The following is a 72,089-nucleotide window of genomic DNA, read 5'->3' on the forward strand; positions in this document are numbered from 1 at the left end:
TTGTCTGGAAGCAAACATTAACTATTCCAGTGTACGTGGAACATGAGGGCAGGGGATAATTTTCTTTATTAGTCAAGGTCCACCTTAAGTAGATATTAAATAAATAGATATAAAATTATTTAAATAAATCTAACCACTAAGCTAACGTAGATTGCTAGGTTTTTTTTTTTTTGAAAGGAACGTAGATTATTAGAGTTAATCACTTCTAATCGCAGAAAATAGAAATTGAGAATGAGATTTACAAGATAGTAGTAAATTTAATATTTTCTTTCGGGCCACCATACGATTTTTTTAAACCACCACGCGATTTATCACGGCTGAAACTGAAACCTTCACATATTAAAAATTAAATAATACCAAGTAAATAAAAGTATCTTTTTCATTAAAAAAAGTAACGTTTAAAAATCATAGTCACCTACCATACAATAATAATTTATCTTCTGTACCCATCGACCCATTATTCCGTTCGATGGCTCTCCTATTCCTTGTGGGGCAGGAAGACGGATAATTAAAGGGAGAAAGTTCCATATCATTTTTTTTCTTTTTCTTTATTATAATTTTAAGAGCAAAATCATGGTATATATATTCACAATTTAAAACCTTAGAAGGGACGGGAAATTCCCTGGTCTCCGCAAAACTTCACGTGGTTTACTCACGTTTTATTTTTAAACAACCAATCATTATTCACGTTTTATTATTGTTATTTTCTTCGAACCTTCCCTTCATTATTATGGTTCTATATAAGTCTAAAAGAGTTTGCGACAAAGAAACATAGCTCAAAGAAAAGCACTATCCTTTAAGTTTTGCATAATCTTGCTCCTTGTTATTGCTTCGTAAGCCATGGCAACCGATTGCAATTGCAACAAGGGCTTCGCTGATAGTTACATGTTGTTGAAGCCCGAAGATGCGAGTTTCTTTGATCTCTTTCGTGTCTTATTTAAGGGAAACTTATCACAGAGGAACTTTGTGGAAAGCCATGCAGATGATGATGCTTTGGACGAAAGTTTGGGCCATCGATGGCTTATAGTTATTTCTATTTTGGCCCAGAAGCTTTTGCAGCTTGTTGCCAAGCCACTCTCACTCTTTGGGAGTTGCGTTGAGTTTTTGCTCAACCTTGTAGCCCTTAATGGAGGTGTATTCAGCATCGTCCTTAATTTTCTCGGAGGTTAGTTCTTCTTCTTTCTGTGTCAATGTATATCTTTGATGTATGATATGCCTTTTTTTTATTTCGTAGGAATCAAACATAAATATTAAAAATTTTATAAGAACTTATATATATATATATATATATATATATATATATACATATATATATATATATATATATATATATATATATCGTTCAATTAATCGAATTTGATCACTTTAGTATATGTATGACTTGATTTGTGTTTAGAAACAAATTCCTCTAATACCTAGTTTGACCACATTGATTACTGAGAAATTTCCCTTTAATTTGAAGACATACAAAGGTTGACTACTTCTTAAATCTTGCTTAGTATTTAAAACATTTATTTATTTTCACTGTTTTTTTATCTATAAATATTTAAAAATAAAAAATAAACTAATATTTTAATTATTTTTCAAATAAATAAATAAATAGATTCATAATAAGACTAAGCCTAGTAGAAGTGGTTAATGATGATAAACCAAGATTCAAATCAGTACACGCACTATGTTTAATTAGTTAGTAAGAAAAATGAAAGAAAAGAAATTATAAGGAAATTAAGAAAGAGAAAGGAATAATGATAGTTAATGAGATAAACAGGTAAATTGGTCTTTTGTAGCTATCGGAATTATGATAATATTATTATGCATATGACACTAATATGAAATGTATGATTATTCATTTGAAAAGATTCAGGTATTTAATTTTCTCTTTTTTATCTAATATAATATGTTTTTATATAAATAGGTAAATTGGTCTTGCCCAATCCTGAATCAGAAAATTATTTATCCTTTATTGGAAATTTGGACATTCGAGCAAAGTTGGAAGACGCCGTCCAGCGCGAAGATTCCAAGTACTATCCAGCACTTTCGATGATGGCTTCCAAAGCATGCTACAATAACGCGGCTTACCTTAAAACTACTGTGGAAGATTACTGGAAGGTATGAAAATAGTGATTTTGTTAATGTCAGTCCCAATTTTAATTTTAAATAATTAAAAGCGATTTTTTAAAATATTTATTAAAGTTCAAATTTTCTGATATAATAATATTTTTTGGATAAAAAAATCCTTTACTTAAATTACATAATACCTCTCACTACAAAAATTGACGTTAATAGAATAGTAAAAATAAAATTGTTGTGCTTTGATCCTTTTATCTCTTAAAGTTCATTTTGATGTATCTCTAATTATATTTTTTTTATATGAATTCTACAGATGGAATTTGTGGGGTTTTACAACTGCTTGAATGGTAAGATCTGAAAAACATAATATATATATATATATATATTCATCTCTTCAAACATTTTTTTCTCTTTTTGCTTTGTTGCATTAAGGTTCAAACCTATAATAATCGCATGCATATATACTAGTCTAATCTCCCACAATTAGTCCAACCGTAGTTGATTCTAAACTTGCAAATTAATTCCTTTTGAACATTAACATAATTATCATTAAATTTAAGAAACAGTAGCACTTTTTCTATTTTTTTTTTATAAAAAAAGACACTAGCATGGTTTTATAATATACTATTTATTTATTATGTGAGTCACCTTAGTTCCTATTCAATAAGTCTGGTGTAATTAATTTAAGGATGAATTACATCTTTAGTCCCCTTTTTATTTAATTGGTTTAATTTAATTCTTGTATTAATAAAAAAAAGTTCAAAATCGCATTAATGTTATCTATTCCTTTTAATTGACCATAACAATCTTAGCAATTTGGACACATGTTACTTCCAACTTCTAAGTTTGTTATGATATTTTTACATTCAATTGGACGAAAATGATAACGCTGACACGATTTTAAAAATTAAAAAATCAAATTAAACAACTAAATAAGAAGAGAGATCATAGCAATAATATTTAAACTTAATTTAGTAATAAAGATTATGTTCCTATACACTGATATATATTTGACTTCACTAATCAGAGTATCAAGGAAAGACAACAACTCAAGTCTTGATTGCCTTGGATAAGCATGAGGATCGCCATACCTATGTTGTTGCCTTCAGAGGAACAGAAGCCTTTGATGCCGATGCATGGTGCACTGATCTTGACATCTCATGGTATGGTATTCCTGGCGTTGGAAGAATGCATGGTGGTTTTATGAAAGCCTTAGGGCTAAAACAGAATGTTGGATGGCCTAAGGAAATTGGAGAACAAGACGAGAATCTTCCCCCCTTAGCGTACTATGTTATCAGGGACATTCTAAGGAAAGGTTTAAGTGAAAATGACAAAGCTAATTTTATAGTGACAGGGCATAGTTTGGGAGGAGCACTTGCAATCCTCTTTGGGACAATCTTGTGTTTGCACGATGAGACATTGTTGTTGGAGAGGTTGGAAGGAATCTACACCTTTGGACAACCAAGAGTAGGAGATGAAGCATATGCAAACTATACGAGACAAAAATTTAAGGAACATTATATAAGGTATTGTAGGTTTGTTTACTGTAATGATCTTGTTCCGAGGTTGCCCTACGATGACAAGGAAATGATGTTCAAGCACTTTGGGACATGTCTTTTCTTTAACAGACGCTATGAACTCGAGGTAAGTGTTGAGATTTTAAGCAAAGTATTAAATCACTCAAGTAATAAAATTTTTTACTATATTGTCGGAGACTTGTATCTCATTAATGGGACAAAATTTTTAGTAAAACACAAATATAAGATTATTATAATAATTAATAAGGATAACACAAAATAGAATATTAATAAAATTTTATTTGAAATAAAAGAAAGTACTTTCTCAATAAACACTACTACAAAAAGCAGATTCTACATCGGTCAAACTAAGCTATCTACGTCGGGCCTCCCACCGTCTTTGTTACAGATGTCGTTGTAAGTCGACAACAACGACATCGGTCAGCCTAACCACCGTCTTTGTAATGTCAGAAGACGACGTCAGTGCGCAATTAACAATAGTCGTTATATAACATAAGTCAACGACGGATTTTCAGGAGCACCGTTGTTGTTCGGATCGATTTCAACGTCGGGTGTCATTTGGGCCCGACGTTGTTTCAGAAATCTATAAAGACGGGTGGAAGATGCACCCGTTGTTGCTTTTAAAAATTTCAACATCGGGCTTACGCACACCCGTCATTGTTGAAGGAAGGTATAAAGACGGGTCTTGGAACGACCGTCGTTGTTGGAGAACGCTATAAAGACGAGTCGACTAACGACCGTCGTTGTTTTATAAGGCTATAAAGACGGGTCGACTAACGACCGTCGTTGTTTTAGTTGCCCTGCTTACAAAACTGGGTTATACCATTCACGCAGAAAGTATAATTATATTAGGAAATAAACTAAAATAAACATAAAGTGTAATTTGGGTTATACCAAGTTATCCATCAGTTGCAAGATCAGCTTATTTTTACATGAAATTCACTGAAAATCACAAAATCCAGGAAGCAAAACACCCAACAGAACATGTTATAAAATTTCATACCTGATGAGAGAGCATTATATCAACAATCTTCAATAGATCTTCAATATATCAACAAGCACATCAGCCTAGACATCAAAGGAAAGGGACATGAATGTTGTAGAAAAGTAAAAGATAAAGAAAACATGTTTTATATTAAAAGAGCTACTTAGTTCCTGATTTAGATTTTGTTGCATCATAAGCCAATCATTTGTACATTGGAATGAACAGGCAAAAAAAGAAAAGTAAAATGTGTTGATCAGTTTTTATATACACCACCCCAAGACAATAAACAAATCATTTGTTTTAGAGAAAGAAAAAATATATAATGATCTATCATAATGTTGTAAAAACTAAAAATAGTAATGCAGAAGCCTGTTTGACATAAGGAAAGTATTTTCTATTTCTATTTTCACTAATAACTACAAACACCATTCCTAAACAGAGAAATGGTAGCAACACTGTCTCTAACACATTCTCTTGAACACTCTTTTTTGTTGGCTCAAATTTCTTAAAAATCACAAATTTTACAGGTCCAACTACTCATATGATGAGTCATTATTCTGATTTTATAATTCTCAATAAATTGAGGACCAACAGTGGAGAGTGTGTTAAAACTCTAATAAGCTTTATATATAAAAGTCTATATATATAGTGCCTCTTCTTAATAATTATACCTAACACGTAGGAAATCTTATTAGTTTATAACATGTACCTCTACCAGGCAACCATCCAATGACTGTGGACACTTCATTTGTTCAGTTAACTGCTGTAGTGCCAAGCTTGGTGGTACTATAGCTGCACTTAATTGTTGCTGTGGTAATCAAATGCAGATGCAATGCAGTAGAAGGGGGTAAAGACAATATATTACTACAATTATATGAACAGAAAACCATTGCACGCAATCACCATTATAGGATTTGTGATTCATTATGAATCACAGTAGCATGACCGAAAATAAAATAGCCGCTGTGTAAAATAACATAACAATTGTCTCAAATACAGGAAAAAAGAAATACTCCTACGCCATCATTAGCCGTTTTTACTTATTGCCATCTTTAAAAAAAATGTTGCCCATTTTTTTCGAATTGTGGTGATCATGTCGATGTCCAACGGTGTGTCATTAGCAAACCACTGCAAGTATTCATAATTGTTAGTTAGTACTGCAAATATAAAAATTCAGTTCCAATTGCACTGAAGTTTATGCATACCATGGACCAGTCACTCTTTATGTCGCTGGCTATGATGTTCTAGATCCAATGCATTACATAATATCCACATTCATAACAGCCGGTTTGAACGTGACTCTACATATGGAAAACATTTGAACATCGTATACATTACATAATTTCATGACTTACCTAGACAACAATAACGCATGGTACATAGCTGACTAACCTTTACTTCAATCCACTTAGGTGCAACTGCCTTAGTTTCAGGAGACAAGGTCGTCTTCAATTTCGTCATTACACTGCTTTTAAAAAACCACATCAACACATATACAACATGTCAATCAATAATGCCCATTAAAGAAGGCTTGTAAAAATTTATATGGTATGAGATAACCTATTAATTGTAGCTTTGATATGCATATCAGGTTTCCTACGCAAGGAACAGAACCAAACAACAACATGTTGCCTAGGACACAAAACTACGAGTTGCCAATGTGCCCTGCATGTGATGCACATTAGATACGTATACACCCAAACATCATTTGAAGTATGTTTGTTAAATAACACTTACTGATGGAAGTAAGGTCCAATGTACACCTCTCGGTCAGATTCCTTAAGCCATCTTAGAAGATATTGTTCGCATTCGCTGCGTCTTTCCTTTGAACAAACCAACGACTGTGGCTCAAGGAATGCATACATGAAACCTTGACTGAATATCTGACTCCACTCATGAATATACCTATTCACATGATTTGAAAGTATTGTAGTGGATCATGATATAGAATGAATGACGAATAAATAAATGAAGGATTTGACTTACATTAACCATAATTGTATGACAGATATGTTCAGACTTTTGTCTCCTGCTATTATTTCACTAACATCTGAATATGTAATGAATATCGATGCAGATGCATCTACAATTCCAAGAAACCTCCCATCAAAGTTGATTTCAAGTGGGTTGTCGTAAATATCGAAACTATACTTTATCAATCCACGCAACGGATCATCTGCGTCCACATTAGTCGGCTTCGGCACATGTGCATCCTCGTTGTGTGGAATACTTTGTGGAACCTACATGGTTAATGAAAGTGGGTGAGTATTTGTACTGTAATGTCTCAATGTTTTACTTTATGTATGTCAAATCAAACATGTTACCTCATCTAATACAGCTTTCACAAGGTGTGTGGGCCAAGCTACAAATGTATCGACGGCCTGCTTCACATATTGTATTTCTGACGTGGCATAGGGGACCTCAGCCTCAGGATCAATAACTGTTTCTACACTTACCCTGACAACATCATCTGCATATGCCACTGTGTGTATGACTGAATCCCCCTCCATTATTTTCCCCATGGCCACCAACCTTAAATGAACCATAAACAAAGCAAAAATTAATGCATATAAAACAGAAACTAAACGATGAACAAAACACAAACCAAACCCAACAATTACAGCTGCAAGAAAAAACAAAAGTCCGATTAAATTGTAAGTAAGGTAATATTTCTACAAACCTTGTTGTACCATCCTTAAGCTGCACATACAGTCCCATCAATGGTATGGCATCAGCATGATGTTCTTGTGAAGCCTGGACATTGGTAACAACATTACTTCCCTGTGTGCTGACACGCGCAGCTACTTGTTGTATGTCCGACTGAATTTGGAGTAGCTCTGGGGATCCTTTATTTGACAACTCTTTTTTAATAGCCTCTTTCAATGCATTGGTCATTATTTCCAAGCTCCTCTTATTTTCCTCTTCTAGCTGAGTCCTCAATTCTTCCTTAATTTGAGTCCTCAATTCTTCCCTAATCTGCCCAGTCATGTCTTCCCTAAGCCTTGCAACAACTTCATCTAGTTGTTGTTGGCTGATGGATGTGGATGAGCTGCTGCATGTCCTTGATGCCCTTCCGTAGTACTGAGTAATAGTGACACCTGAGCCTGCTGCCCGAACGCGACCCCCATGCTCAGGTCGGCCAATCGCAGTGTTCAGAATGTCTTGCCGACCATGGGGTACAAACGAGCCCTGCGTTACCTGCTCTTCTAAGGAGTCCTACACAAAACAAGTGACACAAAAATACACCACGTGCAGTCATTGTTCTACTCAAAATACTTAAACATATGAACATTGCAACATATTGGTGAACCTACTATTTTATCTGCAATTTCTTGTGCGGACTCAGATGTCATATTGCCAACAGCCCTGGTCCGAGCAACCTTCCACTTAACATGTCTTTTTATTATGGGACAGACTTCCCACGAAGGACAACTTGATCAAGAGGCAGATTCAGGTAGATAATGATTTATGTCCCTTCTGTCACAATCAACCCGAATCCGCATCCCATCTATTTTTCACCTGTGGCAAAACTATGGCTATATGGTGGGAATACCTTTCTTGGGTAAAGGAAGACAAGGTGTTTCACTGTAGGCCTTTGGATAATTTTATCCAGCACTACTCCTCAGCAACTTCAAAGGTTTCTAACACAAGAAGGACAATGTGGTGGATAGCAGCTACAGTATAAATTTGGAGGCTCAGAAATGCTATCATTTTTCAGAATCAAACTTTTGATCTCAATAGGCTGACAGATAGCACTTTATGCTAACTAGGATTCTAAATTTTGGGAAACTATTCAAGATTACGAATTTTATGTTATTCCTGGAGTGGATATTACTGTCCTACTTTTCTCTATTTAAGACAACAACCTTATTTCTTAAGGATTGAATTTTGATTTGACTTTAAATGCAGGACCTATCAAACTTTTACAATGGGTTTGGTATACATCAATGAAAATGGATGAAAGTGTGAGGAATGAAAAGAGATGAAAGAGAGTAATGTATACTATTCTCTGAGTGGCTGTCATTTGTTTCTAAAAGGAAACAGCATACTGACTCAATAATTATAATATAAACACAAAAAACAAAAAAAAACATTTGCATTTGGATATACTTATTAGTATAAATATGATAATCTGCTCCTAAATACACCATAATGATCTGATATCCTACTGTGGGTCGTGTTGAAACATTCAAATAGGATCTAAGTCAAAATGATTTTACAAAAAGAATCCCTTTGCAGAGGGAGCCACAAATTGTAACGCAGCAACTACAGAATCTACAGAAACACCAAAGATACACCAACTTACCAACCAATAACACCCCATAAGAATTTTTTTTTTAATCATTTGTAAACGCACAATCAAAATTAATAATCAAAAAGTACCTTGTGCCAGCAATAGATGCAGAAGGTGGTTCAGTCCTTATGGTCTTCAATTTAACCTTGTTGAGTAAGTCTTCCAATTGATCTAAGTTCCTCTGAAAAATGTAACAAAAATAATTCAAACCCAAAGTACACAACGCAAATAATTATCCAACTCGAATAGCAGTTATTGGACTCTTAGTTTGAGCTGTGTGCTTAATTACTCCAATTTGCTGACTATGTAAATGAGTGAAAAACCTGTATACATTGTTGATCCGATAACCAAGTAACACATGTTTCCACAAAGAAAATAAAAGCGAAGCTAACTTTTTCTGACTAAGTAGAGAAATGCCAAAACAACACATAAAAAATGGAAATACTTATAAAATCAATGATTTTAAACTGCATTAACTGCACTTTTACACGTAAACAAGAAAAAGAAAAAGAAAAAACACATGGTCAACAAAAAAAAAAACAAAAAACAGGTTAGGATGTTACCTCTTATAATCTAACCACGTTCGGATGCTTCAGCAGCTTCAAGGTGGATATTTCCCTCTTTATCTGCTATGAAAAAATGAAGATGAGAAAACTGATCTTATGTATTAATTTGAATCATAAATTATAAGCAAAGAGAGGTAAAGAAACAAACAAACATAAATTTTGCACAAAAATTGCCAAACAAAACCCAATTACACTGTAAGAGTTTTTAACACCCAAATTTCCAGAACATTTTGGCACATTTGATTCATGCTTCTCATTTGATTCATGCTTCGCATATGTAATAATGGAAGAAAATAATCGAAACCACAATTGCATATGTAATAAATCCAACAACCTATGCTCGAAGTGCACCAATCCAGATAACAAAAACGCGAAACCAAAACAACCAACAACATCAACTTCGTTAGTACTCTGACTTAACTAAACCCTTTGGCCTTCAAATCCTTTTCGCATATTCAACGATGACATTGTTAGGGCAACTCAAGAAGTCGATAATCACATTTTAAAAGTCTTATATTATGAAACAAGAACTAAAAAACTTATATTATGAAACAAGAACTCAAAAACTTCGACATGCTTACCTTCACACAAGCAAGGTCACGACACCACTCCAAAGGGCACGAGATCGGATATGTGGTGGTGGTCAGAACAATGGCTAGGGTTTTTGTTCTTGGTGGTCGAAAAGGCAATGTGACGGTGGGCACGACGGAGTCGTCGCTGGGATGACTTCAGGCAACAGAGCGCTCAGGTATTAGGGTTTTGGTATAGCTTTTTCGAGGACGCGAGAGTGTTGAATCATCGTGAAACAAGGAGTATTTAAAGAACAAAATTAAAGACGGTGCACACGTAACACCGTCTTTGTCTCTGACCACAACTACGACGGTGTCTTCAAACACACCGTCTTAGATTAGTTCCACCAAAGCTACAAACGCGGCGTTTAAGTGAAACGTCGTCGTATACGAAAGGCGCCGTATATAAAACTTATATATTTACGGAAATGCCACCGTGTGCATTACTACGTCGGGTAATGTATGACCGACGTAGAATGTGCGTCGTAAAATACAATATTTCTAGTAGTGAAAATATAAAAGATAATTAATAGGGTAAATTATTCTTTTGTTTCCTAGAAGTATTATAGATGCTATCGTTAGTATTATTGATGCTATCATTTTAATTTCTGAAATTAAAAATTAAAAAACAAGTCTTTAGAATTTTAGTATGTAAATCTTATTAGTCTAATGTTATATAGAATGTATAACTTAAGTTATGACATTAAAAATCGAGTTTAAGAGCCTAGATAAAATATCATAGTTTCATATTTTTTTTGGAGTTTTTTTTAATATTGGGGACTCATAGATATTTAAAATATGACAAAAGAAGGAGATCATGGATATTTTACAGGAACAAAACTACATATATACATGAACTATCTTGATATTTTTGTACTTAATTGCAAACATGATTTTCTTTTTAAAGTTAACAATCGCAACTTTAAACACAACCATAGTTAAAACTTAAACAAAGTCTCAGGTGTTAAACTGTGTGCATGCAGCTGTGATTGCAACTATGTCTATATATATGAAAGGGTTGTTACATTCCACTTTTGTTAAAATTTTGTTTTTTTTGTATTTTTTATTGTTTTGTTTTCTATATTTCACTACCCTAATCACCTATTTTTCTTAAAAAATTAAAAGAATTTTATACCACAAAATATTAGAATAATTTTAATTTATAATGTTTGTTTCCCGAATAAAAAACTGATTGATTAAAAGACCGATTGAATAAAAGCCTAATAATTACTTTATAGGTATTGAGAATATTTATTTATATTATATTTTAACGCAGGTTCTTGAAGAGCAATGGAATAAGAACTACTTCTCACTCTGGTGTGTGATACCCATGGCATACAACGCGATTTTAGAAATAATAAGGAGTTTCATTATTGCCCGCCAAAATGGAGCTTACTACAGAGAAGGATGGTTTCTATTTGCTTTCAGGACAATAGGGTTAATAATTCCTGGGGTACCTGCTCATGGTCCACAAGATTACTTTAATTCTACCCTTTTAGGAAAGATTGAAAAACACTTCAAAGTAGAGTGATGCGCATGAAGATGGATGTATCAATGTTTTAAAAGTCAAATTTGAAATCGAAACAAAAAGACTATACGTCGCGGTTTAATTGGTTCAACTAGCCAATGTTGTTTTTAAATTAGAATCAAACTAGATAAATAACAAAAGGCAATGGGACCAAAATATTGTTAAGGTTCAGTTAGGATTAGTTAATTTCTAGCTTATAAGAGTTTTTTATTTGTAAAATATTATGATAATTATAAGACTTGTTTAATATTTAGAATGTTCAGTCTTATTAATTTTATAAGTGTTCATTGAGAAGTTACGTAGGTTACTTCTGAAAAAAAAATGAGGTAAATAGTTATTAGTACCAACATTTTTTTGTCAGAAATAAAGGAGAAGAAATATAGTTAAAAGGAAGAAAAAAATGTTGTGTCGTAGCAATAAATATTATTCTGAAAGCAAATTTCGATAAACCTCCCGTGCAATCCATGACCAAAATCCGGTTTGTTCCCCAAGGTTTAAACACGGTGTTTAAACTTTTTCACTCGAAACCAAACATGTTGGAGATCACAAATAATGTCCATGAAAATACAAACTAGAAGAAAGAAAGAGAAAAAATATAATTGTTGAAGAATAACTTTTTCTGCTTCTATCAAAATGTAGGCTGCCACACCTTTAATAGTGTTTTTTTTTTTTGCGCTTCAATTATTTAATTTTTGCTTCAATTTTTTATAGTGTTTTTTATTGTGAGTACGGATAGTTGCATGGAGGTGTTTCCTACATTGCCGAAAATTATGATCTATTTTGCATTTAAAAATATACAACAATAATAAATAGAGAAAAAAATAGATTTGTGTACAACAAACAACAAATTTTTTCTTCAATAGTGTGACTATATGTATATTTCTTTGCTATCAACTCTTTGATGAATGAAACTCTATGAAACAAATCTTCTTTCTACTTTTCAGATCTAAAACTAGACTTGAACTTTTTTCTATATCCGGCGCACTTTGTCTCGAGTAGATGTTTCTATTTATAATATTAAAAAGATATAGATTTGAGCCCTTTTTCAAAGTAAAGAAAGGAAAAAATTAAAATAATTTCATATCTCTTTATCTTTATAAAAATAAAAATTATCTCATATCTTTTATTTTAATAAGCGTCCTGATATAGGACATAGATAATTCACGATTAATCACATGATTAATTACGATAATTAATCACATACATGATTTATAGCAATAAAATATTATTTTTATTTTAGGGACAACTTTCACATTTATAAAATAATACTCCCCTTTTTTATATTAATTATATTCTTGGTGCTAGCAAAAAAATATAATAAATATTCCATTAAAATATTTATTTAACTAAATTAAATTCTTTAATTTAATTATCAAATAAATTATTTTCTTTTGCAAAGATTGAAACACTCGTTTGTGTTTGACCCCATAGGTTCAATACTAAACCCGTAGTGAATTAATCATAATTAATTTACTAATCAAGGTAGGCGTCTAACAACACACTTCTTAACGTTTGGATAACATGAAGTAAAACATCTTTTACCTTCAAGAACCAATAGAAGAATAATGTAATCTTTCCTTCCATCATTTATAGCTCAAGGTTAACTCTAGAGTATAGTCTTATTGTGAAACTCTAATAAGTTAACATATTTAATCAATGAATGACTTAAGAAACTTTTTTCTTCTTTCATTTAATTGTCTTGGTCAAGGTCTTAATTCTATCATAGAGTTTAAACTCATATCTAGAGTTGATGGATTCCTTCTTGATGAATCATTAATTCTACAACTATTTAATCATATACAATATTCATTCAACTAGTACCCTAAGATATTAGATGTTTGAAATTAAAATATAACAAATACTTGTTAAGTACTATGATAATCTCATATCAAAGGAAAATATTATATTTCTTCTTGAGAACTTCCTATTGACATATCAAGGTAATATTAACTATTAGAAATTTTCAATTGAGTTAGTTCAATGATGACATCCACATATACATCATCTATATATGCAATTTCATAAATAAGATTTATTAATCTTTATCCAATAAATATCATTACATATATATTGATCTATCTGGATTATTGATGTCCTATTCACAATAGTCCTATGATCAAGAACAATTTATATTAAAATTATAAATGACTTGTTTCTCATTATCATAATCTCTATCATGATAACAAGTCTCTAATTTTAATCAAGGACTGGTCAAATTAACAATTTAATAAAATAATAAATACGATAATAAAATAAAGATAATTCTTTACTAAAATTGATAACATGATGGATTGGATATTGGGTATACATACTTATTCCCAACAATCTCCCACTTGCATTAGAGTCAATCACTCATGTATTCCATTACTAATTCCAACTTGTGCTCATCAAACTACTTTAGTTTTTAATTTTGAGTCTCCATAATGAGGCATAATCTTTAGTTCTTCTTAAGTACTTAAGAATGGTCTTACCCACTTTCAATGCTCCCCACCAAGACTTTCTTGATATCAACTTGTTACACCCAGTGCATAAATGATATTAGAACATGCAAAAATCTTGTCATATACAATAGTTCTCACTATGCTAGCATATGGTGCTCTATCTCACTTCATGAGTTTTAGGACAATCCTCCATACTGAGATCAACTCCAATTCTTATTGGCAAATAGTCACTTTTGGAGTTTCCATGTTATACCTCTTTAGGATGGTATTAGTGTACCTAGATTGGGAGACACCAAGCAACCTTCTAGATCTATCTCTATAAATCTTTATTACTAAAATGTAGGTTGTTTCTCCTAAATGTAAGTGGGACCATCCCAAGCCTTGTTGTGTTTGAGATTCATTCTAGCCCTTTCCATATCACATATGGAGTTGTAGATACTAATTTTGCAGAAACTTTATTTGGCAAGTAAGTTACTCCTTCTAAAGCATATATGCACATAAACTTACTAGAAGATCATAGGTAACTTGATTCTCATAGTCAATTAGCATATTAGGCATCTTATGCATGAGAACAATTCTTAGGTAATGATACTAATCATCATAATTGGATCCAACCAATTTTGTTTCAATGTTTCTTTATGTGGGAAATTCCTTAAAACTATGAATGAGTCATTTGGCTATCAAGTCATTTCTCAAACATATAAAAAGGAAGAATATATCACATATATTTTTCTAAAACATGATGTATCACATACACTTTGAAAAATAATCATACCAAATAAGTACTTGGTTGTCAGTTCAATCTTATTGGTATCTACAACTTAAATTTAATACTCCCCCGAGTAGTCCAGATGTTTAGTATAAAAAATAATTTTGAAATCCACATCTCATGTTATATTAATTAATTATAAGTCCCCTAGTTGTCAGGTCGTTCCTTATTATTAATTAAATAAACAACTTGCATCACATGTTTTTATTTTAAGTTATAGGTTTTTTGGTTGTCAGGTCGTTCCTTGTAATAAAAATAATTTTCGTCACATACTCCAATTTATTTTTCAAATTACAAGTCTCTTATTAGTCAAGTTGCTCCTTGTAATAAAACAAATCAAAATAGTTTGCATCATATGCTCCAATTTATTTTAAAAATCATAAGTTTCTTGATATTCTGGTTGTTCCTTGTAATCAAACAACTTAATATATAAAACAATCTGGATAATATACCACCATATAATAAAACACATATCATCACATGTATTTCCATAAAGACTATAAACAAAAGGTGGAGAAACAAAATTTTACTCCTAAAATAAGATTTTTATACTCATTGACAAGATACAACTTGAATTAAATCATTTTAATTTGAAATCTTATTTTTATGTTAGTTGTTTGAAATTGAATTTGTGTTTGTTGTCAAATTCTTTTACAAGCGGAACAAAGAAAAAAGAAATTAAAAATTTTGGTGCTTCCATCCTGAGAGAATTAGAAGAAAAGAGGTAATTGTGTGTTTTTCAATAGGCAATCTAAGGCTCTTATAGCACACGTAAGAAATTTCTTTTTCTAACCATCCAAAAAATAACTCACAGTACATTCTCTTTTGTTTCTATCTAATGTTTAAATTTAAAAACAAAATTCATTTTTGTTTCTGTTTGCCAACTATTAGCATATAAAAAACAAAATCATTTTTGTTTCTAATCAATAAATCAAATATCTCCATACAGAAAAAAATAATCCCGAGGGACTTTGTTTATACTTAGCATATGTATGTATATATATATATATATATATATATATATATATATATATATATATATGTATGTATGTATATATATATATATATATATATATATATTAATTTATTTGCAAGTGCACCAAATTGTCTTAAATGGTAAAGTATTTGGAAGTTCGAGTATCAAATCCCGAGGGACTTTGTTTATACTTAGATTGATTCAAACCTAATTTACAAGCAAGAGACAAGAAATTTAAAATAAAAGATAAAAAGAGGTAGAATATAAGATAAAGATTTTTTAAAAAAAGATAAGAGGTTTAAAGATAAAAAATAGAAGATAAAATAGATAAAAGATTTAAAGATAAGAAAAGTAAAAGATAAAGATGATGATAAAGAGATAATTTAGTTCAAATATGCAGGGGTCTACCATGCCAAAACTACTTGTGATGCAATGTTACTGATTCTCTCTATGATATCTTTGTTTCCACACACATATATTAAAACATTCTATCTTTGGTTTTCCGTATGAAAAGCCTAATTTATCTATTCTTTTCTCCTAAATTTCTTTGCAAAGAATAAGATAATAAATCACACTAAGATTAGAGAAGCATGAAATAGGCTAAACGAATATCAATCTATTTCTAGCAATGATTTCATTTAGATACCATTTCCCAGTTATTTAGCAAATAATCATTTTTCAATGCATTATCTCCTAAACACTATATGGATGACCCCGACCATAATAAACAGTTAAGTACAGAAAAAAGCAATAGAACATGATTGCATTTAGGGGCTGATGTGGATGGAAGAAAAGGGATGGATAGAGGATGAAAAGAGGATAATGAACCTAGAAAGAGAGTTTCCCCTATTAGATTAGGATGTATTCATTAGAGAGCTCTGAGTCTCCGGGGTGGTGTTGTCCCGATGTGTAGGTTATGTCTCTCCCTTCTGCTTCCTACTCCTTTTATAGGCCTAAGGTAGCTTAATTTTCACGTGACCTCGTGCTTAGCGCGGGCTTTCACGCTAAGCATACCTTTGAGCCTCTTTGTGCGCCTTCTTTGAGGTAAGCGTGAGTTGGCCGCTAAGCGAGGAGACATGCTGAACCTGTCTTGTGCATTATGCGAGCTGTCTCAATCTTCAACTTTTTCTTTAAAACTTTTTTTTTCAAATTTTTGCATCAATCTTCCTCCAAAGCACTTGAAATCTTCTTCTTTTAACTTCTGCTAATCAAAAACTGCAAAGATATTAATTTCTTTATTATTTCATTAAAAACAAATATAAAGTAAAGAAATTACAATATTTTTACTTTCATTGCAATCACCATATATTATACAAGATATAATATTATAATAATAATAATAATAATAATAATAATATTAATAATTTAAAGTATATATTAGAATCTTGATTCACATGTCAAATATACACAACTCATTAAACATAATCCAACAATTGAATATAGGTTTTAGATTTAACAAATCAAGTCAAAGATATTTCAGCAGGCTTATATAACAATATGTGCATTAACAATTTCGATCTCAAAAAACAATTTTGCAACTATTGCCATACAATTTAATAAAACGCATTTTTGATTATTCATAATGATGTCAATAAAAGGTTTTATAACAAAAAAAGAGCACACACACGGTGCTTTATTTTTGGATCAGACTTTCTTCCCAAAATATCACGATTAAGCGACGGTTGAAGTTAGTTACTAGGAGTTATTAGAAGTTAGGTGAATAGTTACTTAATTATGTTACTAGAAGTTATTGAAGTTAGTTACTAGGAGTTACTAGAAGTTGGTTATTCTCTATATTTGTATAAATAAACCACCTTTGTAATACTTTGATGAATGAATTCGAAAACTATCATTCATTTCTTTCATTCTTGATATGGTATCAGAAGTTTTTGCTTCCGTACTTCTTTCTTCCTATTGAAGTTATTTCTTTTTTTATCTCATGACCATGGCTGCCATTGATGATTCTAACCCCTTCATTCTTCATTCTTCTGACCATCCTGGCATTGCCTTAGTTTCTCATCCTTTTACCAGTGATAACTACAATTCTTGGAAGAAAGCAATGCGCATGGCTCTTCATGGGAAGAACAAATATGGGTTTGTTGATGGTTCAATTCCTGAACCTGCTTTGGGTCACTCCACTCATGCTTTGTGGCATCACAACGATAGTATCGTTTCTTCCTGGCTCATTAATTCTTTATCCAAAGAAATGCAAGTCAGTATCTTACATTGTTCTTCTGCCAAAGCAATCTGGGATGATCTTCAAGAACGTTTGAGCAACGAAATGGTCCTTTAATTTTTCAACTTAAGCATGAATTGATCACTTTGCAACAAGGTTCCATGTTTGTTTCCTCTTTCTACTCCAAGCTTCGTTCTCTGTGGGAGTCATTATCAGAACTGAAGCCCTCACATAGTTGCACATGTGGAGGAATTAAACCTTGGTGCGATTTTGAACAAATGGAGTATGCTATGCAGTTCTTGATGGGGTTGAACGAATCCTTCTCTACTATCAGAGGTCAAATTTTATCCATGGATCCCTTTCCCTCGATAACTAAGGTTTTTTCCTTAGTTGTTCAAGAAGAAAAGTAAAAGGAAGTTGGTGCTTCCACCTCTGCTCGTGAAGTTTCACATGCTTTTGCCTTGAAGCCTTATTCTATTGCATGCAATCATCCTACAAATCGCTTCAAAGGATCTTCCAAGAATCGCCCCTTGTGTGCTCATTGTGGTATGTTGGGTCATACTCAGGATCGTTGCTTCAAGTTGCATGGTTATCCTCCAAATTATCAGAGGACTAGTTTTTCCTCAGAAGTCAAGAAACATTTTTCATCTTCTGAACCACCACACAAGGTTGCTCAACAAGTATCTGTTGATATGTCTCACTCACCATCTTCCTCTGGTGACTCAGGTTCCCAGTTTCAACTTACTGCCCAACAATATAGCCAATTGATGAATCTTTTAGAAAGTCATGCTACCAATGTTGTCATCCCTCAAGGTGTTTCATCTGCCAGTGGTATGATCCTTTCTACATCCACTTCTAATTTTCTTCATGATTGTTGGCTTTTAGATTCTGGTGCCAGCATTTATATTTCTTGTTCTCTTCATCATTTTCGATCTTACCAACTTGTTTCTGATAAAACTGTCACTCTGCCTAACAATGATGTTATACCTATCGTTGCCATTGGTTCGGTTTGCTTAACCAATACCTTACTCTTGCATAATGTTGCCTACATTCCTAAATTCAAATTCAATTTAATTTCAGTTAGTGATCTTCTAACCAATCCTAATTTGTCCATTTCTTTTTCCCAAAATGCATTTGATATTTAGGAGAAGCAAGCTTGCAAGAGGATTGGTAGAGGGGCTCTCATCCAAGGCCTTTATGTCTTAGATCTCAAGGACACTCTTGATTGTAAATTTACTTTTCCTGTTATCAATTCCCATCCAAATTCCATTCCTTGTAAAAATGCTCATATTTGGCATTCTAGATTTGGTCATATCTCAGACAAAGTTTTCAAACATTTGAATAATAAAATTGGTTTGCACCTTTCTCCTAATTTCTCTTCTTCTAATTGTTCTGTTTGTCCTCTTGCTAAATTTAGAAGATTATCTTTTCCTAGCTCTAACCATTTATCTAAATTACCATTTGACTTAATTCACTGTGATATATGGGGTCCCTATGCTCACCCTACCTATGAGGGAAGGAGATTTTTCCTTACATTGGTTGATGATTGCTCAAGATTCACTTGGCTATTTCTGCTTAAGAACAAATCTGAAGCTTCAATCTATGTGCAACAATTTTTCACCATGGTTCAGACTCAGTTTGGTGTATCTATCAAATGCCTCAGATCTGATAATGCTAAGGAACTTGCCCTCACTCAGTTTTTGGCTTCCATGGGCACTCTTCATTAATTTTCCTATGTTGAAAGGCCAGAACAAAATTCAGTAATGGAAAGGAAGCATCAACATTTGCTCAATGTAGCAAGAGCTTTGTTTTTTCAGTATAAAGTTCCTATCTCATTCTGGGGTGATTGTGTTACCACTGCATGCTTTCTTATCAACAAAACCCCTTCACCATTACTGCAACACTGCTCACCCTACAATATTTTGTTCAAAAAGGAACCTGACTATCATGCCTTAAGAAGTTTTGGGTGTTTAGCATTTGCTTCCACTCTTCCATCCTCAAGGAACAAGTTTTCTCCTCGAGCAGTGCCTGCCATTTTTGTTGGCTATCCTCAAGGTTATAAAGGATACAAATTGTATAGCCTAGACACTAAGAAATTTTTTGTGTCTAGAGATGTTGTCTTTCATGAATTCATTTTTCCTTTTCAAACCATCTCACAGCCTCAAGTCATTTCGGATCCTTTACTTGATTTGTTTATTCCCATTCCCATAACTAATACCTTACCTAACCCTGACCAGACTAGTAGCCAATCACCACAACCAACTAATCGCTTTAACCATGACCCAACTGATTCATCCTCAATCCCTGGTTCAGATCATCCTCACACTTTGCCCTCTGTCACCTTAAGAAGGAGTACACGCCACTCTAAGCATCCCTTATACTTGTCTGATTATGTAATATCATAATCTCAGGCTGCATATCCCATACAACATCATTGTTCCCTATTGCCTCTTAGCCCTCCTTACAGAACTTTCATTAATCACATCTCCTCTATCTATGAACCTCATTTCTATCATCAAGTTGTTCCTTTTCCTGAATGGCGTCGAGCAATGCATGAGGAAATCCAAGCTCTTGAAGCAAATTCCACTTGGACACTTGTTCCATTACCACCTGGTAAGCATTGTATAGGATGTCGATGGGTGTATAAAGTTAAATACAAAATGGATGGCTCTATAGATAGATACAAAGAACGATTGGTTGCCAAAGGTTATACACAACAAGTTGGGATCGATTTCTCTGATACTTTCTCTCCAGTAGCCAAACTTACCACTGTAAGAGTTCTGCTTTGTGTTGCTGCTGCTAGAAATTGGTGCCTTCTACAATTGGATGTTAACAATGCTTTTTTGAATGGCGATTTATTTGAAGAAGTTTATATGGAACTTCCCAAGGGATACAAGTCATCCAATCCTTCATTGGTATGCAAATTGACCAAATCATTATATGGCCTAAAACAAGCCTCTAGATAATGGTTCTGTAAGTTCTCCACTACTCTTCTTAGTCATGGATTTCATCAATCCAAACATGATTACTCCCTTTTTACCATTGGCTCAGGCATTTCCTTAGTCATTTTACTCGTATATGTAGATGATATCATCCTGTAAGGGCCCAATATTGCCTTCGTGCAAGCTGTTCAGACCAAATTACAGTCTTTGTTTCAATTGAAGATCCTTGGCCCTTTGAAATATTTTCTTGGCTTTGAAATAGCCAAATCCAGTAGAGGTATCTCATTATCCCAACGAAAGTATGCTCTATCTCTTTTGGAAGATACAAGTTTCTTGGCCTGCAAACCTTCCAATTTACCAATGGATCCCAATCTGAAACTCAATCTTCATGATGGAGACTTACTCCCTGATCCATCAATGTACAAAAGATTAATTGGTAGATTGTTTTATTTAACCATCTCACGACCTGATATCACCTTTGCTATGAATCGCTTAAGTCAGTTTATGAAAGCACCTAGAGTTCCTCACCTACATGCTGTTCATCATCTTCTGTAGTATATCAAATCTGCTCCTAGACAAGGTTTGTTTTTCCCTGCTCAGAACTCTCTCAGCCTCACTGCCTTTGCGGATGCTGATTGGGCCAGCTGTGTTGATACCAGAAGATCCACTTCTGGCTTTTGTGTCTTTTTGGGAAATATCCTTCTTTCTTGGCGTTCTAAGAAACAACCCACTGTTTCAAAATCATCCACTGAAGCTGAATATCGTGTCTTGTCTTCTGTTACTAGTGAAATTGTTTGGTTACCCAAGTTACTTCTTCACTTTGAAGTTGATGTGCCCTCTGTAATGTTATTTTGTGATAATAAATCTGCTATAAGTCTTGCTTCAAATCCTGCTCATCATGAATGATCCAAGCACATTGACATTGATCATCATTTCATTAGAGAATATGTTCAGTCCAAAGTAGTCAAGCTTGTCCATATCAAGAGCCAACACCAGGTTGCAGATGTTTTTACAAAAGCACTTCCAAGCCTGATTTTTGGTAAATTTATTGCCAAGTTGGGAATGATTAACATCTATTTGCCAACTTGAGGGGGGTATCACGATTAAGCGACGGTTGAAGTTAGTTACTAGGAGTTATTAGAAGTTAGGTGAATAGTTACTTAATTATGTTACTAGAAGTTATTGAAGTTAGTTACTAGGAGTTACTAGAAGTTGGTTATTCTCAATATTTGTATAAATAAACCACCTTTGTAATACTTTGATGAATGAATTTGAAAACTATCATTCATTTCTTTCACTCTTGATACAAAATAAGCGATATCACATATAATAATCTAATATAATGACTATGCATCTCGGCATGTTTCAGATTCAATAAAACACATATTTTTCACAACTGAGTAAAAATATATTCACTTTTAGAAGAAAAACACATTTCACAGTATAAATTTAAACACAAAAGACCTATGACTCTAATACCAATTGATAGTTACATAGAAGTGTTCCCAACACTTGTAGCAAAAAATTCTGATTTATTTTGCATTCAAAAAATATATAACAATAATAAATAGATAAAAATAAGCTTGTGTACCTGGATGTGCATTATTGAAGCTAACAATTTATGTTCAATAGTGTGAAAGTTTTACATGTATCCACATCGAGACCAATCTCGCTTATCAGATGAGTGGAACTCTATGGAACAAATCTTCTTCCTACTTTTGAGGTTTAAAAGTAGACTTGAACTTCGTGTATGGTGCATTTTGCCTCGGGTAGTTAGATATGGATTTGGGTCATTTTTCAAAGAAAAAAGGAAAGATCATTACATGTATATTGATCTATTCAGATTATTGATGTTTTATTCATAATAATCCTACTATCAAGAACAATTTAGATTAAAATTATAAAAGATTTATTTCTCATTATCATCATCTTTATCATGATAACAAGTCTCTAATTTTAATAAAAAACTTGTCAAATTAACAATTTAATATAACAATAAATATGATAATAAAATAAAAAATAATTCTTTATTAAAATTGATAACATGATAGATTAAATTTTAGACATACATATTTATTCCTAACCGTTACAATATATATATATATATATATATATATATATATATATATATATATATATATATATATATATATATATATATATATATATATAACTAAACCTAGTAAATGAAAGTATTGAGTAGGTATTGACCATGAAGCAAACGTAAAATATTCCAGAATGGAACATGAGCGATGGAGATAATTTTCTTTTAGTTAATATATATAGTCAAGCATCATCTTAAATATATATTAAAGAAATTAAGTGGATGGCATATATAATAGTAATTTAAATTAACTTAACCACAAAAGTAATGTAGAATTGTTGATGATTAGAGTTAATGAGTTCCACTTGCAGATAATAAAAATTTCAGAACGAGATTTACAAGAGTTGTAAGTTTTCTCCTTTCTTTCGGGCCACCAGGCGATTGTTCACACTTCACGGGTTGAACCCTTCACATTTACCCTTTTAAAAACTAATGGGTACAGTAGCCATGATCCAACAAAGCACTCGACAGAATAATTGATGAGAAAAAAGATTATATATTGAAAGTGTAAAAAAATTTATACAGTCATTTAACCACAATTCATCATATATAATAAATTTATTAACTTTTAAAATTCATTTAATCACAATTCATTATATATAATAAATTTATTAATTTTTAAAATAATTATTTTAAAATAATTTAAATAATAATTTATAATTAAATAATAATATAAAATTATATTATATTATCAAACCATATAATTTAAACTCGTAACTGATACTTACCTCTGAATATTGTAATACATAACAGACCCGGCCCCTACCCAACCTACACAGAAGTCACCAGAGAAAACAACACAATACTACCAAAATAAGTTGACCACTAGATATAGACGATAACATCACATCCTTACCCAATAAAAAACAAGTTTAAGGACCCTGCATAATTGCTGCTGAACACTTATATACATATAATACTGATCAAGACTGTTTTATACTAACCCAACTGCCATGCCCCTCCAAGCCCCGCATACTATATCATGATTTTAAATTACTGTTATGAACTCATTTTGATAAATTAAAAAACCTTTATATGATGAATAATTGTGAGAAAATGTAATTGATGTAATTACAATTGTAATCGTAATTAGATTATAAAGTGTCGTAATATCTTAAGTTGTGACCGGGATTCAAAATCATGTATTATATTAAACCACTATATTATTTAAGCAGACACGTGGGTTGGTGTTGAAAAGTCAGTCACCTGTCATGACATGCACCACAATAACTTATTCAATTCTTTAGCCAATTCCATCGACCCATTGTCCCGTACTATGGCTCTACTATTCCGTGTAGGACCGGTAAAAGGGTAAGGGGAAAAAAGTTCTAAATCATGGTTTTTTTTAAGACCTAAACCATGATCACATCATTAAGATTTGTAGGGTTTTAAAAATCCCATCGTATTCATAATATTTTACAATATTAAGATTTTTTTTTATCATTTTATAACTGTAACGATAATCATAAGTTAAATATATTTTTAATCCTTTAAATTTGAGACACTTTTAATTTTAGTCTTTCAATTAAAAAAATATTTTCTAACGCATAAAAAACTATTATTTTTAGTCCCTCAAAATCTTGAAATGTTGTTTTCAATTCCTCAACTTCACTTTGAGGGACTAACTTGAAATTCACCTTGCAAACTAAGCCCATCATTTCGCTAAGTTGAGAGACTAAATAAACACATTTTTAATTGAGGGACCAAAATCAAATATGTTCCAAATTTGAGATGAAAAACATATTTAAGTTTGATTTTTTGTGTGTGATGTGTAATGTGTAAGATTTAATATCCCATGTGAGATGCATGCCACTTATTAAGGACTAATACATTAATAATTAATGGTTATGAACTAAATTGTAAATTGGGTCGTGGGTAAGTAAAACAACTTTTAAAGATAATTGCTATTTCATGGATGAGAGTAATGATTTTAAATAGATTAATATACACTAACATGAAATAAAGTCTATTTTCTGATATTAGAGTATTTTCTCAACCCTAGCCATCATGAAAGACAAAAGGAGTAGAAAGAAGAGTCAAAGGAAGCAAAATATTATTTCCTTCCTCTATCATGAAATCAAAACACATTGGAGAAAAGTCTCACTATGAAAAAAATATACACATTATTTATCTATTAGTTATGAGAATCATTGATTTTAAATCATGTTTGATTTTTTATTATTGAACCCTAAAACTATAACTTACATGTGATATTAGAACATGTGTTGTGAAATTATATGATTTTTCATCATAGATATTTCTTTTCACAATTTATAAATCCTAACTATGAAATTTAGGAATTTTCTGTGTTGCTTAATTGTTATTGATGGTATGCTTTTCATTGTTATATATTTTTTTTCCGCTGGGTGTCAAAATATGTATGATGGATGAAAAGAAGAATAGCACCGAGATTTGATGATGAATATAAGATAATCAATGTTTTGCTTTATGGATATATACGAGAATTCTTGGATTCATATTTCAAAGTCATTCTTTTAAAAGGCCAAAGTTTTATTTCTAATTCTTGGGAGTAAATATCCTGTGCGTACGTGAAATAATTAGAATCATGAAGTTTTATTATTAATTATTAGTTGTTTCACAACTTTGAATTTTCCAGAATATATTTTTTACTATTGGTCATTATATGTATTGAATGATATGTGGCCTGCAAGGTGATAAGCAGAATGACTATGAATTATTAACAATAATAAATGTGTGTAGACCGTGTATTTATATAGAATTAATTGTATGATAAATTTATTAGTCATTAAAATGACTAAATTTTTAATGTTATGTAATTAAAAAATCAATGAGCTTTTTCAACCAATAGAATAATGGATATTAAAATATATAATTATTGGTGTATGAGTATATTGCAATTCATTGTTATAAGATATTTAAGGATCGTCCAAAAGGTTGATTAGTTATTTTTGTAATTAATGAATATAATTGTAAGTAATTTGTGTGTCATTAGCTTTATTTATATATCTATAGGTAGTAAGTGATTCTAATTGGTGCATATTTAATTGTCAATAATGTTATAATTTTATTAGCATCATTATATTGTATGTTGTGTGTTGATGTATCACCCAAAATAGAACATCGACATACATGTATTGTTTGAATATATTATATGTGTAACATGTATTTTATGTCTCAAAACACTTATGTAAAATTTAATTATGCAATATCAGTTTCTAACTCACTAAATTCTCATGTTTCATTTGTGCCAATTTTTAATGGGCTTAATTTCTCTAACTGAAATGAGTAAGTCCAATTTCACTTCGATGTTTTAGATCTTGATCTTTCTATATTGAAAGAGAAGCCGAATATTATTACTGATGCTAGTCGCACTAAAGGGAAAGCCAATCATAAAACTTGGGAAAGATCTAACAAACTTAATCTAATGCTCATGAGAATGGCTGCCGCAGACAATGTTAAGATTATTATCTCGAAGACTGAAAGTATTAAAGAATTAATATGGTCAATGGAAAGCACTCCCAAACAGTTGATAAATCTCTTACTTAGACATTAATGAGTACGTATGTCATTGAGATGACAAACATTTCAGCAATGTTTAAGACCTTAGGAATGACTATGAATGAGGACTTTCCTATATAGTTCATTCTTAACTCATTGTCGTCTAAGTAAGGTCTATTTCATATGAGCTATAATACCATGAAAGACAAATGGAATGTGCATAAGTTGCACAATATGCTGGTTCAGGAGAGAATCAAGGAGCTGAAAAAAACATTATGAAGAAGCATGATAAGGGCGTAGGGTCATTAAAGATCAATGAGGCATTTGTGAAAATTCAAAAGAAAGCATCAAAGAAAATAATTGCCACTTTTGTGGGAAAGGTGGAGATTTCCAAAAGGATTGCCCAAAATGTAAGGCATAGTTCAAAAAAAAAAAGGTGAGCTTAATGCTTATGTATGTTTTGAATTAAATTTAATTGAAGTTCCCCATAGTACATGGTGGATTGATTCTTGATATATGACTTATGTTTCTAATATGATGCAGAGATTTCTTACAATCCAAACCAGAAGTCCAAAAGGTAGTATTTTTTTAGATCGGTTTCATTCGTTTTACTTACAAAATTGTTATCATGCTTTTTTTTTAAAATCAGTACTCATACAACTGATCCAAAAAGTTGATATAATATGCATTTTTTGCACTAGTGATGGCACCCCCTTATGTTTTTTCTTTGAATGGGCCATGTCGTTTACCTTCAGTGCCTTTTTGCTCTAGATCGTTTATTCATCATGTTAGCAAACTTCATTTTCCATGTTAGGGCTTTCCTTGATTCCCTTCTCTTTGTCACTGATAACGAACTTGCTATCACTACTACACAAAAAAAATTTATGATGCGGGAAGAATGATGGTTTTGCCAAAACTGTCGTTAAGAAATGACTGGTGGCATTTTCATAAATAAGTGGACGCGTTAATGGCAGTTTTAGGTAAAACTGTCATAAAGCTAATCAATATGACGATGGTTTTTTAGATTCACTTCTATGGGAAAGTTGGAGATTTCCAAAAGGATTGCCCAAAATGTAAGGCTTAGTTCGAAAAGAAAGGTGAGTTTAATGCTTATGTGTGTCTTGAATTAAATTTAACTAAAGCTTGATTAAGCATTTGTAGTTTAATATTTTTCTATTCTTCTTAGCTCAATTGACATATCTTTGACCCTTATTTTCTCACCTTAACTCAGTTTTGGTCTAAGGCAAATGATTGAGCTTAATTGAGAATTGTAGCTAAATTTCAGATTTTATGCTTACTTGACCTATCTGCCTGGTATAGGGCTTAGAGGACACTAAAGAACTCTAAATGGAATGTTTGAGTAGTCCCTCGAAAGATAAGTAAAAGATATTCAATTTTGTTACAAATAAGCTTTGGCCAATTCTACCATCTCAAGGGTCAAATTGAGCTTGGAAGTCAGAACCTCTGCACTTGAATAATTGGACTGCGAGTTTGGGCTTTTGTTTTGTGTAATTAGTTTAGTTAGGTAGTTAGTTACTAACACTCTATATATTGGTGTTATTTAGTTAATTAGTGACTGAACTTCATTGGGAGAAACACTTCACTAGTTACTTCACTTTTTTTGTACAAAACGTGTTGTGCAAGTTTTCTCTTTTCTCTTTTTTCCTCTCAATTGTTCTTCATTCTTCTTCATCTGTTCACTTCTCTTCCACCATTTTCTTACACAAATTTCATTGTTTCTCTATTGGTGATGATCATGGACATCTAAACAATTAATCAATTCAAGGATCCACTCCAAGCAAAGCTGAATTTGAGTCCTGTTTGATTTTTCTACTCTTTGTGAATGTTCTTCTTTCTCTTCAATCATATTTTCATTTTTCATGATTGTGATTATGTTTAGGATTGAAAATGGATTAGATTATGGATTCATTTCCTAATTTTGAAATTTAATCACAGATTTTTTGAATGATCTTCCAACATAATCTGCGATTTCAAAGAATTTAGAGATTTGATTCGATTAAACTCTCTCTAATGCCTTTGTGTGAACTTTCACATTGAACATCATTCATAGTAACTGTGATAATTCTATTTGCATTTGTTTGGTGAATTGGATTGATGTTTTTCATCTTGAATTGTATTCTATTCTTGTTTTGTTTTGTTATTTCTTCAATTTTGTTTTGTGTGTTTTCACATTCTTTTAGAGTTGCTTACAAACTGTTTGACAAAAATCTCCCTCCTTGTTTATAAGTGAATGAATGTAGGGGTCATATTGAATCATATTTCTGAGTTTGACCTAGGTTAATCATGTGCTACAAAATTCCCTAGTAAATTTGTTTTAAAACGATTCAACATTTGTTTTAATATGACTCATGTTTCTAATACGATGCAAAAATTTCTTACAATCCAAACCATGAGTCCAAAAGGTAGTATTTTTTAGACCGATTTCATTCTTTTCATTTACAAAATTGTTATTGCATTTCTTAAAAAAAATCAGTGCTCATACAGCTGATCCAAAAAGTTGATCTAATATGCATTTTTTGCACTAGTGATAGCACCTACTTATGTTCCTTCTTTGAATGGGCCATGTCGTTTACCTTCAGTGCCTTTTTGCTCTAGATCATTTATTCATCACGTTGGCAAACTTCATTTTCCATGTTAGTGCTTTCCTTGATTTCCCTCTCTTTGTCACCAATAACGAACTTGTTATCACTACTACACAAAAAGCTTTTTACGAAGTGGGAAGAACGACGATTCTGTCAAAACTGTCGTTAAAAAATGGCTGGTTGCATTTTCGTAAATAAGTGAATGCGTTAACAACGGTTTTAGGTAAAATCATCATAAAGCCAATCAATACGACAACAGTTTTTAGATTCATTACTACAAAAAATAGTTTTAACATTGCAACGTTAACATCAGTTTTCGATAAAACCAATGTTAACAAAAACGCGATGACATTTTGGTAAATAAGATGTTTTTGATAACATTGGTTTTATGAAAAACCGATGTTAACATGTTTTTGTTAACACCGGTTTATGGAAAACCGATGTGTACTAAGTTAACTTAACATTGGTTTTTGAAAAAATGATGTTAACAAAACATGTTAACATCGGCTTTCCAAATATCCGATGTTAATGAAATGTTAACATTGGTTTTTTGGAAAACCGATGCTAACATCAGTTCATCAACATCGATTTTTAAAAAAAAACCGATGTTAACCATAATTATATAATAACCCAAATGTTGTCATTCTCATTCGATTCATTATGTCTCACACCCAAAGCTTATTGTGTCCAAAGCGTTTCTTCGTGTCGAAAGTCATCTCCTCGTTGTTGCTTTCGCTTCCTCTATTGCCTTCATTGTGCTCATCATACTTGTCGTCATCATCGTAGGTTCGTTGTTGTCATTGGTCATGACTGCGTCTGGAGCCCTAACTTCTCATTGCTGGTGCCGGTCTAGAACTTTTGTCGCTATCGCTGCCACTTTCAGGTTCCCTAGCTTCTCATTTCCTTAGTGTGTTTTTACCATTTCCTTCACCTGTTTTGTTATGAGTATGAGTTTGAATCTCCCTAAAGCTACTTGTTTCATTGATGAGAAATCTTCCTTATAAAGATCACCTAATTAACACCTAGAGACTAGTTGAGTAAGAAGTTGCAAGTGAGAGTAGTTGACAGCTCCAACATATCATTGGTATTATGCCCAATAATATGTAGGGTACCTTATATTTATAGCCATTTATCAATGACAGTAGAACCACACTTTCTTCCTAATATTTATTATTATTATTATACTTATATTGTACCATTCCTCTTGAGCCTATTAGTAGTAATAGTGAACTGGAGAAATGGTCGAGTGTGTTTTGCGTCAGTGTTTTAGGGACTAATGGTGGAGAATGAGTTTTCAGAGTTAAGATATAAGATATATGCTATCTAATGCCTAGTGAGATATAGGAAAGGACCTCAAATCTTCTATCTTTCATTCACACACACATCATATTCTTTTAATTGTTAGTTCTGAGTTCTAACCAAAGTTATTGATTTCAGTGTTTGTAGCATATTTGGGGTGTCTTGACTTGCTTGGTTTTTTGTTGAGCGTTGACTTGCTTGCTCCAACTCCAACCTAACTTCACACTAGCTTGTTGCTCCAATTCTTGGTAAGTTTCTCCATTCACTTTTTTATGTGACATGTTAGCAATAAGGTTGAACAAATTTGGTTGCTTTAATTCCTTCTCTCTAGTTTTTTTCTTTTTTGGAAACTTGTGATTCAATGGTAGTAAAGAACTTAATGTCTTCAACTAGAGATTGTGAATAGGTAAAGCTGCAAATTTGCACATACTTTAAGTTGCTCAAGCTCTTGCTATAATGAATGGCTTGGAATGTTATTAACAACCTGTGATAAAATTTGGACTCTCATTTATTTATTTAGACTACCGAAAGCTGTAGGAACTCTAGATGTCTTAAGCCCATTAAACTAGAGTCTTAAATTGACTGTTTATAGTTTGGATTTATTCAGTCCAACAAAATATACAGGTCTAGTTTTATTAACATCCTATGACAAAATTTGTATTCTCATTTATTTATTCTTTAAACTACTAAAAGTTGTATGGACTTTTCTTTATATGTCCAAAACCAAATAAACTAGAGGCTTAAATCGAGTGCTTTCAGTTTGGATTTGTTCAATTTGACACAATATATAGGTCTAGTTCTACTAGCCCTAAGTAAAACTATTTACGTCAATCCAGAGCTAAAATTCATGAACACTAATAGAGTAAGTGCAATGAAAATCTAAAATATCTATAAATTTTAGAGTTGCATTATGTCTAACATGAATGTTCAACTCATGTCTGGTAGTAGTTTTGGATTTTTTTTTATCTCAAATGGCTAAACTAAACTAACTGATATGCACAGGACACTTGCACCTATCAAATCGAAATCCATCAACATGGTATTCAGTGACCCTACAATAAAGTCAAAATATTATTAATAAAAAAATCTAGTCTAAGAATCTGAACACATGAACCATAACAATTCAGTATGCAGGACATTTTATTACATTTATTTTGATATCAGCATGCTCATAGTCAAAAGAATAATGATTGTACATTACTAGCAATTTATTGTACAGTGCCCTACAAAGATTAATTAAAAAGGTGAAAGTCTCTCATTTTGTTGGATTGAAAACACATGTCCCTCTTCTTTCTCATTCCTTATCCCCCATTCCCCAATCAAAAAGTAATAACACACGATTAAAAAGTAACACACTTGTCAGTTTTGAACTAACAAGTTGTTCATGAAATTTAAGAGTACCCTTGTGTTGCACAAGGTTCCATTGAAAGGTAACAAGGAAACACATACTGCATAGCTTTAGGTCTCTTGACTCTCAGTGGAAGTGAGGATACATCCAAATACTTTTAGCATTAACAAAAGTAGTCCAACAATTTGGTAAAATGTGAAAATGACATGGCAAGCTTGTTATATATTCAGCCGGCAGAGAATAATAATGTCAACCATTGAGCAATAGACAAAGAAATATACAAACATGATTGGGATGATTTATTTTGTTTGATATGATTTATTTTGTAGGCATTATTCATTTTCTTGTTTGGATCGTGATCACGACTTTAATTAATGTTGTTTTTTAACAGGCACATGGCTACACCACCCAACTCCCCTCCTCCTCCTCCTCCTCATGAGTCATCAACACCTTCACCGTCTACATCGAAAAAGACAAGAAAAACAACACAACTCAAATCATTGGCTACTAGACCAGTTGGGACAGAGAGACCAGTGGTTCATGTGGATCCTGCCACATGGAAAGTTGATGGTCCCCACAGAAAGAAATTGAGAACATATTTGGGGATCGTCGCTTGCGATAAGGTGGATGTTACAATTGATAATTGGAAACAAGTCCCTTTAGCTCAAAAGGATTTGATCTGAGAGGATATTTAGGTATTTCAATTAAATGTTGAATCTTTTTGTAATTGGTTGTACTAAAAATCTTAATTATATTTGACTAACTATAAAATGTATTTATGGTATCTTAGGTTGAATTTGATATTCCTGAAACATTCGATTTATGGACGAAGAAAAAAGTACTTAAGATTGTAGGAGGGCGGTGGAGACAGTTTAAGTCAGATTTGACCTCCAAACGAGCTCTAACAGATGATAAGGAGGGCGAGGATGATCAAGTATGTGAAAAGTACAACATAAGCAAAGAGAAGTGGAACTAGTTTTGTCAGAGCCGTAGAAACCCTTCATGGGAGGTTAGTTGCTTTTCATTGTTTTGTAAACTTTTTTTTAACACATTATTGTCAAGCTTATTAAGTTAGCCTAATGTGTAATTTGTACAAGATGTTTGAAAGAAGACGCAGACCATTCAAAAACAAAACACTACCTCTCATGAGTTGTCTCATGGGGGTTAATGATTTTCTAGAAGAAAAGTTGACCGGAGGACAAGAAAAAGAAAACGTTGGAGACAACAACCCAATCTAGGAGCACTGACACAATCGTTGATCCTCTATCTCCCATTAGATGACACGTGAAGTGGAAGATGGCCCACACGAAAAAATCTGGTCAAATGCCATCTGAGGCAACAAAGGAAATTTCAGATAGAATTGTAAGTGACTCTCATTTATCAGTGGTCATTTTTTATAATAATTGTTGAATTAGTAAACCAAATTTGTTTCATCTATTGACTACAGGATTCCTTGGAAGAGCAGGCCTCACTGTGAAACTTTGTCTCCCATGGACGTCAGGATGTACTGACTACTGCCATTGGGCGACCAGAGCACCCTGGTCATGTCTGTGCTGCTAGAGTCAATGTCATGATCAAACAGTACTACAAACCGGCTTCAAGGAGCTCCCGCACGTCTACGTCCATGGCTCCCGAAGACCTGGAGCAGCTTACACAAAAAATTAGGGATCAACGGGAGGAGTCGATCATAGAAAAAGAGACTCGACAACTAATGTTGTCCTTTAACCAGATATAGTCCCATATGCAATTGCAGATGTAACCACAGGGACTCGCACTGCCTCCTGAGCCTAAGGTTGGTCCGTTTGCTACTCGTGGCAACACAAAGGAAAGTTGTGTCATTTCCTTGGGGCAGGACCCAGACACTGGTGACTTAGAGAAATCTGGGTTGTATGTCGATGAGAACCTCCCTGCCTAGTTGCCCTTGGAAGACTTTATGAGGGGTTGACGACCGTCTATAACGTCCCTTTGGGCAATGATCAAGTCAAGGTCAATGTTGAGGAAAGTCGAGATGCTGATGCTCGTGTTCCTGCACCCACTCAAGAGGTTCAGTTAGTGGGGAATGCACTTAACATCTTCCTCATTTGGCCGACACATCTTGTAAAGCCTTTTTCAAAATAGGTATTTCATTTTGTTGTTTTTCAGAATTATTAAAAAAAGATTTGTTACAAATAAAGTGTTGATTGTCATTCACTTAGGTTTATTAACTGTGTAGGATAAACAAAGAGTTGAGGGACCGGTGAAACCTATAGATAGGTTGGATCCTGATGTCGATCTCTTATACCTGATGACATTGACCATCCCGCAAATTTTTCTCAAGCCTTTGTAGGTGTTGTGGGATGCTACAATGTTTGGGGTGTATAATGATAACTTCCCCTTGTACATAAAGCATGAAAATTTTTCTAAAATAGCACACGATGGTCAATGTCTCAGCTTCTATGTTATAGAATTGAGGACTTTGTAAGTCACTTTACATTATTGTGTATTAGCTAACTAATTGTTTTAAAGAACTGACATAATTTACTTTATTTTAACAACAATAGGCATATGCTTGAAACAAGTATGCGAGCGGGGAATGTCTCTGTGTATGGATTCCTCGAGCCACAGTCCATACAAGAACCTGGGCAATCACAATTTCAATCAGAAGATTATATTAAGAAATAGATGCAGAATTCACAGAGAGATGTCTACCTAGGAGCCTACTTGAATGGGTAAGTTAAACTGAACAAATGAATTTAAATAATGTATGTACTATAATAACTTAATGTTCTCCAATGCAATGCATATTGGCAAATGGTCGTTATATGTCCTAAGGACAATGTTGTCATCTAGTTTTGTTCCTTGCACAATAGACCCGACAACTACTTGAAAGGAATTATTAACAAGTAAGTTGTATTTTGTAATACATTTACTTTATGATTAGTATTTGACATCAATATTTTAATTTTACATTACACATGCATGTTTCTCTTAATCAGTGCTTTGAAGGTATTTAACGATAGTCAAGGAAGTAAATCCAAGGCTACAGCTAGATGGATTCTAGTTAAAGTAAGTCATTTAAACATTGTTTGATGCCTTAAAAATTACATTTATTACTACGTATAATAATTTTCTGTTAACTTTGGATATCTGAATATCCTATTCAATTTAGTGTAATAAACAAAAAGGAAGCACTGAGTGCAGGTACTACGAAATGCATTAGATGTCAACGATAGTCCTAGGAGGTTTCAAGGATAATTGGGAAATGGTAATTGTTTACTTGTAAACCAACTCAATTTGTTATAATTGTTATTATTTATACTTATTAACTTATGTTTTATTATATCATGCAATATTTTACTGATCCAAGACCATTGGAACTAGAGAGAATGAAGACAATTCACATTCAATGGGCAAGATATTATCTTAAAGTTAAAAATCAAACTCTAGGTGTTTAAGTAATTTTAGAACTGTAGAGTTATGTTAATTTAGATTAGGTTACAAATGATTTTATGTATTGACTTTCATTACTTTAAATATTTCTTTCAATTATTATGGACAAAATTTGAACTGTCTGATAAAAACTGTCTAGATTGGTTCTATTTTTCAATTTGCAGGTTAATTTGGGGCAATTAAAAAAATAGACAAGATATTAAAAAAAACCAAAAAACAACATTGGTTTTTCGAAAAACCGATGTTAATGTTAATACTTTTAACGTTGGTAGTTTCAACATCGGTTAATAACTAATGTTGAAAGTCTTTAATAACCAATGTTAAAAGCCTATTTTCTAGTAGTGATTGGACAAGTTTGAAGACGGTTTTGGAAAACTGTCTTCTTATTGAATCTAAAATTAATTTGCTTTTGTATTCTTCTTCACTTGTGATTCTTATCTCATTGAACTCTCTTGTTAATCGAATTTCTCACTCCGCACAAACCTTCAACAATGGCCACTGAAACAATTCTGTACCAAAATGACATCGTTGCCAACTCCAACGACTTCACTGCCACAACCAAGAAACCGCAGGAGAGTGATTGTCACCGCCAAAAGCAGAAGAAGAAGAACAAGGCATCTGACGAAGAAAGTGACGATGTGAAAGAGAATGACGATTAAAAATGTTCTCATCCATATAACTTTTAACTACTTTGATACTTTTGTAGGCTTTGCTATGTTGGTTATTTCATTGGAGGTTTTTTTATTGATGATGACTTTATTGCCGAAAAAGATAGATTCATAGGAAATTGATTCTGAATGTTTGTATTTGCATTTTGCTCCAAAAATATTGCTATAAAATTAGGTTTTTCGTACTTGAAAAGAGCTTGCCACATTTCAGAGCTTTTGGTTGAGAGTGAGAGAATCTCTAAGGCTTTGCTAGGTGAAAGGGAATTGGAGGGAAAAGATAGGAAAATGATCTGTGTATTTGGACTAGTTATTCCTCCATTGCAAATTTACCTTTTTTCGATTGAAGTTCTTAAACGTGACTAATTACTGTAATTATTGCATTGAGTGTCATCGTTGAGTGTTTTGGAAGTATATGGGTGATTAGGTCATGACTTGTAGCAAATTATTGTTTCCATTTAATCATAGATTGAATTTTTTTGGATGATATTTGAAATATATTGTCATTTTAGTGCAAAAATTTTGTTGTTAATTTTCTTCAATTGGAGCTTGTTGAACAAATTGAAATTGAGTACGTACTAGAGAAGGCAGAGTTAGTTAAAGGCATGGATGAAGAATTTAGAAAAATCTTTGATAAATTTACTTTCACTGATGCCATTGCTTTGGAGGTAATCTTATGTCTCAATTGTCTTATCATTACATCTTCTTTGTATATTTTTGGAGTGAATAGGTATTTTGGTCCCTGTCTTTGTAGCCATTTTGCACATTAGTCCCTATCTTTTTGAAATGTAAAAAATAATCCCTATATTTGCATAAGTTTTGCAAAATAGTCATTCCGTTAAATTTTAAAGTAATTCCGTTAGTGAGGTGTATTGTTGGCAATTTTAGTGCCACGCAGACTATCCAACGTGGCACTAAAGTACGACGGGGTACCAAAATCTCAAACCTCTTTCTCTCTTGTGATTCTCTTTCTCTCTCTCTTTCTTCAAACTCGGACAGTTTATGGCAGCAGCTAGATTGTCAGGGCATGAATTGTCCGATCTGTGTCTTGGGAAACCGCCGCTTAGGTCCCTCTCCGTCCGCGACACCATAGCCGACAACCTTTCTCTTTCTCTCTTCTGATTTTGCTTAAAAATCCATTTTTTATTTTCTGTGCATGGCTTTTTCTGAAATTAATTTATACGCAAATGAATAATTGATTTGGAATTTGTTTCTAAGAACCCCTTGTTTTGTGGGTAGCTTCCTACTTTGTGGTGGAATTGGAGAAATCAATCTGAGGTATTTGCTAAGAATTCCAACTTTGTGATTGTGTGAATAATGTTTTAATGGGTGTTTGGAAACTCTTGATCTTCTTTTTTCTTGTTCTGGGCTTTTAAAAGGCTTGAATTAGCATGTCCCCACTTTGTTGTTTTAGTTTGTGGGTGAAATGAATCCTTTTTTAACCCATTGATGCTTATAAGGTTGTTCAGTTTTGATTGCTTATGGGAAATTATGGAGTTTTCTCATAGAGTATTAGTGGCGTGATAATTGTTAAGTTTCAATCTCAACATAAAGGTGCTTCCTACTCTTGAAAAGAGAAATTGGCTTATACATAATGGAAGCTAAAACTGCTACAGATAAAAGCATTGTGGACCAACGGTTCAATTTATCAAGTGAAAAAAACATGATAAATAAGATCAGCTAATTTATTCTTACTTCTCATGTTCTCACGTAATATGATCCATGTCTCAACCCATCTTGTATATACGCCAATACTATAACAAGTGATGAAAGTTTTAACCATAAAGTTTAAATAATGAGTTAATTTTAGCATTTCATTGGTATCCAATACAGAAGACAACAGCAGTGCATCATTAGTAATGTGTACATGCACACTCCCAAAAAAGTATATGTCATGCTCTTGACATTGACATATGATTAATTTGGTATGTATCTGCAAAGAGTGAATTAGTATTTTGTTTTTTATCTTCAAACACTTAAATGAACAAGAGTTTAAATATATTACAACCAGAATTCCGATTGTCATACATCATTTCATATTCATATACAGGTGCTATGTGGAGAAAATAAGGCTCATGTTGTAGTTTCTAGACATAGTAAATGTAGTGAAGCTCTTATTGGGGGAGAGTTGCATTTCTAGTCAAAGTACAAAACATTTATGAACAAAAAGCATATTCTAAAGACCTTAAAATGTTAACATTTCTAGTCTCTGTTTACAACTAGATGTTCTTATGGCAGAGAATGATGAGCCAATAAATTTACACCAAGGCATAACTTGAATTTATTTTTGAAAGGAATGTGAACTTTCATATGACTTTGGCCTTTCTATAGTCAGTTTATTGTGTATGATTCTTATGCCAAAAGCAACATATAACATAGTTGTACTTGAAAATCTGATATCTCCTAAAGAGTGAAACCATGCCAACAAACCTGCAAAACTTCTGTTACAAGTCCAACACTCCTCCCAAAATGAAAGTATTCAAATTACAACAAAAGGCTCACCAAAGGCCCAATAAAATTGCACTCAAGAAAAACAAAGGCTCAATCAAGAAACATACAAAACACAATGGCGATGTAGCATAAGGATCACCGAAGAGAACAATGCCCAGAGAAAGGTTACCCACCAAGCCAAAAACAAAGCCACTTCCTTGAAGAAAGCAAAGTTGGGTTTGAAGAGAGAGAAAGAAAGAGAATCACAAGAGAGAGAGAGAGAGAGAGAAAGTTTTGAAATTTTGGTGCCCTGTCATACTTTAGTGTCATGTTGGATAGTCTATGTGGCACTAAAATTACCAACAATGCACCTCACTAACGGTGTTACTTTAAAATTTAACGGAATGACTAATTTGCAAAATTTATGCAAAGATAGGGACTATTTTTTACATTTCAAAAAGATAGGGACTAATGTGCAAAATGGCTACAAAGACAGGGACCAAATATTCACTCTATATTTTTGGCTAAAAGTTTGTTATTATACAACTAGGATACTAACAAGAAGGATGGTTTAGAAGAAAATGCAGCTACTAATAAGAAGGTAGATCTTGATTCTAAAGAGGAAGAAAATGATAATGAGCAAAAAGAGAAAGACGTCTCAAACTAGAAGAAAAATGTGTAGTAATATGTAACATTTTTTTTCTTTTGTTTATTCATTTTTTACTATTGTCTTCCTTTTGATAATTATTCTAAAAGAAGTTTATTTTTTTTGTTCAACTTCAAGGGAGGATGAAAATTGCTCAAGTGAAACAAATTTGCTCGAGGCTAGATGTTGTTGAGGCATGTTTTTGTGTAGCATGCTTAGATTTCAATTGTTTGGCATCCCTTTCCCACTATTAGTTTGGTCTCATGGCCATTATGCAACTGTTATATAATGGTTTATTTTTAATTTTTAAGGTGTGGGATGCTATTGCATCATACCCAAAGTTGTTGGTGTTCTTGAAGTCTTATAGGAATAATATACCTATACCTAGGCATTGGTGTCAGAAGAGAAAATTTGTACAGGTAAAAATTTGCATTATAAATTGATTGTTATGGGTTTAAGACGCAATGCAAACATGCCTGATAGTTGTAGCCTGCATAAGGGATGTAGTGATGGGGTATGAGAATGATGCATAATTTTTTTCGTATCGGGGGGTAGCGACTGATCTACCTTATGGTTGGGTAGATAAATGTTATGATTTCTATGATTATTGTTTAACAAGAATTGTTGAACATCAAAAACTTATTACGCGAAATCCTATTTTTTTAGAATAAAAAAATAAAAGTAACAATATATACATAAGGTACAAATAGTAAATTGAGGTACCCATTTTATGATAAACTTTCCATCCATTTTTGTTCCTCTAGTAGGCCTAGTATTTTCGGCAATTGCAATGGATTCTTCATTTCTTCATGTTCAAAAAAACAAGATTTTTTAGATACAAAAAACAAAGTCAAAGATAACGTTGATAAGGTTTCTCTTATCTATATGTATGTGGTGCTTGTAAGGGAGTTACTAAGGCAATCACCATTACTAGACTTGTTGGTTTTTGGCAATGGGAAACCTTGAGTCATTTCTCTTTTATTGTCTTTGTTAGATTGAATAGGAATATGGAGCTTGCATTATGTTATATAATGGGGAACTATAATGAATCATCGTGACATTTTTGCATAATTTTTATAGGCATTTCTTTATGGCAAAGATGCTAATAGTTTTGTTTTGAATTTTCATGTCTTTCCATTGTGCTTAATGCCTGGGATGAATTCATCTTATCTTCAATTATTTATGATTGATATTACTTAGCCCCATTGCATAGTGTATGTCTACATAAAGTACTTATATCTCATCAACTTTTTTCTGCCAGGGTAGACGAGGTATAGAGAAACCACCCTTTCAACTTCCTGATTTCATTGCTGCCACTGGAATTAAGAAAATCAGTCAGGTAATATAATATTTTGCATATTTTTTTCAAGAAATTATCTATTTTCATATGTTATGATTTTAATTTGGAGTGACTTCCTACAAAAATAAATTAAATATTTTGTGATTTACTTACAAACTTTATATGCTATTTGTGATCTTGAAACTGCATTTCTATGTACTATTATAAACTGTTCCTTTTTTTTCCTAATGTTAGATTATGAGCTTCTAATTCTGGAAGAAGCTCTCTTAAGTTTTAGAATTTTGTTATTTATATTTAATGGATGGTTGCTGGTTTTAATAAGAAGTTTGCATTTATATAAAGTGTTGGTGGTCTGTTATTAAATCAACATATTGATGCCTAATTTGTGGTATTGATCTATAATATCAAGGATGCTGATCAAATAGCCTTGTGAGTGCCCAACAACTTAATATATTTATATATATATATTAGAATTTCTTCATTTCTCTTTACACGTGTGTCTTTTAATTAATTTACCTAAATTATTGCTATAGTCGTTGTTTTTAATTGTCATATGTTATCTCATGCTTGTATTTTTTATTCATATTCTTCTTGTAAAATGTTGTCTTAATTACAAATTGAGAACTTGGAATGTGAGATCCAACAAAAAAAGGAAGTAAAGGACACTTTTTAAGACCATACTTTAAAAAATCGTCTTAGAAAGTATACTTTTATAAGACGGTTTTGTGAAAAAATCGTATTAGAAAGTCTTCTTCCTAAAACGGTTTTTTGAAAGAACCATCTTAGAAACGTTAATTTTTTAACATTTTTAAAAGAAAAAATCGCATTCTAAGACAGTTTCGAAGAGAACCAATGTAAAAATCGAGATTCTAAGAGAGTTTAAAAAACGTCATGAAAAGTGTTGACTTTCCACAATGACGGATTCAAAGACAATTAAAAACCATCATGAAAAGCCACAAACAACCATCTTTGAAAGCAATTTTTGTAGTAGTGTATGGTTTCTATTAACATTGTCTTTGCTCTTAGAAGCTTATTCTTTATCATATCATAGGAGCTATAAATGCATCATTTCAAGAAATAGAAGTTACTTTTTCCTTTTTTTTTATGTGGTGAAAAAAAAATGAAAGATAACACAAAAGGTAAGCAATATGTAATGGAGTACAAGAAATTTTTGTTGTTTTACGTAGTGAGGACTTCACATTTTTCTACCAATTATTTGACAACCGATTAGCCTTTCACATGGATGAGACGACTCACAATATGAACCGTCAAACAATTTTATACTTTTATGTATCCATGTAGCTTCTCTATTATTGTTGCCAATATAAGATTTTTTTATGGAAAAGAAAATTGTTTTATGAATTGTGACATTTATGAGATTTCCATATCTTCCATGCATTTCGTGCATTGCTGCATTACCATTTTCTTAAACCAACGCTACTGAATCTCTTATAAAACTCATGGGCCACAAGTTTTTACATCATTTTTTTATAATGTATGTAATTAAAAATACTACCTTTATAACATATGTACAAAAATGTTTTTTTTTACATCAGTTTAATATTCAAGGTAACAAATAATACTACATAAAAGGACTTTAACATCGGTTCTGGAAGAGTTTCAACATCAGTTCTAGAACCAATGTTGAAATGGTTGTAGTTGAAAGTAGGCATTTTCAACATCGGTTTTAAAACTAATGTTGAAAATCATTATCTACATTGGTTCTAACTGAAACCAACGCAAAAATGTGGGCAAAATTATGTATTCAGAAGCACTTTCCATATCGGTTCTGGAAAAAAGTGTCTCTACAGCATTGGTTTTGACAAAACTGATGTTGAATGCGCTTACCACATCGGTTTCGTCAAAACCGATGTACAAAGTGCATTTATGACAAAACTGATGTTGTAAAGACACTTTTTACCACTACTAGAAAAATCGTTTTTCACATCGGTTGTTTAGCACATTCCACGATGATTCTAAACCATCTTTGAAGCCGTTGTCGTGAAAAGTAAACACTTTCCATGACAATTTTTCAACCGTCTTAGAATATCAGTTTCTACATCAGTTCTTTTAAAAAAAACATCTTAAATAATTTTATTTATTGTTTAAAAATGTTAAAAACATCAGTATTCTAAAACGATTCTCTAGAAAACTGTCTTAGACATTCCACATTCTAAGAGGGTTTCCCAAAAAATCGTCATAGAATCTAAGAAGATTTTTACCAAAATCCTTACATTCTAATACAGTTTTGCTGAAAACCGTATTTAGAATCTAAGACTGTTCTTAGTAAAACTGTCTTTGAATGTGAGGATTCTAATTTCACCAAAAATTGTCTTAGCGGTTTTTACTGAAAACCATCTTAGATTCTATAGATTCTAAAACAATTTTTTAGCAAAATCGTCTTCAAATGTTAGGATTCTAAGATGATTTTTCTAAAATCTGATATTTTTTTAATTTTTATTTTCTTCTACATCAAACCAAACTTGTAATTTCACTCATCCAGACCCAAACTGATTGTAATAAAATATTAATAAATTTTCTTTTTCACTAAATCTAATTATACCACTTTTGTTCCTTGCAATTGATTGAAGGAAATAATGAATTCATGAGGCACTAATATTCCTTACTAGTTACTACAATAAAATATAATAGCGAAATACCCTAAAAAAGTTCTAGCTAGTAAATTTGTAAAAATTATTCCCTTCTTGCTGAACCAAAGAGATGCACCTGGTTTGCAACCACAACTTTCATGGCTTCCTTTGCAGAGGCCATAACATGAACTACATCAAAAATGCCACTTACACTTACTTGCTCTGTGGTAGAAATGCAACAAGCAACCAAGGAAATTCATCCTTGCTTCAAGGCACCTGGATGGATATGAAAATTTTAGCAAAAATTTTATCACAGTAAAACATGTAAATTGTGTACATCATTGAAAAGAAAAGACTTATTGGCAACCTCCTCAACTCAGATTCTCTCTATTAACGAAAGTAGTCTAGTGGCATCCAAGATTGGTGGTATATATTAAGAGTGTAAATAGATAACTGGAAGCAAAGAAAATGGGTCTTATATACTAGGTGATCCCACTAGAAAAATTCAAAAGATAGAATAGTAAAATAATCACTATACGTACTCTAAATAGTTCCAAGTCTTATCTATAATAAGGATTTATACTCTTTGAGAGGCCCTCACATTCCATATTACAAGGTTCAATTACTTCTTTCTGTAGCAATTTCCACCTTTCATAGAATGGCAGCTGCATGCATTAGACCGAATGGTTAGGTCAAAAGTCGGCCAAGCACAAGGGTGAGCATCAATCCAAGGACTTACATGGTTCTACGCATGCATTATCTAGTATTATATTTCATTTTTTTAAAATTTTTTACCAACAATCCAAATACTCATGAGAAAACATTACATTTGCAACCATACTTCAATTGGAAGTTAAACAAACACACACCTGATCCTAAGAAATATTGAATAATATCTGATATTTTGATTGTATTAGTAATTAATTACATGTTTACAAACTAGACACAACTACTCCGATTATCATGCTTCAAATTATTTCACAATTTCCCATGTCTAGCCAAATCCAAAAATATGAATTACTAGTGATCCTAGGATTTCAAACTTACTAAGGAAATGACCCACAATTCAGAGGTAGATTCAAATCCAACTAGAAGCTTACAGCCATTCATTTTAATGCGGCATTGTATGGAGATACTTTAATTAAATGACAAATGCAAATACCTTAATTGGAATATAATTTGGATTTTGGTTGACCACTAAATACAACAACTCAAAATAGCAAACATAACATAAACAAGAGTAAAGCAATTTAAATTTCTTTACTTCATATAATATAGTAGGTATAGGACAAATCCACCAAGAAGTCAATAATATCTCAACACTATAGTTGTTCATAAATGTGCACTTCTGTCGTAGAGGCTAATTAATAACCATCAAATCATAAATGAGGTATCTTCTTTCTTGCTTATGTGTATGTGGATTTGTGTCAATAATCATCTCCCCATCCAATAATGTGTAGTGGCGATTCCTTTCAGGTGTACCCTAGAAATGATTGTGATTGAAAACAATTTAGTAATCCATTCAAGAATCTAAAATAAAATTTACAAAAGCCAAGACACGGCTTCCTGACACCCAAGACACTCACTCGGCAACCAAAGTAAATATTCACATATGACCAATTTCGAGCCTCCCCTCCTGCCAAAGCAACCTCATATACCAGGTGCAAGAAAAGGAAATGATTGTATAACCATATGAAGATCAAAATATATTCAGGCTTTCTTATATTGTGATTATCTTGAACAAAAGAATTTGCATATGAAATTTGAACTTTGTGAACATAAACCATTGATAGATATTTAAGACCAAATTCTGCTTCATTGAGTAATAGTAATACATAAAGTTTTTTAGTAAAAAAATATCGTTTTCTAAAATATTAATTATCTGTATCTTTCTCTAGTTTTGCTCTCTTACTTTGCTTTTTGTATAGAAAGAGTGAGAGAGTACATCATAAAATATAATCATGACTTAAAATATAAAACGAAAGATTCAAAATTAGTAGATACTTGATAATAATATTATAAAACAGAAGAAACTACGAAGCATAATATTGAATATCGCTTAAAAGTTTAGGGAGTAATACACTTACATTCCACCTAAAATTTTGATGATGTCATAAAAAAAACCATTGCAAACTTATAGAAGGACCGACTAGCAACATTCTAATAGGGAGGCTCCTGGTAAATAGATTGGCTAGCCCAATATTTCTGATAGCTTGCACACAGAATAAGTGGAGCACATTTAGTGTGATCTCTCCTATCTCTCAAGAAAGTATCATAAACAAAATTGTAAAGAAACAAATAGCAATGCAAGACTATCAACATCAACCTTTCTGTTATAAAAAGAAGATAAAATATTGTCAATCGGATTAAAAATGAAGATACCTATAGATCTAGTTGCATATTCAGGTAAACATGTTACACCAGGTTGTTGACCTATTGAATAGTCCCCCCCCCCCTTTTTACCACGTTCCGATACAAACAATAAATAGAATTCTCAAATGCTGAGAACATAACCATGGAAACTGTTCAAAAAATAAGCACAACACTTAATATTCACTTCATTATTGAAGAGTTAAAGCTCAGCCACTGACACCAAATATTTCAATGTCATGCTACTCAGAGAATGAATATAACTATTACAAAAACATGTCCCAATGTATATTTCAATACTCAACATGGTTAGCTTGAAAGAAGACAATTGTTATTTTATTAATCAACATCTCTCGTATATTTTTAATCAACAGGAAACTACTATGATTGAAACCCGGTATCTTATTAGAAAGGTGAGGGATTTCTCCCCTTGATACAGTGCCTAAATTGCAAAACTTTGAGCTCCCAATGCGCAAAGGCCTTAATTCTCTCACAAATGAGAAGATGATCTCTCTCACAATAGGCAGCATGCCTAATTTCTCTAAGTAACCTAGCCCCAACGAACTAACTAACTCTCTAATTATTTAACTAACTATGGGGGTTACCTATCATAATGCCTCTAAGCAGACCAATCAAGTAGTTACTTGAACCTCGATGTACATAATAATATAATGATTTTACAATTTTCTGGGACTAGAGTGGGAACGATAAAAGGAACATATACCACTATAGGCATAAAGAAAAGCAAGAAAATTTTGCCTCGATCATTCCAAGTGAAAATACAGTCATGACTAGTTGCATTAACTATGCATGTTGACCCTTGCTTAATACAATAGACACAACCATAGTGAGTGGATTCAATATACCTTCGTATATTTAATTTTTTTACCTAAACAAATTAAAGCGACATGTTATCTTTTTAGAACTTAAAAATGTACAAACTAAGATGCATTAACTATATCTCTTATTTATATACCTTCTACAAACTGCATAGATGCTGACAATCCGCATATGGAAATAAAACATAACAGATTTAGTGAATAAAGGGATTAGAGGTTTTACATCACATAGGTTTGAAGATTTGTAGCCAAAGGAAACATCTTTGGCAATCTCAGTGTCCCCAACAAGAACAAGATATGTAGCATTACTAATATGAAAGCATTGATAGAAAAAATTTGTTGTCATACCATTCTTTGTCAATGGTTATCTACATCATCATGACAACGTGGGGTCTTCTGATTCAGATCAACCAAAAGAGCAAGTGAATGCAAGGAAGAAGTTTTTAAAAGGTTTGGGTTGTAACAAGTTTGTCTATGGGACAAAGTGTGGTAGTGTTTCAAACCAACATCAATAGGAACAATCATACTAACATCAAACAAAGAAAAGATGAAAAGAACCTTGTTGTTATAGTTTTCCTCTAACAAACCTTTGACGACAACAGTTATCACAGACTCAGGTTGGTGCGGAGAGGCAAACTAACGAGCACGACGATGCAACCAGCTATCATAGGAACAATTATGATAGAGTGACGATGGCAAGTGCGATGAACCAGCTGCAACTGAGGCACTGTGCATTTGGGTCGAGTGAGACTCTAAAAAGAGGGCACGAGCTGAGAATATATCAAAAGGCAAAATTCGTTACATTCAAAGGTGGTTTTCGAAAACCGTCTTTGAATACTCAATTTCAATGATGATTTCCCTAAAAATTGTCATCGACTTTCGGTTTCAACGACAATTTCACGAAAACCGTCATTGAAATGCTACTTCTAATTACGAAAATGTCATCACATCTATAATGACGACGATTTTGGTAGAACTGTAGTTGAATGTGCATTGTTAAAGTTTTTATTTGTAGTAGTGTACATCGGTTTTAGACCAATCGATGTTGTTTTTTGCAAAAAAAAATAATAATAATATTTTGTCTGATTTTATAATGAGCCAACTTGCAAAGTAACAAAGAAACATCAAACACTCTTAATCTCCAATTTTATGAACATCATTAAATATTCGAGAGGTATTGAAAATAGACATTAATTATACTTGTCAAGAATATTTTGTCCCATCTTTGCTCTAGAAGTTGTTGGGTTTCTTGTGGCCCTCCTTGGATGATCTTAATGGCTTTATTATCCAAATAAGTGGAGAGATTAGAAGCAAGTAGAGAAGAATATGTTGGAGACAACTCTGAAGGCTTTAAGAATGTTGCCTTTCCTGTAGCTATTGCTCCTATCAGTGGCAACAAGGATATTCCTGTAATTTTATACATCAATACCTCTTAATTAGTTAGCTACACAAACCTATATATGATGAACATATAATTAATGCAATGATATAAATTTTGTTTCTAACATCAATAAAAACCAAAGTATAATCACGAGCAAGCTTTAAACTCAACTTCCAATGCATGAAAAGTAAAGTTTGTTCCTGTAGATAATTAAAACTTGTTTCTTTTTCTCTTATAAGATTTTAAATTTATAACTTATAAGGCCATATGTGTTTCAATCATACAAACTCAAAATGGGCAAGTAAAATCACCAATAAAAACATTACCATCCCATGAGCCAAGTGAAAGAATAGTGACACTAGAATGGATCTCATTGAGATGCTCTTACAAATTAATTTGAAGAATCAGCTATACAGTTAGTTACAAATGTCATCTCCTCAATTGTTAGTTACATTTCCCTCTATAGTTTTCCCCTTATTCATCCTAACATAGACCTTTTTAACTATATATAGGTCTCCTATCACACAACAAAAATAGGTTATGTAAAAATGATTTACATAGTCCTTAATCAAAATCTTTAATGGGAGTAAAGAGAATAATGGAAAAACAGAAAACCCATGGCATGAAATTCTTAGGCATACAACTATATATTGATCACTCTTGTCCCCGCTCGCTTCCCCAAATTTCATTTCATTAAATACATGGTTTTTGGCATATGACCACTCAATAAAGCTCATAATTTTAATTTTAACTCAACATTTTTACTGTTAGATATGATTGCCATCTAATCTACGTTGTCTCATGTGAATCTATGACATAACATGGGACATGATCACTTCCTAGATCAAAATAAAAGACACAAACACCAATTTATAGTCAGAAATTAGTCACACCACCAATTAATGGTTGATGGCGGTTCATGGCGGAAAGCCAAAAATCCGCCATAAAAATATCGTGGATGGCATAGCGGAAAATGGAGGACAAAAAAAAATATACATATATATAATTATAAATAACCAAGTTAAAAAACTAAAAAAGTTTCATGAGTTCATACAATAACCAAGTACCAACACCAAATAAACTCATTAAAGAGTTCAAAATAAGAAAAGGATAAAAACATAATGCAAAGTGCCATTTAAAAGAGGACTGAACAGAAAAAAACAAGGTGTCAAATAGAAAAATAAAATAAAAATGGGTGTCAAAAATTAAAAAAGGTGTCAAATAAAAAAACAAAAAAAAAACTCTGCAGACATCAAAAATGGGTGTCAAACAGCAAAAAAAGAAAAAAAAAACAAAAAACAAAAATGCACACTGAAGCTGCGCCGTAGACATTCGCTATTCGTACGGGTGCGGGATACGGGGTCATGTGCGTACTGCGTCGCCTTCGCGGGGTGGTGGTCATGTGTTGATGTTCGTCGCCTTCACGAGGTCGTCACTGCTGGGTGCGAGGTCGTCGCCGCTAGTTGCTGCTGGGTGCGGGGTGGTGCGTGCGGGTTGTGCTGTTGTGTTCAATGTTGTGCGTCCTCCCACTGCGCTTTTACACTTCAATTTCGGGTAGGGTTGGGTCGGGTCAGCCCAACACCTACCGTGCAAAAAACCAAAAAAAAATCGCTATTCTACTATTCCGCCATGGCCGCCATGGCTGTGGCGGCGACCCGCCATACCACCGCTATTTGGTGGCATTTTTTCAAATTTCTGCCACGCTTTTCTGCCATGGCGCCGCCATGGCCGCTATTTGATAACACCGCACACCACACAAAACAAGCATCTTAATCATACAAAATAAAAGCTTAAGAATCCTTCTCTAAGATGTTCCTTTGACACACATGCATAATTGCATATGCTTTAGCTTTGTCTAGAAGGCTGGCCATTACTAACCTCACCAATGCAAGAAAGAATTACAAGGATGATGACAATAGAAATGATGATTGTATAAAGAATGGCATTTGGAGGGTACTTGAAAGAGGAGTGATGAATTTCAGGGTTAAGAACACAACCACTGACATCACAATATTAGAGACTGCAGTTTGGTAGCCTACCATGTAATTTACCGTAGTTCAAGAGAAAAAACCTGAAGGTAACAATAACATATATCAGAGGCTAAAAGATTAGTCTTTGAAGCATTTGACTATAAGATATTTATAGTCCCAATTCTCTTCATGTTCAAATAGACATTCAACTTTTTATCAGAAGATTAATGGAAGTGGAAAGGATTGAAAGCTTGACAGTTTAGTCATAGAGGCTCTAATACTATATCAAGGACCAACTGTCCCAAAAACTTCAGCTAAAACCATAACTCGTGATTGGTTTAATATTTAACATTCAGTAAATACATACAATGAGAAGCAAGAAGAGGCATAAGAATAAGACAAATACATGTAGTGCATTTGGCAATGATCAAATTTCTTGAGGAAAAGCTTATTTAATGAAAAAATCTCTTAGATGTAAAGATTCCATATGTCTTGTCCTTTTCCTCTGTCTACCCCACAACCAACCATGCCATCCACAAAGGAAATATCAACTTGCTTGTCATTTTATTCCGCCATCCTTCAACACTTTTCGTTGCTCATTATCAGGATCACAATTCTTTCACTCTCCAATACCTAATTACACATCCACTCTACGTTTTACTTTTTAATTACTTAATAACCTGTCCAACAAGGGTTTTAAAATTAAAAAACATAAGGTCTATCAAAATTATAAGTGTGATCTCAATTTATTGTAGTCTTTAACATTAGTAATTTTCATGGTAGAAATCAAATAAAAATGTTTTGAAGTCAAGGTTTAATAATTTTAGACAAGTCATTCAATGTACTCTTGACATTATAAAATTTAGACAAGTCATTCAATGGTATGCCCATTGTATCAATTAGACTCCAAGTGAATTAAACTAAACTCTTACATATTACACTTCAAAATTATTACAAACAATTTTTTCAAAAAACTTTCAACAATAGCATGCCAAAATAATTAAATTCTTTAATTTAATCAAATTTTTAGTTTTATTTTCTTACAATAAATTCAAACATGTTTAAAATATCAAGTTGGCAAAGTAAATCTAGGCAGAGATCAGCAATAAGAAATATAATAACTAGTTAATTACTCAACTGTGACCTTTTCAACCAAAAACAAACTTTTAAGTTCTAAGTAACTTGTAGTTGCATCTTTCTATTATCTTTTTCAATTGAAAGTTCAATCAATCAGTTTTTTCTTTCTTCCTCCTCAAATTTCCACACTCTTTAAAGAAGGTAAAGAAGAATTCCCCCTTCTAATTAGAAATTTTCAAAGCATCATTGCTTCACAAATTGAACAGAACCTGCTAATCTAATTTCATTTCATAAACAATGAAGATATTCATTTTTTTTTCAACAGCTAAATATTACCCTTTCTATGTCTTGGGAAAAATCTATATATGTGCCAGGTTATAGATCAAATAAAAAGAGAAAAGAAAAAAGCCACAGCATAGCAAAATATAGAATCCTCAATTTTTTTTCAACTTAAGCATAACATAAGACACAATCACCACTTGCTTGATCACCAACACAAACACACACGCACAACATAAACACACATACATAAGAGATCAAAATCCTATTGCCTCCACTCACCTCTCCTATGTGCAAGGGCATCATGTGGCAATAACCAAAAGCTACACAAACTCTTTTCCATGTGGCCTTGCTATGTACAAGCTCATTACTCATTTTCTATAAATGCAGAGAACTCGCCTAATGAAATTAAATCACACTTTAACAACCATGTAGTTGGAAAAGATTCACTTAAATGCCATACTTGAACATTATCACATGACTACACTAATATTAACAATATTCTACTTTCACTTTACTAATCATTAACAATAATAGTTTCAGATAAGACATACATTAAACACCTAATAAGTGACACATAACAAACCAAGTAATGTAACATCATTAGAACCATTAACCTCAAACCACTATAGTCCAACAATTCTGTTATAGCCATGGAAAAGCCAAATGAAACCCTAGTGCACAAGAACTAATTCAACATAGTAATATTGAGTTGTGAGTGTAAATCATGAAGATTTTGATGATATCAAGAAGAATTTGCTTGAGAAAGAGGGAGAATGTAAATCATGCAAGCTTTGATGGTGTAAAGAATAAATTACATGTTTGTCATCATCAAAAATGGGGAGAATGTGAATGTATGTAAACATGATTTTGATGATGCCAAAGAAGAATCAAACAAGGCTGCTTCAAATGATAAGCATTTGCTTCAAGAATAATTCAAGATTGCTTCAACAAACAAAGCCTTGTTTCAAGATTCACTAAAGACCAAGCCTTGCCTTAAAACAAAGTGCTTTCAAGACATGGAAGGCTCTGGTAATCGATTACCAGGAAGTGCATGTAATCGATTACCAGAAGACAGGGTTGAGAAATAGCTGTTGAAAAAGTTTTGAATTTGAATTTTCAACATGTAATCGATTACCATATGTCTGTAATCGATTACCAGCAACGAAACTCCTAAAATTCAAATTCAAAAGTCATGACCCTTCAAATTATAACTGTGTAATCGATTACACAAACATTGTAATCGATTACCAGTGGAGAATTTTCAGAAAATCTGCCAACAGTCACATCTTTTCATTGGATTTGTGAATGGTCATCAAAGGCCTATAAATAGGTGACTTGGGCACGAATTAATGAGAGAGTTTTGTTTGGCAAAAATGTCTTATCCTCTCAAAAGACAATGAGAGAGATTCCAAAATAACTTCATTGTCAAATGCTCTCTCAAAAGAAATCCTTGACCAAACACTTGCAAAATCTATAAGGATTCTTACATGATCTTCATTGTAATATTCTTCTCTTGAAGAGAGATTTCTTCTTCCAATCTTTTTATTCAATGAGATTGGCTAAGAGACTGTGAGTCTCTTGTTGTAAAGCATCTGAACACAAGGGATGGGTTGTCCCTATGTGGTTCAGACTTTGTAAAGGATTTTACAAAGATAGTGGAAATCTCAAGTGGGTTGCTTGAGTACTAGACGTAGGCACGGAAAGTGGCCGAACCAGTATAAAATTGTGTTTGCATTCTCTCTTCCCTTATCTTATTTATTTTGTTGCAATCAATTGTGTCTTGCATGTTTAAAGAACATTATTAAATTGATTGCTGCTTCTTCTGCATTCTAAACCTATCTCTTATTTTAGAAGGGGATTAAAAGTTTGTTAGTGGGAAATTAATTAAGTCTATCCCTTTTAAGATTATTGAGGCCACAAGGTCCAACAGTGAGTTAGGAACAAAGCTACTAACCTAGGGAGGAAACACTACCACGGAGGGATTCGGAAGCGTTGTAGCGGAGAAAGGGGAAATGCCACCAACGAGGATGTTCAACAAGAATCTCAACATCAACCCTTTCAACAACGTCGTCGTTTCGTCATTCTCACTGAGGAAACACCACAAGGTTCTCTCGCCCAACATCCTCGACTTCCCCGCACTTGTTCTCAGCCCCATCACACCCCTCATACCTGACCCCTTCAATCGTTCCCGTTCTGTTAGCAAAAACGGTGTTGTTGTGGTTATGGACACTGCCGAAGCTGATGAAGAGAAAGCCATGAAGGAGAAAAGGTTCTTCTTGCACCCTTCTCCCGCATCCATTTCCTGCGACATAAAGCCTTGCCTTTTGCCCCTTTTGCCCCTTTTCCCCACCACCACCACCGCCACTGCGTCCCCAGGTTCTGGTTCTTCTATTAATTTTTATTGACCTCGATTTTCCTAATATCGATCTTTAAGTGATGAGATTAAAAACCTATTTTCTATTAGGGAAAGTTTCACATTCTCTATTGTTAGGATCTTTATGGATTTTACGACCAATATAGAATGTCTCGACTGTAATAGTACATTCTCTCGTGAGATTAGAAAAATTATCCATAGCCATGGGATAAGAGAGAGAAGTAAATGACAAGATAGGATTGAGAGTATTAGATTTATCTATAATTAAATGTTAAGAATTAAATAATTTTTTTATCTGTTAATATTAGTTATTAGTTTTTTGTAAGAATAATGTTAGTGGGAAGATTCAAAATCAGGAATTAAATTATTTTTTATTAGATAATATTAGTTATTAATTTTTATTAAAATGCTAGTGAGAGAATTTGAAATTATGGCTTCTTTCTCTTCCTTCTCCTTTCAACTTTTAACTCTCTTTCCAACTATAAGGCAATCATATAACACAAACCAGAAAAAAGAATCAACCTTTTTACATACATAGTATTACGAAAGTCAGAATCAAAGGAAAATCTTATAAGAGAATTAAATGACAAGATAGAAACTTAATTAATTCTGCATAGCTGAGTGCATGGACGTACGTACCAATTAATCCAAATCTAGTGAGGGAAGCCCCAATCGGGTCACATTAACATAATCCTGGGGAGAATGAGCTGGTAATCCAGCAAGAAGTACTATGCCCACAAGCCTAATAAATCTTAGAAGCCATCCTTCTTGATACTCAGGTCCATATTTACGCACAATAGTGAAACTCCTTACAAGCTCCCAGAAAGCATTCACCTTCTTCGGTATCAAAGCTTTCCACGAGAAGTAGTTCTTATTTGGCTCCTCTTGCACTTTCTACGTTAATTTCGTACATAAAAGAAATTATTTTTGTACTCATCAACTATTAACTTCAATCTATTCAATATAAATGATTTCTTTATATATATATATAACGATTAAACTCAGAGAAATTATTAAATTTAATTTTTTTAATATTTTGAATTCGAGTCTTATAAATAAAATTGAGAAGGAAGATCTTACTAAAAGTAATCAGTTAGATTTTTTAACAGAGACTAATTATAGTAAAATTGTTGAATACTCCATATTAATGTCATGATAATCCAAAAAGCTCGAGAAAAAAAAAAGTTGATTACAATGACGAATATATGCATGAATCAAAAAAATTAAATACTTATATATGTACCTTGCATGTATAGCTCCTGTCATAATAAAGACATGTCCCAAAATGCTCAAATTTCATGATATCTTCATCAAAGGGCAACCTAGGAACAATATCGTTGCAGTAAACAAACCTAAAATACTTAATGCCATAATGTTTCAATTGATTTTCCATGTATTTAGCAAATGTTTCATCTCCAACCCTAGGCTGTCCAAATGTGTACACCCCTTCAAGCCTTTCCAAAAGAAATGTCTCAGCATGCAAAATTAGCATAGCGGGAAAAAGAATTGCAAGTGCTCCACCAAGACTATGACCCGTAAGAATAAACTTTGCTTTATCATTTCTATTCAAACACTTCTTTAGCAAATCCCTTATGGAGTAATAGACACGTGGACGGTTCTCATCGGTTTCAATTTCTTTAGGCCATCTCAACTCTTCTTTATTGAAGTCTAACAGTAACCCTAGGGCTTTCATGAAGCCAGCATGGGTTCTTCCTACACCAGGAATTTCAAACCATGAAATGTCTATATCAGTGGACCATGCATCAGCATCAAAGGGTTCGGTTCCTCTGAAAGCTACAACATAGTTATCTTGGTCTTCACTTTTGTCTAACATAACGAAAGCCTGAGTTGTAGCTTTTTCTTGATAGTCTACAAAATTTCAAACACCAACAAATAATTAATCTTTTTTATGCTTTAATTAATCAAGTAATGGGATGCATGGAGTTGGCTTTTTTTGGTCAATTAGTTTGTGAAAATGCTTTCTGTTTTTTATTTTTTTATTTTAATTGCAATTTTTTTTATTATTTTATGTTTTTACTTTTTTTTTTCTATACAAACTTTTGAAAATAAGAGATAAAATGGAAAATAGGACACTTTATAATTAAAAAAACGAAAAAATAAACTATTTTCTCAAATTAACCAATTGCTTGCCTCTTTAACTTCTTACCATTCCAGTAGTCACCACATTCAAGCAGCTCCATCTGCGTGAGAGCAGAGAATTTCCATGAGTATATATAAGACAGACATACATACTCCAATGCAATTAGCGTAATATCTTTCTAATAATTTATGAGACTGACCCTTTAGGTTGAAATGGTAGTTAAATAAAATCCCTTCTGCAGTATATTGATATTGTGGGTAAAATTCTATGGTTACTTAGCTTCTACTACGATTAAGAACCTGTAAAAGATCATTAGGTTTTTCTAATGATTTAGAATTGTTTTTAAAGATTCCAAAGCCTGGTTATTAACAATCCTTTCAAATGCATTAAAAAAATATCCTTTGAAATGAAACTAATTAATGACAGAGAACGAGGTTATGGTCATGTTTATATTGATAAAAAAAAATGATGATCGAAATGGAGGGAAATGAAATACAATGTTATTATAACCCTTTTCTATTTGAATTGGTAAAATGAGAATGAATTATAATAGAAATCAGTTAATGAAACCCATTTCATCTTATTCTGTGCGTTTACCTTCATTTTTACCCAGGATTTGGAAAGGAAAGGGATGTAAAAGCATAATATATCCAAACAAAAAAACAAAGCTTTTATTACATTATGCTCCATTTCACTTCAGTCAATTTTAATCCATTTCATTTCATCTCTTTCCATCCATTCATAAACATACCTAAAAGGTTTGTTATAGAAGAAATTTAAAATATTATTCTATATATACCTTCCATTGATCTACGACAATAGCATGAACGTTAGCTTGATTCTCGTACGATACTTTAGAAGCCATCATAGACAAAGCAGCATTGTACTTGTTGGGGTCTTCACGTTTGATGCCATTATCTAACAAGCCCACTCGCTTGTCCAAATGACCAATGAATGAGATATAATTTGCAGAATTTTTATCCAGTATCTGCTTACCTGTTCGCAATAACAACAAAGGGATAATCATAGGAACTTTTGATAAAATATAGGAAATATATTAATTACTTCAATTTATATTTATATCTTTATTTCAGCAATAAAGATTAATAAATTATAGTGGTTGAGGTACCCTTTGTATTTTGTAAAACAGAATGACAATTTTTTTATCTGTAAAACTTAAATAGGATACTAAAAAATTTACAATACTCACACATGATATTAAATTTGATAGTTTTGTTGACTTTGTAAAAAGGATTGGAATATCCTTTGTAACTCATCTAATTAATATAAAATTATTTTTGACTCACGACAAAAAAATTAATAAATTATAATTAAAAATGAAAAAATGTAAATTATACTAACATATTAATAGTTTGAATGAGATTGAATTTGATTCTTTTTTAATGATTTTGAGTTTGAGTCTTGAATTAAAAAAAAAACATAGATTAAAAAAGAATATCCATTAAAATATAAATTAATCATCAGCTGGTAAACATGTTACACTAATATTATATAATATTATAGTAATAGAAAATAATATAACTTCACCTCACCAACTCAATATGATCAATGACATTTATTTCTAACACATTGGTATTGGTAACGTATATTAGGTATCAGTTTGCACTAGCCATTATATATATATATATATATATATATATATATATATATATATATATATATATATATATATATATATATATATATATATATAAAACACAAAATTGAGGACACAAGGAGGAATATAACAAACCTCTGAGACAGTTAAATACAAGCATGAAGAAATTGTCGTTGGATGAAGCTTGCGGGTTCAAAAGTGACTCAACGATATCGCCAATACATTGTAATAAATAAGCCATGGAGTGTAGAACCTTTTGTATTAAGAGCGATAGAAATATAAGCCACTTTGGGTAGAACCTTGGCTCCACAATAAAATCAAGGTAGTGCACAAAGTCTATTTCGTTTAAGTCTGTTCCAAACAAGACCATAAAGAGTTGAAAGAAACCCATCTTTTCGGGTTTCAACAGCATACATTTGGAAGAAGAAAAAGGCTTTTCATTACTATCACTACTCATGACTAACCAGAAAATAATTGGGGGAAAAGAGGATTTTCCTATGCCTTTGCTTGTCTCAAGACTTGAACGTACCCCACGTTTATATAGTGTCGCGAATGCCAACAAGAACAACCATAAATTGTATGGGACGAAGAACAACATTGCACCCTAAGAATAAAGGAACAAATTAAGAAGTATATTATGATGATTAATAACAGTAGTGATACATGGAAGATGGATATCACTCTATTTTAAATACTTCATCAACAATGATTTTTGTTCTTCATCATATCTCTCTTTCTAACACATCATATTATTTATATGATACCTACTTTCTCTCTCTTTTATCTCTTTATCTCTCTAGATATAGAAAATGAGTGACCATTAATCATTTTTTAAACAATAAAGGTTTTAACCTAAAATAAATAAAGGATTAAATATGACTCGGATCCTTCAAATATTGTCTCATATTGGTTTTAGTCCATAGTTTCAAAATTAATTTTTACATTTAGTTCCTGAAATTTTTAACACCGTTAATCTTTATGTTAAAAGTTTATGGCAGTAGTAATTATTCCAATATTGGCATTCAGTGTGCTAGACAAGAATAGGGAAAAAAAATCAGATTACAACTCTATTATTTTCAAACAAGTACATACAATTAAATTCATATATTATATCACCTTTGTTGATGATGAAACCTGATACTGGAACAAACATCAGCACGTGCATTAACTATAACAATTTGAGTCTCAATCACCTTATTTATAATAAATGGAGGTAACTTACATTTATAAAAAAAAATTAACCAAGTTAAAGGTAAATAAAAGATAGGGAATTTTAAAAATTTCAGAAACTAAAAAAAATTAAATTATTTTTACAGACTAAAATCAATATGAATCAATATTTATATTTAGAGGACGAAAATTATATTTAACCCCTAAATAAAATAAGGATAATCTAAAGAGAGTTGACGTTAGTTGAATAGTAATGCATGTGTGCTTCGATAATAATTCGAGTACGAAAATATATATACTTACCATAATTACTATGAAAAGGAACATAAATAGCATTTAACATTATTTTAACTATTTAAAATGAAAAATGATATATACATTTTGAGATCATAATTATTATTTTATATTTTAATCCCTTTAATTAGTTATCTTTATCAAAAAAAATTAATAACTTTTTCCGAGTCTTGTATGATGTTATTTGACAATACATGTGTTACACGACCACTTTTCTCCATAGATTCCTGTAACTTGGAGAAGGAAAGCACAAAATACCTATATTTTTCAAGTGTAAGTTTTATGCCAACCTTTGGATTGAGTGTCCTAATTGATTTAGAATATCTCGATAGATTCATGAGACTACGTACCTTCTTGCAAAAATAAAGAAAAGCATATTTTTTATATCCAAAAAGAAAAATTTATTAACAGGTAACCAAACTTTGCACGTGGGTGTGTCCCGGAGTTTGATAGTAAAGAACAACATTAATTAACACAGATGATAAACAAACTTTCAGGGCTACCCAACCAGATAACACCCACAAATAACGATTTCAACATGGTTTCAATCGACATGTGATATAGTTATAGATAATTTGTCCTAGTTAGAGATTTGAGTGCTATAAACTGAATTGTGAGGGTATATCAAAACATGAATACTGGACACGACACAAACATGAAATATTACCTACACATACAAATTTAAAAATTTTAATGAAATTAAATATAGATAATATATAATAAAATGTTTAAATTAATGGTATATTCTTCTTTTTAAATTAATCTTTCATGTTTTTCAAGTGTATAAGTTATGTTTTTTTAATATGCAAATTAATATATATTGATATATGAAGGCACAAAGGGTGCCCCAACATATTTACATACACAACTCAGTAATCTGTGCCTTGGTTACAAAATATGAATATATATGACTATAAATATTTGGTAACCAAGGATCCCTGCAAAAGGTAGTATTCAAAACCCAGCAAACAGATTTATACCGCTGCCTGCCAACATGTATCCACTTATATGTTGCTATATCAGCCCCTTACCCACCAGCTACCAAGGACCATGTTACTAGTAAATGCAAGGCCCCGTATTTGACTCCCATAGCATGAAAGAGTAGTTAAATTTTGAGTCATATAAGTTTTCAGCCAAGATCAGCATTGAAAACGAATTTCATGCAACAACTTTTCCCTGTCATACACAGCACCTCTAAACACAATATTGTTCCTACAATTCCACACCATCCAAGTAATGGCGCACCACAACACTCTCCACCTACTGTTTGCTTCCGTTGATCCCCTCAAGATATTGTGTTGGCTGAAGTGATGCTGTACTGTCCCGGGCCATACATATATCATTTTGATTCACGAGTAGCACAGTGTCCATATTAATACATGTACAATTGACTAATCTTCCAAACCACAAAAAGTGATGTAATCCTATCCCGCAAGGACATTGGATAGAAGACTCCAAGTAGACTGGGCTAGAGATCCAAGGGAAGGTCCTAGGATTCTCATGAGCTTTATGATAGATTTCGAGCCCATGGGCTAAGCATGAGCCCGCTTATCTTTGTAAATATTAGAATAGGTTTTTTCTTCATTTGGGCCTTGTATTTTGGCCATTCTAGTAGTATAGAGTTTTAGCCTTGTATTTCGGGGCATTTTGAGTAGTCTTTGAAGTAAGGACTTTTTTTTTTGTATTTTCATGTTTTTGTCATGGGGGTGAGCTTAGCTATTATAGGGGTGTGTAGCTAAGCTCTATCTTCTCATCTCAAGGAGGTGAGCTTAGCTATTAGAGAGGTATATGTAGCTAAGCTCTAGCTTCTTTAGGAATCTTCTTAAGGAAGCTTCTCAAGGAGGTGAGCTTAGTTATGAGAGGGGTGTGTGTAGCTAAGCTCTAGCTTCTCAAGGAAGTTTTCTCAAAGAAGCTTCTCAAGGAAGTTTTCTCAAGAAAACTTCTCAAGGAAGCTACCTAGTCTATAAATAGAAGCATGTGTAACACTTGTTGTAACTTTGATGAATGAGAGTCTTGTGAGACATACTTCAAAGTTCCACTTCTCTCCCTCTTTTATTCCTTCAATTTCGTGCTCCCCCCTCTCTCTTTCTCTCCCTCTTTCTTTTCCTCCATTGAAGCATCCTCTCCAAGCTTCTTATCCAAGGCTCATCTTGGTGGTGAAGCTCCTTCTTCCATGACTTATTCCTTAATGGATGACGCCTCCTCTAACCTCTTTTCCTTTGTCTTCAGCTGCATCTCCATGGTGGAAAATCACCATTAAAGGACCCCATTGAAGTTCAAAGATCCAGCCTCCATTGAAGCCCCACAAGCAAGTTTCCATCAAGTGGTAATCAGAGCACAAGAGCTTCAAGTAGGTGCTCCTTAAACCTCCATTAATTTTTTGCTTAACCTTCACTTCCATTGTTGTTTCTTCATTTTTCTCCATGTATCTCCTCACATGTCTTGTGATAAATGTTGTTAACATGATTCTTTAGAGTTTCCACCGATTAAACTTGCTATAGAAGCTAGATTTGATTTTCTATGGTTCAAATTTCTTGTTCTTGTTCTTGAACCATGAATTGTGTTGAGTTTAGGTTCCTTTGAGTTTTGTCTTGTTATTTTTTTGTGGCTGAAACCTAAACCATAAAATTCTTACAAAAATATTAAAGTAGAATAAAACCTCAAAAATCTAGAGTGACTTGTTCACCTATTGTAGTTTTGTCATAGAAGTCATGTCTAATCATGAAACTTGTCACATAAGATTTCTTATGTTGTGCTGAATTTTATTTTCTTGTTTCTTTGTCTAACTCATTTGTTCATGAGTGTATGAAATTCTTTTAGCCTATTATTTTATTTGAGTCAAATCTTTCATGTTAATTAGTCCTTAACATGTTCATGCAAAATTCTTAGAGGGTCTTCGATTGTGAACCTTTTCTTGAACTTTTAGGTTTCCTTATGATTGTGTCTATTGTGAATTTGAGTTTTGGTGATTGAATTGCTGGCTGAAATGTTGATCCTAAGTGAATATTGAACTCCTAAAATTGTGGTAAACAATCCTAGTGAGTTCAACATACATAGGAAGGTTGAAAGTAAGCCCAAGGCAATCAATATACCATGCTTAAAAAACAAAATCGCTGGTGCTGGCAGCTTGGACATACAAACTTGTAAAAATTACTGAGAATTGGTTACTTCGAATTTTGAGCTGAAATTTTTACTGAATTTTCTAGACATCTGGAAAAAAGTTATAAAAAAAGAAACAAGTGATTTGGATAAAAAGAAAAAATACGAAAAATCGCACAAGTTGGCAGGAAAATCAGTATCCAGAAAAAAAAGGTGAAACGGAAGTGTGCTTGTTGTTTTGGCTCAAAATTTATTCTATAATTGGAAATTTCAATTCAAAATTAGTGTGAAGACAAGTGCCAAATCTAGATTTTTGTTGAGTCCTTTTTTCAGTTTTTTTACTCTACTGAATAATCCTTGAAAAATTGTCTTGTTAAAACTCCATTGGTTTAGCTTTCATTTCATTTTTTTGGTCTTTGTTTATTGCTTGTCTCTTTGTTTCCTTGTTTGTGGGTTGCCATATAGGGAATTGGAAGGAGGATTGGTGCCATCCCTTGAAGAATTTGAGTCCAGAAGCAAGGGGCCAACCACCTTAAGAGCTATTGGACTAAGAAGCACTCCAAATTGAGTGAATCACCAAAGAGAGAACAACCACCAAAATTGAGGACCGTTTTGTAATTTTGTAATTTGCAATTTACTTACCTTCATTGCTTTCAAGTTTTTGTAACAAAAAGGCCTTTCATTGGAAGTGTGTTGGGAGCCTCCAATAGGTTACCAAACTTCCATTTGTGTGTAATAATTTTAGGCAATTTTTACTTAGGATAGTGAGTGTTTTGTTGGGAACCTTGAATGTGGTCATCCAAACACTCTTAGGATTCACCTAGTTTACATTTCTTGCTTACTTTCATAGCTTATTTCTTTTACCTTCCATTGTCAAACCGCCTAGATAGCTTGCATTTTACCAATTAGTTTTTTTACCTTATCTTTCATACCTCTTTTAGTGTTTATTTGGCTAGTTTCAACCATAGTTTCTTTTATCTTTTGTTTTCAAACCTCCAACAAGAAAGAACCACAACTTAGGAACCAACATGAGTCATCATTCATCTAGTGTTAATGGCAAGGGTACTAGTCATAAAGACCCTTTATATAGAATCTTAGATGAGTTGAGTTCCCTCAAGTTATGGAAAGAAAAACAAGAGAGAAAAGAAAAAGGAAAAAAAAGAGTGGAAGAAATAAGTCAAGATGAAAGAAAGAAAATAAGAGAGGAAGAAAGAAGAAAAATAATGAAAGAAATGAAAAGAGAAAAACATGTCTCCTATAGTAGTCAAACTCTTGCAAAAGCCTAAGTGAAGAACTTCGTGACTATTACGAAGGAAGGCATAGGTCACATCTTAGACCTCACTCCCATAGAAGAGAAAAGGAAAGAAAGCCTCAAGAGGCTAACATTAAACTCTCATACTTCCATGGGAATGACAATGTAGAGGCTAACTTAGATTGGGAAATAAGGGTAGAGCAACAACTTAAAAAGAAGTCTACTTCAAAATCTTATGGCTCTCACTCTTATCCAAAGAAATACCAAGGTCAAGGCATCTTAGGGGTGACACCTTCTAAGCCCAAAGATGATAAGGGGAAGACAATAGAAAAGCAAGCCCCTAAGGCTAGTATGCAAGAGAAAACTAGCTATATAAAGTGCTTTAAATGTCTTGGAAGAGGACACATTACTTCCCAATGCCCCACCATAAAAACCATGATTATGAGGGGCCAAGACATTTATAGTAGCCAAGATGAGGCTACTACTTCACCTTCCTCTAGTGAAAGTGAAAAAGCAAAAGGGGAAGAATCTAGTGAAGAAATCTACCCCCAAGAAGAAGGACAACCATTAGTTGTTAAAGAGAAGTGTAAGGAGGTAAGTGTCTCCTCCAAGAGTTTAGCTAAGAAGGAAACTCATTTTACATTAAAGAAACTTTCCCTCTTAGACAACCTCCACATTTTCTCTTTTGTAAAAAGGCACTTGCTAGCATTGCCACACCTCTTGGGCTTGAGTTTATTCCTCAAGTAAAGAAGTTGTTGGATGAGGGTTTGGTTCGCAAGAGCTTAAATCCTTGTGCTTTGTTGGTGCCCAAAATAGGTATTATTAGGCACCAAGTCCCTAAAATAGGTGGTATGATGAATGTTTTGAGTGGTGCATCCCTCTTTTGTAAAATCACTCGTACACCTAACATCTTCATGGTGTGTGTACATAGGGACCCATTAGGTAGGTTTGTTCTTATTTTTAGTTTCAATACAAACTTAGGTACTCATATGGGACACCTTAGGTTTCTCATACTTTTTGGTAGGAATAATCAATATGAAAATACAGAAAAAGGTATGTTTTATTGCGTTACTTTTCTTAATTTTTCAAATAGTGATCAAGGGGTTCCCATGAACCCTAAGAGAATAAAGGTCATTCCTGAGTGGCCCACTCCACCAAGTATAAGAAAAATTTGGGGCTTCCATGACTTAACAAACTTTTACAAAAGGTTTGTCCCATATTTTTCTATACTTGTAGCACCATTCATTGAGTTGGTGAGAAACCATGTTCTTTCATGGGAAGATGCCCAGGAAATGGGTTTTCAGACCTCACCTTACTTCAACATACCAAACACCACTAATACATATATTTTTGTTCTTTTTACAGGTGTTGAGGGAAGAAGCCCAGAGTATTAAGAACCTCGGGATTTGAGGTCAAATCCTTTCCAAGGTGGAGGGAATGATGCAATCCTATCCCGCAAGGGCATTGGGCAGAAGACTCCAAGTAGACTGGGCTAGAGATCCAAGGGAAGGCCCTAGGGTTCTCATGAGCCTTAGGGTAGATTTCGAGCCCATGGGCTAAGCATGAGCCCGCTTATCTTTGTAAATATTAGAATAGGTTTTTTCTTCGTTTGGGCCTTGTATTTTGGCCATTATAGTAGTATAGGGTTTTAGCCTTGTATTTCGGGGCATTTTGAGTAGTCTTTGTAGTAAGGACTTTTTTTTGTATTTTCATGTTTCTTTTCATGGGGGTGAGCCTAGCTATTATAGGGGGTGTGTAGCTAAGCTCTAGCTTCTCATCTCAAGGAGGTGAGCTTAGCTATTAGAGAGGTATGTGTAGCTAAGCTCTAGCTTCTTTAGGAATCTTCTTATGGAAGCTTCTCAAGGAGGTGAGCTTAGTTATGAGAGGGGTGTGTGTAGCTAAGCTCTAGTTTCTCAAGGAAGTTTTCTCAAAGAAGCTTCTCAAGGAAGTTTTCTCAAGAAAACTTCTCAAGGAAGCTACCTAGTCTATAAATAGAAGCATGTGTAACACTTGTTGTAACTTTGATGAATGAGAGTCTTGTGAGACATACTTCAAAGTTCCACTTCTCTCCCTCTTTTATTCCTTCAATTTCGTGCTCCCCCCTCTCTCTTTCTCTCCCTCTTTCTTTTCCTCCATTGAAGCATCCTCTCCAAGCTTCTTATCCAAGGCTCATCTTGGTGGTGAAGCTCCTTCTTTCATGGCTTATTCCTTAATGGATAGCGCCTCCTCTCACCTCTTTTCCTTTGTCTTCCGCTGCATCTCCATGGTGGAAAATCACCATTAAAGGACCCCATTGAAGCTCAAAGATCCAGCCTCCATTGAAGCCCCACAAGCAAGTTTCCATCAAAAAGGACATTTAAAATCACAGTTTTCAATTTCTAATTTCTATGTTCCTTTTTCTTAAATTATCTCCTGTGGGAAGAGCATTCCTCATGGCCCTCCAAATAAAGAAAGACTCATTTCCATAAAGAAGCCAAAGTGTCTTGATGAATATTAATACCATGAAACTCCAGTAGAATCCCATATGCTGTGTTCACACTATAAAGCCCTAAATTTTCCTCCTTCCACACCGACAAATTTTCCCATCTGGGGTAGTTTTAGAAACTATTTCCCCAGATAGGGTCGTTTCCAAATTATTTCCAACATGGTGTAGTTATTTACGTGAAAACCATGCATGCAGGACCCAAATCGCCAGAACCAGTGGCGAGTTTGGTGTCCTTGAGCAAATCGCCAGCACCTATGGCGATACATGCATGCAAAGAGGAAACCGCCAGTCTAAATGGCGATATGCTCAGCGCTTTGGGAACCGCCAGTCAAACTGGTGAGTTCCATGGAATGAGGCTGCAGGGCTACGTCGCAGGCCATGGCAGTGCAGCTGATGGACGCGTCAGTGCAGGCGAAACCGCTATTACCATTGGCGGTTTGCCTTGCACAGGGATTGCCAAGAAAACGCTATTACCATTGGCAGGTTGCTTCGTTTGAATTTTTTTTGGCCCTCTTCCATTATAAAAGCATAAGCTTCGTGAGTGCACTGCGCTGCTTCCTTCCTTTGCTTCCATTGCTTTGCTATTCTTCTTCCTTATTTCCTTCATTAGACTGACTGCGTTTTTCTTATTTGGTTGTTGTCTTTTGTTTTTGGTAAGTATTTTTGAATGATAAATATTTATTGTGTGTGTGTGTGTGTGTGTGTGTGTGTGTGTATATATATATATATATATATATATATATATATATATATATATATATATATATATATATATATATATATATATATATATATATATATATATATATATATATATGAATGGTAAATATTTTGTTAATGTTTGTAGGGGTGTGCTTTATTGTTTCACTCTTGGTACGTGGTTTCTCTCCTCTTCATATTACGTGAGTTCTCTGTGCTTGGTAAGTGATTATTAACTTTGTAACTTTAATTGATAGGTTAATGTTAGGTTTTAAAAATTATATGTTATTAGTTGTGTTATATATATAGATATATGTTAGGTTAGTTATAGTTAAATTGATATATATTATTTTCTTTAAATTTTGTAAATTAGCATGGTATTAATTATTTTATATATACATATTACGTTTGTTGATGTTAGATGAAATTTTTAAATTTTAAGTAGTACATTGAAATATTGAGTTGGTATATTATGATTTGTACGTTAGTTGTAGTGGATTTATTAATATGATTTTGTTAAGATTTTTTAAATTTGTATCTTATTATTTGTGATAAAATTATTTGTACGTTAATTTTAGTTATATTATTATTATTTGGTTTAGATTTAGTAGGTTTGTATGATATTATTTGTATTTTATATATGGTATTTTAGGTTTAGTTAGAATGTGAATATTATTTAATTGACTTATTTATAGTTTTTATTGAAATATATGAAATTTTATTAATTATATATATATATATATATATATATATATATATATATATATATATATATATATATATATATATATATACACACACACACACACGTTCTTTAAATTTTTTATTCCATGAAATTTTTTTGATTTAATATCATTTTTTTGTGTCTAATATTTGTTATTTAATTTAAATTTTAATAATTGGAAAAAAAATATGGTCATTTAATTAAATTTATGTACATATTTGAATATTTAATTTTGTTATGTATAGAGTATTTTAGTTAGTAAATTAAGTTTTGTTGTGTTAAATTTATGAACGTGTTTTATTTTATAATTTTATTATGTACGTATTTTAATTTGGTCATTTATTTCAATTTATGTTGCTATGTTAATTTTTAATTTTGTTATTTGTCGAGTATTTTAGGTAGTATTTTAAGTTTTTTTGTGTAAAATTTATGTACGTGTAACAATTTTTAATTTTATTATGTATTTTAATTTGGTCATTTATTTAAATTTTTGTAGCCATTTAATTTTTAAATTTTTTATTTGTAGACTATTTTAGGTAGTATTTTAAGTTTATTTGTGTACAATTTATGTACGTGTTTAAATTTATAATTTTGTTATGTATTTTAATTTGGTCATTTATTTAAATTTTTGTAGCTATTTAATTTTTAATTTTGTTATTTGTAGACTATTTTAGGTAATATTTTAAGTTTATTTGTGTACAATTTATGTACGTGTTTAAATTTTTAATTTTATTATGTATTTTAATTTGGTCATTTATTTAAATTTTTGTAGTTATTTAATTTGTAATTTTGTTATTTGTAGACTATTTTAGGTAGTATTTTAAGTTTATTTGTGTAAAATTTATGTACATGTTTAAATTTTTAATTTTGTTATGTATTTGAATTTGGTAATTTATTTAAATTTGTGAAGGCATGTAATTTTTAATTTTTTTATTTGTAGACTATTTTAGGTAGTATTTTAAGTTTTTTTGTGTTAAATTTTTGTACGTGTAACAAATCTATGTATTTTAATTTGGTCATTTATTTTAATTTGTGTAGCTATTAAATTTGTAATTTTGTTATTTGTAGAGTATTTTATAACATTTATTTAAATTTGTGTAGCTATTAAATTTGTTCATTTTTTTAATGTAAAATTTTTGTTGTCAATTTTTTGTATTATATTTAACTTTATAGCATCAATGACATCTTCGTCATCATCTTCATCTAGTATACACATTAAGTCTGGTCTAATAGATGGATACGTCTTATGGCTGCAACCTAAACATGTTTCCGAACATGTTTGGAATGGGGAAGCAGACAGAAAACTACATATCATATGAGTTGTACCCATCTATCAAGGACAAGAAGAAATACCAGAGGAAATTATTCCTCTGCTTCGCCAATCAGGATTCTATTGGATAATGAAAATGGGGTACCTGAAAATTAATTCTTCATTAATTACAGCCTTGATTGAAAGATGGAGGCCCGAGACACACACGTTTCACTTGAGATGCGGAGAGGCTACGATTACTCTTCAAGATGTGTCAGTCTTGTTAGGTCTTCATACTGAGGGGGCACCATTAATTGGTCAGACTAATCTTGATTGGGCTTAATTGTGTGAAGAATTATTGGGAGTCAGACCACAGGAAGGTGAACTTCAAGGCAGTGTGGTCAAATTAAGTTGGCTGGCTCACCATTTTTCAGAAATAAATATCCATGACGGTAACGTAGAATAATTACAAAGGTTTACCCGTGCATGGATCCTCAGATTCATAGGAGGAGTTCTATTTGTTGACAAAAGCAGCAATAAAGTTTCCCTAAGGTACCTCCAATTTTTACGGGACTTTGAACAGTGCAGCGCGTATGCATGGGGACCTGCCGTGCTTGCTTATTTATACAGAGAGATGTGCAGCGCCACCGATTACAAAATAAAATCAATCGGAGGTATGTGCATCTTAATCCAAATGTGGGCATGGGAACGCTGCACGACTTTGGCTCCAAAGAGAACTCCTCCTATAATAGAAAACAAACCACTCGGACACAGGTTAGTTGTTTTGAAAAAAAATTCATTTGAAAATAATCAATAATGTAACGCGTCAGCACTAATTATTTCATATTTTTTTTGTAGGTGGCTGCGACATGGAAACCAACATATTGGCAATGATGATCTAATAGTTTTCCGTCGTAAATTAGATATCATGAAACGACATGAGGTAACAAGATCATCATGTATTCGTTAAATAATAAATAAAATGTCATGGTTTAAGATAAATTAACAATTGTGTTATTGTATGCAGTTTCTGTGGGAGCCTTACACAGCAACTGTTACGTCGATGTTGCCTCCCATTTGTTTGGTTGGCAGTATGGTGTGGTGCGCAATGGTGCCACTCATTTGTTTCCATGTTGTAGAGTGGCACCAACCGGATAGAGTGTTGCGACAATTTGCAATGCAACAACCTATTCCGGAGTCTCCTTCGCAACCATGGAATGTCCACGGGCTAACACTGAAAGGCAAACAAGATGAAAATTGGTTCCAGTTGTTGGCCCCATTTATCAGTCAGTGGAATAATCGAGCTAAGTTTAGGGTCAACATTTATGCTCGACAAGAGGGCCTATTGAGTTTTAACTCGGATTACATGGTGTGGTATAGGCGCAAAACAAAAATATTTATCGACCCAAACAATGCAAACACGGCTACATTGGTATTTATTTATTTTTAATTATTTAACTTCAATTTATTTTTTAAAGCATCGACATTAATTTCCTTACCGTAATAATTGCAGGGTGAAGTTACCGAGACATTGCAGTATATGGTGTCACCACAAGGGCGAAACACATGGACAGTTGATGATCTCGTGCCATATGTGGAAAAGTTAGCGATTTTATCCCAAGAGCAAGAGAGGATCACTGAGCCTGTGACACATGGTCCAGCATCAGAGCGTCGATTTCCCCCACAACAGTTTCACATGCTTCAGTCAAGTGTTGAAACTCGAGGTTTTGACAGACGAAGGGAGATTGTTCAAGCGGAAGATTTTTCCCAACATATGGAGCAACGTGGCCATGGAATGTATTACACGCCACCAACTTTTTCTCAGTATCCTTCGCAGATGTATCAGTATCCTTTCAAAGGCCATGACACTGATATGTTTGCAAGCGAACATTCGTTTGGTGGTGTTGCAGAAACACAACCTCATTTTTCATGGCCGACCATGACCCCTTCGTAGCAACATGATGCCTCAATGGCAACACCTAATGCCCCATTAGGTCAGCAATGGGATGTACCCGGAGTAATCCCTGATATGGGTGACTTATTAGGTGTTGATTTGTGTCACGAGTTTTCTGCAGAGGCTGAGGAACAAGGGCGGAGACAGCGTGCAAGAAGAAATCCGGATCGTCAAGCCCGAAGGTGGGATCGACCATGTGGCACATCCTCGCGCCATCACGGACACCATAATGACTGATTTTGATGTCTCTATTTGAAATTTGTTTTGTATCTTTGTAATTTGAATTTCAGACTTAATTTATGGTATCTCATTGTACTTGTTATGGAATTTGTTATGGAATTGCATTTTCAATCACCATTTGTTATTGAATCACCATCGCGGACACCATAATGACTATTTTTATGTCGCGCATCAAACTGGAATAATAAATAAAGTCATACAGCAAAATTAAAGTTGACAAATACATAGTTAGGGTTAGGGTTTATGAGTTAGTTTTAGGACTTAGGGGTTATGAGTTAGTGTTAGGGTTATGAGTTAGGGTCAGGGTTATCAGTTGGGGTTAGGGTGAAGGGTTAGGTTTAAGGTTTTGAGTTAGGGTTGGGGTTTATTAGTTAGGGTTAGGGTTTATGAGTTAGTTGTAGGACTTAGGGTGTATGAGTTATTGTGAAGGGTTATGACATAGGGTTAGGGTTTAAGGTTTTGAGTTAGGGTTAGGGTTATGAGTTTGGGTTAGGGTTTATGAGTTAGTTGTAGGATGAGTTAGGTTTATGACTTAGAGTTTATGAGTTAGGTTTTAGGGTTATGGGGTTGTGTTATGAGTTAGGGTTAGGTTTATGGGGTAAGGTTAGGGGTTATGGGTTAGGGTTAGGTTTATGAGTTAAGTTTAGGGTTTATTACTTAGGGTTATGAGTTACGGTTAGGTTTATGAGTTAATTTTAGGGTTTATTAGTTAGGGTTAGAGTTTATGAGTTAGTTTTAGGACTTAGGGTTTATGAGTTAGGTTTAGGTGTTATGGGTTAGTGTTATGAGTTAGGGTTAGGGTTATGGGTTAGTGTTATGAGTTAGTTTTAGGACGTAGGGTTTATGAGTTAGGTTTAGGGGTTATGGGTTAGTGTTATTAGTTAGGGTTAGGGTTATGAGTTAGGGTTAGGTTTATGAGTTAGGGTTAGGGTTATGGGTTAGTAATCATAATGACTATTTTTATGTCGCGCATCAAACTAGAATAATAAATAAAGTCATAAAGAAAAATTAAAGTACACAAATCAAATAAGTAACGGTAGTAATCATAATGACTATTTTTATGTTGCGCATCAAACTAAGTATATGGTTTAGGTTTAGGGTTAGTGGATAGGGTTTAGGGTTAGCGGTTTATTTTTAGGGTTAGTGGTTAGGGTTTAGGGTTAGTGGTTTATGTTTAGGGTTAGTGGTTTATGTTTAGGGTTAGTAGTTAGGGTTTAGGGTTAGTGGATAGGGTTTATGGTTAGTGGTTTATTTTTAGGGTTAGTGGATAGGGTTTAGGGTTAGTGGTTTATTTTTAGGGTTAGTTGTTAGGGTTTAGGGTTAGTGGTTAGGGGTTATGGTTAGTGGTTAGGCTTTAGGGTTAGTTGTTTATGTTTAGGGATAGTTGTTAGGGTTTAGGGGTAGGGGTTAGGGTTTAGGGTTATTTGTTAGGGTTTAAGGTTAGTGGAAAGGGTTTGTGGTAAGCGATACGGTGTGGGGTTAGGGTTAGGGTTTCTGGTTAGGGTTAGTTGGTGGTTATGGTTTAACGAATTCATTGAAGCCCATAAATAAGTAATGTACAAAAGACAAAATGTTTTAAACTACCGAATTCATTGAACCCCAGAAATTCAATACATTGAACAGAACGTAAACAAATACAAATCACTCGACTAACATACATAAATCAACGATTTGAACAACTCCCACGCTCAGATTGCATTGGACAGCGACGCCTGTTATGCCCTTCGGCTCCACATCTACTGCATTTTGTTCGGTGCTCAGATGGTTCGACCCAATCCATCTCATTTCTTATCCTTGTTGATTTTGGCCGACCTTTTGCACGAATTGTAGTTGGGTCAGGGATAAGTGTCCATGCATCATCAGAAGGAGGAATAGCCGCTTCATTCCCAAGAGGCCACCATTGTGCGGAGTAAGCTTTTAAGATGTGCTAGTTTGTATAAACAACATCTATATATTGATAGTAGTTCATGCTGACGTAACCACAAGCTGCAATTATGTGTGAACATGGATAGTGAAGCGCAGAATACCTTCCGCATTGACAATGATGACCATTCAAGTTAACTGCCCACTTTTGTCCGCCACGTTGCGTTATAGGGTTGAAGCTCTCCTCTACTTCAAACCTTGTGGAGTGGATATCATACACGCGAACGATGTGCGTACAA

General features: G+C 33.0%; 4 protein-coding genes across 5 annotated transcripts; 3 read left to right on the forward strand and 1 right to left on the reverse strand.

The window, feature by feature from the left end:
- Window positions 1–771: 771 nt before the first annotated feature.
- LOC114392507 lies at window positions 772–11,806 on the forward strand. 2 transcript variants are annotated; one of them, XM_028353671.1, is made up of 5 exons: window positions 772–1,165; window positions 1,916–2,109; window positions 2,384–2,417; window positions 3,098–3,714; window positions 11,299–11,806. In XM_028353671.1, exons 1-5 carry the CDS (start codon window positions 841–843, stop codon window positions 11,551–11,553), a joined length of 1,425 nt encoding a protein of 474 aa, XP_028209472.1. In that variant the 5' UTR covers window positions 772–840; the 3' UTR covers window positions 11,554–11,806. The 2 variants fall into 2 exon arrangements, with proteins under 2 accessions (XP_028209472.1, XP_028209474.1); XM_028353673.1 differs by lacking the exon at window positions 11,299–11,806 and adding an exon at window positions 6,185–6,636.
- A 23,802-nt stretch (window positions 11,807–35,608) lies between these two features.
- Window positions 35,609–46,809, forward strand: LOC114391518 (splicing factor 3B subunit 2-like). The gene is made up of 6 exons (XM_028352520.1): window positions 35,609–35,755; window positions 36,295–36,450; window positions 38,763–38,867; window positions 39,170–39,277; window positions 40,120–40,197; window positions 46,561–46,809. The coding sequence occupies exons 1-6, from the start codon at window positions 35,609–35,611 to the stop codon at window positions 46,807–46,809; spliced, it is 843 nt and encodes a 280-aa protein (XP_028208321.1).
- Window positions 46,810–47,006: 197 nt separating this feature from the next.
- Window positions 47,007–57,251, reverse strand: LOC114393135. The gene is made up of 6 exons (XM_028354397.1): window positions 56,897–57,251; window positions 55,943–56,139; window positions 55,210–55,243; window positions 54,286–54,911; window positions 53,682–53,936; window positions 47,007–47,365 (listed from the first exon to the last, which is right to left on the reverse strand). The coding sequence occupies exons 1-5, from the start codon at window positions 57,216–57,218 to the stop codon at window positions 53,685–53,687; spliced, it is 1,431 nt and encodes a 476-aa protein (XP_028210198.1). The 5' UTR covers window positions 57,219–57,251; the 3' UTR covers window positions 47,007–47,365; window positions 53,682–53,684.
- Window positions 52,681–53,073, forward strand: LOC114391519 (VQ motif-containing protein 4-like). Its single transcript, XM_028352521.1, has one exon. It carries the CDS (start codon window positions 52,681–52,683, stop codon window positions 53,071–53,073), a length of 393 nt encoding a protein of 130 aa, XP_028208322.1.
- Window positions 57,252–72,089: the final 14,838 nt, after the last annotated feature.

This window comes from Glycine soja, chromosome 17 (genome assembly GCF_004193775.1).
Source record: "Glycine soja cultivar W05 chromosome 17, ASM419377v2, whole genome shotgun sequence".
Classification (NCBI taxonomy): domain Eukaryota; kingdom Viridiplantae; phylum Streptophyta; class Magnoliopsida; order Fabales; family Fabaceae; genus Glycine; species Glycine soja.

Coding starts and splice junctions, on each gene's coding strand:
- LOC114392507 (XM_028353671.1), top strand. CDS start 841: ATGGCAACCGATTGCAATTGCAACAAGGGCTTCGCTGATAGTTACATG. Junction 2,418..3,097: donor GTTTTACAACTGCTTGAATG/GTAAGATCTGAA, acceptor TTCACTAATCAG/AGTATCAAGGAAAGACAACA. Junction 3,715..11,298: donor ACAGACGCTATGAACTCGAG/GTAAGTGTTGAG, acceptor ATTTTAACGCAG/GTTCTTGAAGAGCAATGGAA.
- LOC114391518 (XM_028352520.1), top strand. CDS start 35,609: ATGGCCACTGAAACAATTCTGTACCAAAATGACATCGTTGCCAACTCC. Junction 36,451..38,762: donor CTGATGCCATTGCTTTGGAG/GTAATCTTATGT, acceptor TTATACAACTAG/GATACTAACAAGAAGGATGG. Junction 38,868..39,169: donor ATGAGCAAAAAGAGAAAGAC/GTCTCAAACTAG, acceptor TTAATTTTTAAG/GTGTGGGATGCTATTGCATC.
- LOC114391519 (XM_028352521.1), top strand. CDS start 52,681: ATGCCACCAACGAGGATGTTCAACAAGAATCTCAACATCAACCCTTTC.
- LOC114393135 (XM_028354397.1), bottom strand. CDS start 57,218: ATGAGTAGTGATAGTAATGAAAAGCCTTTTTCTTCTTCCAAATGTATG. Junction 55,244..55,942: donor TTGTCGTAGATCAATGGAAG/GTATATATAGAA, acceptor GCTCTCACGCAG/ATGGAGCTGCTTGAATGTGG. Junction 53,937..54,285: donor ACAGGAGCTATACATGCAAG/GTACATATATAA, acceptor AAATTAACGTAG/AAAGTGCAAGAGGAGCCAAA.